This window comes from Aquarana catesbeiana, linkage group LG10, assembly GCF_042186555.1.
Source record: "Aquarana catesbeiana isolate 2022-GZ linkage group LG10, ASM4218655v1, whole genome shotgun sequence".
NCBI lineage: Eukaryota > Metazoa > Chordata > Amphibia > Anura > Ranidae > Aquarana > Aquarana catesbeiana.
Window position 1 is genome coordinate 14,969,010 of NC_133333.1, and position 54,959 is coordinate 15,023,968.

Consider the following 54,959-nt stretch of genomic DNA (forward strand, 5'->3'; position numbering starts at 1 on the left):
GCATTATTAAAATCACTGCTCTCGAAAAAACGTCAGTTTTTAAAACTTCTTTCTGCATTGATCCATGTCCCCTGGGGCAGGACCCAGGTCCCCAAACTTTTTATGACAATAACTTGCATATTAGCCTTTAAAATTAGCACTTTTGATTATTCATTTTCATGTCCAATAGACTTTAACGGTGTTCGCGTGTTCGAACAAATTTTTTGCCTGTTTGCATGTTCTGGATGCGAACTGAACCGGGGGGTGGTCGGCTCATCCCTGCTCATAGGTATCCTGATGTAATGCCCCGTACACACGATCAGAAATTCTCCCACACTCCAAAGACATGCTGGTAGGTTAATTGGATCTTGTCTAAATTGTCCCTAGTATGTATGAATGTGAGTTAGGGACCGTAGATTGTAAGCTCCTTGAGGGTAGGGACTGATGTGAATGTACAATGTATATGTAAAGCGCTGCGTAAATTGACGGCACTATATAAGTACCTGAAATAAATAAATAAATAAATAAATTCTGCCAGCAAAAGTCGGATGTGAGCTTTTGGTCAGAAATTCCGACCGTGTGTATGCTCGATCGGACTTTTGCTGGCAGATTTCCACCCAGCAAAAGATTGAGAGCAGGTTCTCTATTTTTCGGTCGGAAAAAGTTCATACCCGAAAATGCATTAGTCTGTATGCAATTCGGACATGCAAAAAATACATGCTCGGAAACAATTTGACGCATGCTCGGAAGCATTGAACTTCATTTTCTCGGCTCGTCGTAGTGTTGTACGTCACCGCGTTCTTGACGGTCGAAAGTTCAGAGAACTTTTGTGTGCCCGTGTCAATGCAAGGCAAGCTTGAGCGGAATCCCGTCGGAAAAACCATTCAAGTTTTTTCTGATGGAAATTCTGGTCCTGTGTATGGGGCATAAGAAGGGACTCTGACCCTGACGCAAGGGGGATTCTGATGTATGGGGGGGGGCTGTGGTGTAAGGGTACTCTGATAGGATCTCTAATGTAAGGATGACTTTGATGAGAACCCTGTGATATAAGGGGAGCTCTGATTAGGACCTTAATGCAATGCTGTATCTTGGCCTAGGCCAACAAGGCCCAGGCCTAGGGTGGCACTTTGAAGGGGGGCAGCAAGAAAGCCGCCCCCCGCACATAAAAAAAAACATCCTACTTTCGGTTCCCACACGAAAAGAGTCCCCGCCGGCTTATGCTACAGTGTAGCGCTAGTCTTATGGGGCGGACTGGGCCGGGGGGGGGCTGATTATTTCACTTATTTGTATAATGACTAGGGAAATAATCCTATGATTACAATCAGTGGCAGCAAACACAAGTCCAAACATCTTACAAGATAGGAATAATCTTACTAATCCAGTGACATATTGTGATAGCACGTATAGGCGAACAGGTCCTAGTTTAACTAAAATAAAGTCCCGGATAATATCTTACGTATTAGCTAAGATCAGTAGTATAAATATTTCTTCTCTAAATCATACTGTGCAATGCATATTATATTATCCATGTCCAAACTCGGTATTATATAAAACTAAATTTCTCTTTGTTATTCTTGTAGTTATTAAATTATTAAATGTTTTATAATATGCATATTTTTATAGCATATGTATATTCTTGATTGTTTTTTAGTTTAATTAAACTACAAACAAGAACAAAAAAATAAAAAAAAAAAAAAAAAAATTATATATATATATATATATATATATATATATATGTATATATATGCTATAGAAAATGTATTTGATGACAGGGTGGGTCTTAAAAACAGGAAGGGGTGTGGCCTTGAAAAAAAGGGTGGTTCATATTTAAATTAGGGGCGCAAGAGTTTAATCAGGCCTAGGGCAGCACAAAGCCTAAATACACCACTGCCCTAATGTAAATGGGAATATGATGTAAGGGGTATTCTAATAGGGATCCTAATATAAGCAGGGACTCTGATGTATGCAGATATTTGTAAAATGAACAATGGGGCCCTCATATAGAAAAGTTTGAAGGCCCCTGATCTACATGAAGTCTTGTCCGACCAAATCCTTTCCTATCTCTGATCTATCACGAAACCTAATGCATATTGATTGCTCAACTTTTAAGAGCTAAGAAAACTTTAATTAGTTAGTAAAGCAAAGACTTACCGAGAGATGACGCTCCGTGTTGCAACTACTTCCTTGTATAAAGAAATGTAGAAAAGTGACATTGGCTCCTCCCCTTTTTAACTCTTCTGTCTAAGTATAGATCGATGTTTGCCGCAGGAATGTCTCAATTCTCCTACTCCTGACAATTCACTGCCTCTGCTGGCGATCCCTTCAAACAACTAATCCTAGAAAAAAATATAAAAAATGCTCTTTAACCCTTTTGCTTCCAGGTCCTTATGTTGTATGGATCTGACAGAAGGGAGTTTTTACACATTGGGGGGGGGGGGGGGGGCTGCAGCCACCAGGATTTTGTGGAAATCTGACAAGCTGACTCCTTCCTGTAAGGTGGAAGCATTCCAGTAGCTGCTGTACTTCCACCCAGCCCCAGTAATGGCCCCCCTCCACCAACTTTCTGAAATGGGAATGAGGGACACCTATTAGCAAAAGTATGTGGACATAGGACACACCCCCTGCCACGCCCTCCTTAAAGGAGAATTATATAAAACAAATGATTGGTTAAACCCAGCCGGCGGGTAGAGGAGAAGAGGGGACACACGTCTGATTTCCTCCCCTCCTGGTTGCTGACCCGAGAAGTGACGTGTTTGATATCACTTCGCCTCTCTGTGTCTCCGGCTAGCATGGCCGGGAAACAATGCAACGCAGTGCAATGTGCATTGCTTTACATTCAGTGGCGCACAGGGGAGACAATGGGGGGCCGTGGACGTCTCATCAAAGAGAACCTGTCACCAAAAAATCATCACATAGGGGACTTAAAAAAAGTAAGTTAAAGTGGGGTTCCACCCAAAAAAAAAAACTACATGAAAAATCCTAAAAAAAAAAAAAATACAAAAAAAATTTGGATATTTTTTTTTTTCACTTACCTCTAAATGCCTGTTGCTAGGGGGTCCCTCGTAGTCTGCCTCTTCCAGTGCCTGGGCTGGTGACATCACTTCCCCCTCAGCACAGGAAGGGCTCCGCTCTGCTCCCTCCCTCCTGTCAATCATCTGGGACCCATTACAGGTCCCAGGTCATTGAGCGGCCAATCACGGCGCGCGGCGCCGCTCGCGCATGCGCAGTGGGTGCCAGGCTGTGAAGCCACAGCCCGGCGCCCACAGTTGCAATGCCGGCACCGCTGAAGGGAGGGGGAGACGGGCGGGGCTTCGATCCCCCGCATTACTGGACCCTGGGACAGGTAAGTGTCCAATTAAAAGTCAGCAGCTGCAGTACTTGTAGCTGCTGACTTTTAATTTTTTTTTTTTGACTGGACCTCGGGTGGAACTCCTCTTTAAGTAAGATATATTGTAAAAAATTAAAGTTACACCCAAGCATATAAAACTCCCCCCCCCAAAAAAAAAAAAATTTTTCTTTGAGCCCCCCACATATACACACATACAATAATATATATTTTTTTAACCACTTCAGCCCCGGAAGGTTTGGCTGCTCAATGACCGGGCCATTTTTTGCGATACGCCACTGCGTCACTTTAATTGACAATTGCGTGGTCATGCAATGTTGTACCCAAACAAAATTGACATCCTTTTTTCCCCACAAATAGAGCTTTCTTTTAGTGGTATTTGATCACCCCTGCGGTTTTTAGTTTTTGCGCTATAAACAAAAAATTAGCGACAATTTTGAAAAAAAAAAAAAACAATATATTGTACTTTTTGCTATAGTAATAATAATAATAAAAATCCCCAAATTTTTTTTTTCTTTTAAGGAAATTTTTTCCTCAGTTTAGGCCGATAAGTATTCCTCTACATATTTTTGGTAATAAAAATCGCAATAAGCGTATATTGATTGGTTTGTGCAAAAGTTATAGCGTCTACATTTAAGGGTGCTTTTCTTTAGCAGAGTTTGAAAACGTATATTTTATATATATTAGGTTTCCATGTAAGTGCCGGTTCACACAGGGGCGACTTGTCAGGCGACCTAGTCGCCTGACAAGTCGCCTCCCGTTCTGTACAATGGAACAGTTCTAATCGTCGCTCCGACTTAGAAAAAGGTTCCTGTACGACTTTGGGGGCGACTTGGGGCGACTTGCATAGACTTCTATACAGAAGTCGTTTTGCAAGTCGCCCTGGCAGTCGTGTGCAGGTCGCCTCGGTGAGGCGACCTGCAAGTCGTGCCGCCCCTAGTGTGAACCAAGCCTTACAGTATATTATGTTACTTGCAAATTTTGAAAACATTTATTTATTTATTTTAGTGTTTACAATATATTTGTATAAACAATTAGATATTCTACCCTTGCTGTACTGTTCAATGAATTTCATTATTTATACAAAATTTCCTCTCATCAGAAAAGAGGACTTTGGACCTCTGAGCAACAGACCAGGTCTGTTTTTCTTTAGCCCAGGTAAGACGCTTCTGACGTTGTTTGTGGCTTCACAAGAGGAATAGGACCTTTGAAGCCCATATCCAGGATCTGTCTGTGTGTGGTGGCTCTTGATGCACTGACTCCAGCCTCAGTCCACTCCTTGTGAAAGTCCCCAACACTTTTGAATGGCCTTTTCCTGACAATCCTCTCCAGGCTGCGATCATCCCTGCTGCTTGTGCACCTTTTTCTTCCACACTTTTCCCTTCCACATAACTTTCTATTAATGTGCTGTGATACAACATACACTCTGCGTTCATAGCTACAGAGTGTATGACTTGGTAGCGCCCCCGGCAGCCACGTCATTGGATTTGATTGACAGCAGCGGGAGCCAATGGCTGTGCTGCTATCAATCTGTCCAATCAATGCCGAGACTTCCTGGAGAAGAGGACGCCATGGACGCGCAGAGCAGCTGAACGGGCTCAGGTAAGTAAAACGGGGGGGGGGGGGTCTGGGGGCCCGTGACAGCCAGGTGTTTTTTCACCTTAATGCATCCTATGCATATGAACCTTTACAACCCTTTTAATTAGCTGATTAGAGTCAAACACTTTGAGCCTAAAATATTGCACCTTTTCACAATATTCTGATTTTCTGAGATTGTGGATTTGGGGTTTTTATGAGCTGTAAGCCATAATCATCACAATTATGACAAATCACGGCTTGAACTATCTTGCTTTGCATGTAATGAGTCTCATATATTAGTTTCACCTTTTAAGTTGCGTTAGTGAAATAAATGAACTTTTGCACAAAATTCTAATTTTTCAAGTTTCACCTGTACATTGTATACTCACCACACTGATACATTGTATACTCATCACACTGATACATTGTATACTCATCACACTGATACATTGTATACTCACCACACTGATACATTGTATACTCACCACACTGATACATTGTATACTCACCACACTGATACATTGTATACTCACCACACTGATACATTGTATACTCACCACACTGATACATTGTATACTCATCACACTGATACATTGTATACTCATCACACTGATACATTGTATACTCACCACACTGATACATTGTATACTCATCACACTGATACATTGTATACTCACCACACTGATACATTGTATACTCATCACACTGATACATTGTATACTCATCACACTGATACATTGTATACTCATCACACTGATACATTGTATACTCACCACACTGATACATTGTATACTCATCACACTGATACATTGTATACTCATCACACTGATACATTGTATACTCATCACACTGATACATTGTATACTCATCACACTGATACATTGTATACTCACCACACTGATACATTGTATACTCATCACACTGATACATTGTATACTCACCACACTGATACATTGTATACTCACCACACTGATACATTGTATACTCACCACACTGATACATTATATACTCACCACACTGATACATTGTATACTCATCACACTGATACATTGTATACTCATCACACTGATACATTGTATACTCATCACACTGATACATTGTATACTCACCACACTGATACATTATATACTCCTCACACTGATACATTGTATACTCACCACACTGATACATTGTATACTCATCACACTGATACATTGTATACTCACCACACTGATACATTATATACTCCTCACACTGATACATTGTATACTCACCACACTGATACATTGTATACTCATCACACTGATATATTGTATACTCATCACACTGATACATTGTATACTCATCACACTGATACATTGTATACTCACCACACTGATACATTGTATACTCACCACACTGATACATTGTATACTCACCACACTGATACATTGTATACTCACCACACTGATACATTGTATACTCACCACACTGATACATTGTATACTCATCACACTGATACATTGTATACTCACCACACTGATACATTGTATACTCATCACACTGATACATTGTATACTCATCACACTGATACATTGTATACTCATCACACTGATACATTGTATACTCACCACACTGATACATTGTATACTCACCACACTGATACATTGTATACTCATCACACTGATATATTGTATACTCACCACACTGATACATTGTATACTCACCACACTGATACATTGTATACTCATCACACTGATACATTGTATACTCACCACACTGATACATTGTATACTTTTCACTTCATGGCCAGTACAGAGTTCCTCTAATTGTTATTTTGTAAATGTCGGCCAGCAAACACAAGGTGATAAAAAACCAATGTGTGTGTTTTTTAGTGAATTGACTGTAATGACTTATCTCTTTTTTTTGCGGTATTTATCTCACTATTTTAACAATATTTACCGCACATTCGATATTTAGCTTTGATGAATTGACTCTTTTTTTTATCTTATCCGATATTTCCGAAAAAGGAGTCAGGTGACCTCCATATCACATCCGGTAACCTTTAGTGAATTGACCCCATTGTATTGGTATTGGATTAAAATGGATATGTCCTTATGTTCTTTCTAGCCCTGATGAAGGGGGTGCTCTTGGACCCCCGAAATGCATTGGCATTTTTTTTTTTTAATAAAGTTGTATCTGGACCTCCTAGGACTGGTGCGGCGTTTCAGTTTCATTGTCTGTTCCCTTAGTAATATGGCAGACAGTTTATAATAAATAGCAGTGTAAATACCTTTTTTATCTTTATTTTTTAATCTTATTCCTAGAGGTCAGCTGCTACGACTAGTGGGAGGAGACTATCATCCCCCTCTAACAATGGCGAGGGCATTGGTGCCGGCAGGGTGACATCACTGCTCTAGGACTTCCTCACCATTGGTTCTCACCAAGCCGCTCAGGACTTGGATCTTACGTTGAGATGGGCAAATATACAGCCACCTCTTTTGCAGATGATGAGTTGCTACATATTGGTAACCCAGAAACAGAGTAGCTTTAAATCTAAGGATAGATTAATCACTACAGGGAGCTCTTCACATCTCCTTTCCATGTCTCTCTCCAGATAAAATATCAGCTGCATGGGGAGTGCATTGTCTTCAGTCAGTCATCCTACTCATTGGCAAGCCATAGATGATGCGACTTTCTTTCTAGCATCCACGGGTTGCAGGAAAGAAAATCACTGACTTTGTTGATTGGGGGGAAATTCCTCCTGCAGCGATTTAGTGACGTTCTGTCCATGGGGAGCCTTCCCTGCTGGCGGAACACAATGGTTACTGCTGGCGGGTATAGCAGTAATCACATGCAAAAATTCCAACATGCTGATTATATCGAAGTCGATCGATGGATTGACTTCAGTACCACCAGCCTGCCCATTCATGGATTAAATTTAGGCTGGTCCCTGCTGAACCGGCTGAGATTCAATCCATCTATGGATGGTCTATAGTCGTGGATTATGTATGAATAGTACATATAGTACATATTGGGTTTGATTTACTAAAGCCCAACAGACTGTGCACCTTGGAAAGTGCAATTGCACTCTGCAAGTGCAGTTGCTCCAGAGCTTAGTAAACGAGGTAAAGTTTCACTTTGCAAAGAATACCCAATCACATGCAAGGAAAAAAAAAAAAACAGCATTTTTGCTTGCACATGATTGGTTGATCAAATTCTGCAGAGCTTCTGCTCATTAACTAAACTCTGGAGCAACTGCTCTTGCCATGTGCAACTGCACTTTCCAAAGTGCACAGTCTTTTTACCTTTAGTAAATCAATCCCACAGTGTATAGAATTCTAAATTACTCATAGAAACTATTTTTTTTTCTTATAATTAATGTATTTTGATAACATTACTGAAATCAAGCATATTTTTTTTTTTTTTTTTACTTTTTATTTTGCTTTCCTTTTCTTTTTTTCTTCTTTTTCCTTTCCTTTATTTATTTTTTTTATTCTTTCTTTTTATTTTCCATTTTTACATGTGTATTTTAAAAAGGAAGACAATTATACTCTCCATTGAAGGAGACAGCTACAATGTAAACTTTGCTTCTCTCTTTGAAAAGTTGGTGCACAGTACAACCAGATGAAGTATGTAGAATAGAATAGAGCTCCATCCTTCAGCCTCAGGGCACTTCATCTGCAGTAAACGTTCCTGATGAGACTTGTGTCTGCATAATTCAGTGTCTGTATGCTGGACTGGCCATACATGCAAAGATTTCTTATAAGCATACATTTCTTTTGTTCAGCCTACAGGCTGAACGAAAGAAATTGAACAGATTCCTCCACCCTCGCTAAGGAGCAGGAATGTATAAGGCAGGGTTGGCTATTGTATTTGACCACTGGCAGCTATCATAGGATGGGATAGGATGCTTTAATCTGATTGATTGTGAGTGCTATTTAGCTGAGAATTTTCCACCACTTGGCTCCTTTTAGAAAAATTAACTGATGCCAACAAAGACACCCATGGCTCAAATTTTGACCTTAACCACTTCCCATCCGGCCACTGCACATATATGCGGCCGGGTGGGCGCTTCCTCCTTCTGAGTGGACTTCAGGAGCGAGATCATGCGCCCATGTCCCCACGTAGCTGCATGATCATGATGTGCTCGTGTCAGACATGGCGCATCTCAGATCAGCAGAAGGGCTCTGTGATTGGCCCTCCTGATCCCATGATGGCTGTGTCCTATCACAGCCATCATATGATGTAAATAGAGAGGCGGTTGCTAGGCGATCGGCTCGCCCTCTACTCACACGGATTGTTGCAGCCGGCGGTGATCAGCGAGTATGAGCTGTTTTTTTACAGCTTTTTACACACTGATCACCGGCCCAGTGTCCCCACAACAGTGTCACACCACAGTGTCCCTACATGGTAAAGACACCTGTCTCACATATGTCCCAGTAAAATCATCTGTCCCAATGATCATCTGCACACACCTGTCCGTGATCACCTGCACACATCTGTCTGTGATCATCTGCGCACATCAGTCTGTGATTACACAAATCAATTATTATACACTTTTTGGGATTTTTTTTACCAAAGACATGTAGCAGAATACATTTTGGCCTAAATGTATGACAAAATTAGATATTATCAGCTTTCTTTTAAAACAGAAAGTAGAAAATATTATTTTTTTTCTCAAAATTTTAGCTCTTTTTCCGCTTATATCGCAAAAAATACAAAAACCAAGTGACGTATAAATACCACCAAAAGAGAGCTCTATTTGTGGGAACAAAATTATAAAAATTTGATTTGGGTACAGTGTAGCATGACCGCACAATTCTCATTGAAAGTGCGAGAGCATGGAAAGCTGAAAATTGCTCTGCGAAAGAAGGGGGTAAAAGTGCCCAGTATTGAAGTGGTTAATATGTAAAATGTAGGGGGCGCCAGTGATAACCAATTATACAAAACACAAAAAATTGTGTGTCAGCACTGGTCAAGCTGTAGCATTGTGCAATACGTGTGTAGATATACAGACACTAAATAATAGGTGTAAAAAAAATCAGCGGTCAAATAATTACAATTATCCCATATGTATCAAAAAAGTATAACGAAAGAACAAGTGAATTATAATCAATGATGTAGTCAGAAAGTGTGGTGACATAGTGTTACAGCATATACTGTAAATAGTGCAAGAAAAAAATATTCTTTAAAACGTTGACAAGTAATAAAGTTCATAAGAAAACAAAGATGATCAGCAGTGTGGGAACTTCCACCTTGGTGTTCTTGCCTCCACCAAACATAAAGAGTGTAAACTCACCATAACCAATTGCTGTCAGTGTCTAACATATAGAACAGCAAAACTCGTTCATTACTCTCTGTTCCTCCTCCCAAGGGTTATATACAGTATCTCACAAAAGTGAGTACACCCCTCACATTTTTGTAAATATTTTATTCTATCTTTTCATGTGACAACACCGAAGAAATTACACTTTGCTACAATGTAAAGTAGTGAGTGTACAGCTTGTATACAATAGTAAGAAGAGCCGGCAAGACTGTAATCCTTGAAGTGTTGTTTATTGGTACATCAGAGTGACAATAAAACAATAAAACTGACGCGTTTTGGCAATAGCCTTAGTCGTAGATATGACTAAGGCTATTGCCGAAACGTGTCAGCATTATGATTTTATTGTCACTCTGATGTACCAATAAAAGACACTTCAAGGATTACAGTCTTGCTGGCTCTTCTTACTATTGTTGCATTCGAGTGTGTTGGGACACATCGAGCCTCGGCACCTGTGAGTGGACCTGGTGTATGGATTGGGTTGTCCCTGCAGAGAGCGCTGTTACCTTTTTCTTGTACAGCTTGTATAACAGTGTAAATTTGCTGTCCCCTCAAAATAACTCAACACACAGCCATTAATGTCTAAACCGCTGGCAACAAAAGTCAGTACACCCCTAAGTGAAAATGTCCAAATTGGGCCCAAAGTGTCAATATTTTGTGTGGCCACCATTATTTTCCAGCACTGCCTTAACCCTCTTGGGCATGGAGTTCACCAGAGCTTCACAGGTTGCCACTGGAGTCCTCTTCCACTCCTCCATGACGACATCACGGAGCATTGCGCTCGCATTTCACCCAGGTGTGTTAGAACAGCGAATGAATAATCACTTTTCTAACACTGAACCACCTCTCCGCCAATCAGGAAGCGAGGGTGTGTTACCCGTCACCTGATTGGCTAAAACGACAGGTGCTGTAATTAGATGCCTATCAGGAGGAGGAGAGGAGACGCATGGAGGACACAGCTCGCCGCCATCACCCGCTGCCCCACTGAGATAGGGTAAGTGCCGGGCAGACAGCGAGCAGGCGGGAGGGGGGTTCACAGTGTTAACTTTTAAATGGGCACAGTGGTGGCATTTGATGGACACAGTGGCTGCATTTGATGGGTACAGTGGCGGTATTTGATGGGCACAGTGGCAGCATTTAATGGGCCCAGTGGCAGCAATTGATGGTCACAGTGGCTGCAATTGATGGGCACAGTGGCTGCATTTGATGGGCACAGTGGCTGCAATTCATTGGCACAGTGGCTGCGCTTGATGGGCACAGTGGCTGCATTTGATGGGGCACAGTGGCAATAATTGATGAGCACAGTGGCTGCAATTCATTGGCACAGTGGCTGCGTTTCATGGCACAGTAGCTGCGCTTGATGGGCACAGTGGCTGCATTTGATGGGGCACAGTGGCAATAATTGATAGGCACAGTGGCTGCAATTGATGGGTACAGTGGCTGTATTTGACGAGCACAGTGGCTGCAATCGATGGGCACAGTGGCTGCATTTCATGGCACAGTGGCTGCGTTTCATGGGCACAGTGGCTGCATTTGATGTGGCACAGTGGCTGCATTTGATGTGGCACAGTGGCTGCGTTTGATGGCACAGTGGCTGCGTTTGATGGCACAGTGGCTGCAATTGATGGGCACAGTGGCTGCATTTGATGGGCACAGTGGCTGCAATTGATGGGCACAGTGAGGCTGCAATTGATTGTTTTTTTTCCTGAATTTTTCAGTTCGTTTGCGCCTCCCCAAGGGCAGGAAAACATAAAGGAGACCAGGGAGTAAATAGCACATATACTAATTAAAAAAGAAGAAAAACACAATTTAAATGAGGAAAAAAGTAAATGATGCTAAATATGAGTAAACTATGGAATGTGTACATATAAAAAGGGTAAATTATTATGAATACAATGAAACAATATATATATATATATGAAAGAAAAAAAATATATATATAAAAACAAGAGAAAAATTGGAAAAAAAATGAAAAAATGAAATATTATTTATAAAAATGTTTTGAAAAATAATTTAAAAATGTGTGGAAGAATCTGAAATACAAAGTGGGTTGCATACTGTATTTTACGTGAAATACATGTAAATACAGAAGAGATACATTTTGCACAGTGCAGGTACCGATCATAAATGTTCAACTGGTGTCAATAAACCAATTGACATCCCATTCGATATTTAACCCCATGGGAGAGAAAGATTTTATTTCATAACGATTTCATTTTTAGTTTTGAGATGTCTCTCGAACGATCATATCCTCTCCAATGCGGTTGAAGTTTGGTGATACCTCTAAATTGGGATCTCTAATATGACATGATCTGTAATGGGCAGATACGCCCCTTTTCTGATATTATAGACATGTTAACTCAGTCTGTCTCTCTATCTCCTCATAGTTCTGCCTACGTACTGTTTTTTGCAGGAGCACTCGAGAAGATAGACTATATGCATAGATTTACATGAAATGAAAGAATCTATAGCAGTGATGGTGAACCTTGGCACCCCAGATGTTTTGGAACTCCATTTCCCATGATGCTCTACTACACTGCAGAGTGCATGAGCATCATGGGAAATGTAGTTCCAAAACATCTGGGGTGCCAAGGTTCATCATCACTGATCTATAGGGTATCCTCTACCAGTAACTGATGAAGCAAGTGAGTGATCCTTCTTTTCCTTTTTCTATCTGTAGTACAAATAACACACTTGTTACAAGGATAGAATCCTTTTAATTCGGAGAAGAAGGAGGGTTTAAGAGGTGGATTTATAATATTGGGAGCCAATCAGGCTTGTAAATTCGGGGCACGTCTAAAGATCACTTCTGGTTTATTGGGCAAGACAGTTTTTAGCAGTGGGTCCGCCTGCAAGATATTCCATCTATTCTCTCTATTTTTTTAAAATTTGAAAGTGTTGAATGAGCCCGATGTTCGAGTCGAACATCGAGTGTACGCCCATTTGCCGAATTTAGAACATTATGGGGCGTTTGCGGGAAATTTGAGCGCCTGCGGAACGGCCCATAATGTATGGCGGGACCATCAATGCACTGCGAGATCGCAGTGCATTGATGGCTGCTGTTTGGCCAAAGCATGCACCTGACCTGGCCATTGTCTTGCAGGTTTTTTTAATTTTTTTTTTTTTTTGGGGGGGGGGGGGGGTTCTGTGGTTTACTACCACTTTAACTAGGAAGGTGCTAAACATCATTAGCCTGGGTCACTAGGCCTAAGCCAAAACAGCAGATCAGCTGTTCAGACTTTTGGGGCTATTCCTGATTACTGCTTTACTGACAAAATTATATTTTTAAACAGTTCCCAGCATTTTGGTAGGTTATTGGGAAGTTTAAATCTCTTAATTCCCTCTAATTCATTGATGTACTGAGTTGTAGAACTTTATCACTGCAAAGAGGATCGTAGTGGAGACAGATTTGGCCATGGTGCAGTCGGGTTCTTTTTTTGGTCTCTGGTGTACTGTTATGGCTTCTGCATCATATAGTGCAGAGGTCTTCAAACTTTCTAAGCCAAGGGGCAGTTAACTCTCCTTCAGACTGTAGGGGGGCTGGACTGTGAGTAGTGGTATTAGAAAATGCCTTGGCATCAGTGGAAGCATACAGTGCCTCCTTACTGGTTTTTGTGGGAGGGATAGTGTCCCAATGTTCGCATCAGTGGGTTGAAATGGTGCCGTTTCGTTTGTATTTAGGGGAGGAATAGTTCACCATCATTGGTGTAAGTGGGAAGAATAGTGCCCCATCATTGGTGTCAGTGGAAGGAATAGTGCCCCATCATTGGTGTCAGTGGAAGGAATAGTGCCTCATCATTGGTGTCAGTGGCAGGAATAGTGCCCCATCATTGGTGTCAGTGGAAGGAATAGTGCCTCATCATTGGTGTCAGTGGGAGGAATAGTGCCCCATCACTGGTGTCAGTGGGCGGAATAGTGCCCCATTATTGGTGTCAGTGGAAGGAATAGTGCCTCATCATTGGTGTCAGTGGGAGGAATAGTGCCCCATCATTGGTGTCAGTGGGCGGAATAGTGCCCCATCATTGGTGTCAGTGGGAGGAATAGTGGCCCATCATTGGTGTCAGCGGGAAGAAAAGTGCCCCATCATTGGTGTCAGTAGGCGGAATGGTACACAAAATAAAAAGAGACCCTCTGGTGGGACATTGAAGGGCATAAGCAAATGAAAAAAGTAAAATATAATTTTAATGTTACAAGATATAAAAAGAGACACAGAATTGACTATGTCAAACAAAATACAAAAATACATGAAATATGTGTTGCATAATAATCACGAGATCACAACCACTATTTTGAATCACCCTTGTACTGATAGACAGAGTAATACCCAACACGTTTCAAGGTCATGCGTTATTAGTCTTCATCAGGGGAAAGTGGTAGAGGTATCTATGATATCATCTAAGAGCAGGTGTCTTGCTATGTCACATCAATAATTAAAAGCTTGGAGATATGGCTATGCTGACCCTGAAGCGTTCAGGAGGATTGGAGACGAGAGAGGCCACCCCACTAATGACCAAAAGGGGGGGGGGCGAGGGAGGAAAACCCGACCCAACAAAGGAACCCACACCAGGGATCAAGGTAACAAGAATCTCAATCAGTAGGCACACAAAGATAAATAGAGTAATTCCAGAATGGGGGATCCAGAGACCAAAAACAGGAATCTTTGTATAGGTACGACTTATTTAGAAATAGTGTAACAGTTTACAAACGAACTGGTATCCAATTGGATGGAACATGGATAGTTGCATTTGTATGTGCCGGTATTGGGATGTACCTTCAATATAGCTGTCCCGAGATCTGGATAGATAGCTGTCCCAAGATTTGTTCCAAACAGCCAGCAGGCTCATGTTGTTTTTGAAGTGAACTTGTTAAGGCTCAATTAATAGCCCCCATTCCTTCTGCTAATTCCTACCTTCCACACACTACTACTAGTGTGATTTCATCATGAATGTCATCATGAATGTCATAATCAACGTTATTATCAATGTCGTCATCAATGTAATTTTCCAAGTTATATCAATGTCATTATGAATGTCATTAACCATGTTATTATCCAAGTTATTATTAATGTTATTATCAATGTCATTACCAAAGTAATTATCATAGTCATTATCGTAGTCATTATTGTCATTATCATAATCATTATCGTTATCATAGTCATTATCATAATCATTATCGTTATCATAGTCATTATCATAATCATTATCATAGTCATTATCATAATCATTATCATTATCATAGTCATTATCATGATCAAAGTCTCTATCACAGTCATTATCATAATCATTATCATTATCATAGTCATTATCATAATCAAAGTCTCTATCACAGTCATTATCATAATCATTATCATTATCATCATCATAGTCATTATCAATGTCATCATCATAGTCATTATCCATGTAATCATAGATGAGCAAACGGGTACTAGCTATGTTTACACCAGGTAACATTTCTTGGGTAGTGCTTCCTTGGCCCAAAATGAGTGGCATATTAACATCAGCTAAAACTTTTCCAGCTCCCACCACAATATTTGATAGCCCAGAATGCAAAGTCTCTAGGATTACATCCTTCTCCAGGTCACCTGCTTTATGGATCATTTGTCTACCCATCCCTGTGTCCAAATTATATTCCTCCTCTGGGACACAAAGCAAAACTCCTGCAGTCTGTAAGGCAGATATCGGGTTGGTAGTTCTACTCAGCTCCTCAATTTGAGTGATCTTCTTTTCTATTGCAGACTTTTCGTATTCTAGTTGCTGGATATCGTTCGAGACTGAGAGGGAAATCTGTTTTCGTTGCCTGGAGACCTCAGCCAGTACTCTATTCTCTAGATCCTCTTGTTTTATCCTGATGCCTTTCATTATGGCATTGACTTTCCCAGCCACACCATCTGCCTCTTTATCTATCTTCAGCTTGTGATCCTGCAGACTCTGGAGCATTGTTTCACTTTCCTCTCTCTTAGAGGACAATTTCTCCAGAATCGGGTTTAGATTTTTTATCTGTTGCTGCAAAAACTCAGTTATTGTGTACACTTTGTGCCCATTGTGGTCTGAGGTCATGCAGTGAGTACAGATACACGTACCATCATCAATGCAGCAATACTCCAGGATCTTCTTGTGGACAGGACACGTTCTGTCCTCCAGGGAAGTGTTGGGATTGATGAGGACATGTTCTGGTGACTTGCTGTGTTCCTGTTGATGTACATCACAAAGAAAAGCTTTACAGGGTAGACACAATGTAACAGCAGGTACAGGAAGGTCAACACAAGAACTGCAGACCTTCTCAGGTTGGTCTCCCTTTAGTTCCACAGAATGGAAATGGTTGGCAATGTTGGATAATCTTTGATTCTTCTTTAATTCTGGACGTCTTCCAAATTTCTTCATGCATTCTGGACAGAAGTATTCCCCGTCCTGTTGAGAGTCAAATGTTCTTGTGATGCAAACTTGGCAGAAGCTGTGTCCACATATCAGGGTGATGGGATCTGTAAAAATGTCCGTACAGATGGAACACGTCACCTCAAGCTTCAGTTCAGCAGCCGCCATCACTGAAAGAAAAATAAAATCTATAATTTGAAGCACTGGAAAAAAATTGCTCAATATTAAATGATGCAGCACATTGTATAAAATATAGGGTGGAGAGTTCATGCTTATTCCTATATAGCAGTGGGCTCCAAACTATGGCCCTTTGATTGCCCTAATCTGGCCCTTGGGATACTATTCCTCCCACTGGACACCAACAGTGGAGCATAATTCCTGCAACTGACACTACTGATGGGGCACTTTTCTATTGATACCACCAATCGGGCACTATTCCCCCAACTAATACCAATGATGGGGCACTAGTCCTCCAACTAATACCAATGATGGGGCACTATTCCTCCAACTAATACCAATGATGGGGCACTATTCCTCCAACTCATACCAATGATGAGGCACTATTCCTCCAACTAATACCAATGATGGGGCACTATTCCTCCAACTCATACCAATGATGAGGCACTATTCCTCCAACTAATACCAATGATGGGGCACTATTCCTCCAATTCATACCAATTGTGGGGCACTATTCCTCCAACTCATACCAATGATGGGGCACTTTACCTCTAACTACTACCAGTGATGGGACACTATACCTCCAACTAATAACCATGTTGGGCACTAATCCTCCAAATAATACCAATGATGGGGCACTATTCCTTTAAGCTGGCCGTACACAGATTGACATTTGGACTGTCCAGCAGGGACTGCCCAAATTTTGACCCATGCGCTGTGTGTGCCCCCTGGTTTAACTTCTTTACAACCAGTCTGCTAAGTTTTTCCTGATCGATCGGTGCTGTCGGCTATAGCCAGCAACTCTGATCAAAGTATCCTAACAGCGGGGAAGGCATCTTGCCATCAGAACACAATTATGCCCCGTACACACGACAGAAAATATGTTCGATGGGAGCTTGTTGTCGGAAATTCCGACCGTGTGTAGGCTCCATCGGACATTTTCCGTTGGAGTTTCCGTCACACAAAATTTGAGATCCGGATCTCAAATTTTCCGACAACAAATTCCGTTGTCGTAAATTCTGATCGTGTGTACACAATTCCGACGCACAAAGTTCCCACGCATGCTCGGAATCAAGCAGAAGAGCAGCACTGGCTATTGAACTTCATTTTTCGCGGCTCGTCGTACGTGTTGTAACGTCACTGCGTTCTTGACGTTTGGAATTTCCGACAAGATTTGTGTGATTGTGTGTATGCAAGACAAGTTTGAGCCAACATCCGTGGGAAAAAAAAAAACCCATGGATTTTGTTGTCGGAATGTCCAATTGTGTGTACAGGGCACATCACAGCGGGGAGGATACCACCATCCCCTTTAGATGTGTGAATGGGGAAATTAAATATTTTTTTTACTTTCAACTCACTGGTTGAATGGAAAAATGTTAAATGTATGGGCTGCCTAAGCAATATAATAATGTAGTGCAGTGAGCTGCTGATAATGTGCAGTTCATATGTCCATGCACATAATAGAAATATTTTTTTGTAGATGAAATATTACACTCACAAGACAATTAAAGCGGTAGTAAACCTACAGAAGACTAAAAAAAAACAATGGGCCCTGTAGCGTCACATATGGTGACCCATCATATTTGGCTACCCGCTGGAGTGCGCATGAGCGACGCCGCCATATGCGTTCCAACACTTTTAGGCCTAGGGATGAGCTTCGTGTTCGAGTCTGTTCGCCCATTCGCAGAATTGCGAATGATATGGGCCATTCGTGCCAAATTCGTGTGGCGCGTCATGGCCCATAATTCACTGTGGGATCGCAGTGCATTGCTGGCTGATGATTGGCCAAGCATGCACTATGACCCGCATGCTTGGCTAATCACAGCGCCGTCTGAACAGTAGAGCCATAATTGGCCAAAGCCAAGGAGGCTATGGCAAATTATGGCTCAGGGGATTTAGTACACGCCCCACACTATATAAGGCCGCCTGCATGGCGGCCCTGTGTAGTGTGTTCTGGCGTTCATAGAGAGAGAGACAGACAGTGTCATTTGATTTAAGTTAGATAGATTAGGCAGGACAGTCAGTCAGTTAGCTGCACTTACAGTGTATTGTGTATATATATATGCATCCCAGGTGTTGTGTGTATATATATATATATATATATATATATATATATATATATATATATATATACTGTATTCAGTTTAGATAGATCCATTCCTGTTATCTTGCTACTGACAGGCAGGCTTGTGTTGTTACAGTATTTACAGCTACCTGAAGAAAATTGCTGGTGTTCTTTTGATCCTATTAGTACCACAGTCAGGCAGCTAGACTATTTACAGTTAGTGTAGTGAGTCCTCCTCGCAGTGTTCAACTAAAGCTACAAGTTAGTGTAGTGCGTCCTCCTCACAGTGTTCAGCTAAAGCTACAAGTTAGTGTAGTGCTTCCTCCTCACAGTGCTCAGCTAAAACTACAAGTTAGTGTAGTGCGACCTCTGCACAGTGTTCAGCTAAAGCTACAAGTTAGTGTAGTGCGTCCTCCTCACAGTGTTCAGCTAAAGCTACAAGTTAGTGTAGTGTGACCTCTGCATAGTGTTCAGCTAAAGCTACAAGTTAGTGTAGTGCGACCTCTGTACAGTGTTCAGCTAAAGCTACAAGTTAGTGTAGTGCGTCCTCCTCACAGTGTTCAGCTAAAGCTACAAGTTAGTGTAGTGCGTCCTCCTCACAGTGTTCAGCTAAAGCTACAAGTTAGTGTAGTGCGACCTCTGCACAGTGTTCATCTAAAGCTACAAGTTAGTGTAGTGCGTCCTCCTCACCGTGTTCAGCTAAAGCTACAAGTTAGTGTAGTGCACAGTGTTCAGCTAAAGCTACAAGTTAGTGTAGTGCGTCCTCCTCACAGTGTTAAGCTAAAATTACAAGTTAGTGTAGTGCGACCTCTGCATAGTGTTCAGCTAAAGCTACAAGTTAGTATAGTGTGTCCTCCTCACAGTGTTCAGCTAAAGCTACAAGTTAGTGTAGTGCGACCTCTGCACAGTGTTTAGCTAAAGCTAGAAGTTAGTGTAGTGCGTCCTCTGAACAGTGTTCAGCTAAAGCTACAAATTAGTGTAGTGCGACCTCTGCACAGTGTTCAGCTAAAGCTACCTGTAGAAGGTTGGTGGTGTTTTCCTGATCCTATCACTACCGCAGGCAGTTAAATAAGCTACAAGTTAGTGTAGTGCGACCTCTGCACAGTGTTCAACTAAAGCTACCTGTAGAAGGTTGGTGGTGTTTTCCTGATCCTATCACTACCGCAGGCAGCTAAATAAGCTACAAGTTAGTGTAGTGCAACCCCTGCACAGTCTTCAGCTAAAGCTACCTGTAGAAGGTTGGTGGTGTTTTCCTGATCCTATCACTACCGCAGGCAGCTAAATAAGCTACAAGTTAGTGTAGTGCGACCTCTGCACAGTCTTCAGCTAAAGCTACCTGTAGAAGGTTGGTGGTGTTTTCCTGATCCTATCACTACCGCAGGCAGCTAAATAAGCTACAAGTTAGTTTTTTGCGACCTCTGCACAGTGTTCAGCTAAAGCTACCTGTAGAAGGTTGGTGATGTTCTCATACTACAGGCAGGCAGTTGATTTTGCTAGCTGCAGTATCAGTATATATATATATATATATATATATATATATATATATATATATATCCCAGCTTAGTGCAGCTACAGACAGTCACAAGCCAATAAAAGAGGGCAAGCAAGCTCTGTGTCTAGAGTCAACAGTGCTGGTCGTGGAGATGGTGCATCCTCATTAGCACATGTGGGACACGCTTGGCCTTTTTTTCGGCAGCTGACCGTGTTGAGCCGCAACATGCAGAAGACTTGGTCGAGTGGATAACCAAGCTGCCCTCATCCTCCTCATCCTCTCTCACCCATGCTCAGGGTACTTTGTCTGGCAAAGCAGCTGCCAACGCGGCCTCTTCCCTTGGCTCAATGGCATCAGTGACTCCTTTTCTAGCCCCACCATGTCCCCCTGAAGAGTCCCTCGAACTGTTTGACCACAGTGTTGGGTACATGCTCCAGGAGGATGCCCAGCGTTTAGAAGGCTCTAATGATGATACTGAGCTAGATGAAGGCAGTAACGTGAGCATGGACAGAGGGGGTACCCAAGAAGGACAGCAATCTGGCAGTCATGCTCCCCCTGCTGCAGCATTCTGCCAGATTTTCTCCAGTGATGAGGAGGGAGGGGATGATAAGGTCACTGATTCAACGTGGGTGCCTGACAGGAGAGAGGAGGAGGAGGAGGAGGCATATCACCAATGAGGCAGGATGCTCTCCAGGGGCCAGTCTAAGGGCAGCACACTGACTGCATCACAACTCAAAACTCCACATGTGCAGGGCGCTGCTGTCTCTGCGCGTTATTCCAAAAGTTCTTTGGTGTGGGCATTTTTTGAAACGAGTGCATCAGATCGCACCGCTGTTATTTGCAACATATGTCTCAAGCGTATCTCGCGTGGCCAAAACATCTCCCACTTGGGCACCACATGCTTGACCAGTTCGTTGGCAAGCATATCTAAAAGACCCACACCAAAGAACAAAGAGGACCTCTCCTTGCTCCTCATCAGCTGAGATCTCCAACCCCACTATACCTTCAGTCCTCTCTGAGACCTGCACTGAGAGGAATGAAGGTGTAGAATTAGGTGTGTCACAGTCAAGTACTTGTGGGCAATCTGCTTTCGGTACACCGACGGCAGATTGTACCAGGCAAATTTCCCCATCCCAGCTGCTGCACCGCCGAAAGAAGTTCGCTCCCAGCCATCCACATGCCCAGCGGTTGAATGCTAGCTTGGCAAAATTGCTAGCACTTCAACTGCTACCTTTTCAGTTGGTAGACTCTGCCCCCTTCCATGAGTTTGTGGAATGTGCGGTTCCTCAGTGGCAGGTACCCAAACGCCACTTTTTCTCACGGAAGGCGATTCCGGCTCTCTACCAGCATGTGGAAGGCAATGTCTTGGCCTCGCCACGCCAACTTAAGGCAGGAATGGTGGTTTGCGACAATGGCACCAACCTCCTCTCCGCCCTCCAACAGGGACAACTGACCCATGTGCCCTGTTTGGCTCACGTCCTTAACTTGGTGGTGCAGCGGTATTTGGGCAGGCACCCGGGCTTACAGGATGTCCTGAGGCAGGCCAGGAAAGTCTGTGTGCATTTCCGCCGGTCGTATAATGCCAGTGCTCGGCTGGCAGACCTCCAAAAGGAGTTTAACCTGCCCAAGAACGCCTAATCTGTGACATGCCCACCAGGTGGAACTCAACGTTGGCCATGCTGCAGCAGCTGCACACGCACCATCAATGAGTACCTGTGCGACTATGGCATCAGGACAGGGTCAGGGGAGCTTGTTTTTTTTTTTTCCCCACGCCAGTGGGCCATTATCAGGGATGCATGCACTGTCCTGTCACCATTTGAGGAGGCCACGAGGATGGTGAGCAGTGACAGTGCATGCATCAGTGACACTGTCCCCCTTGTCCACCTGTTGGAGCACACGCTGCGTGGAATAATGGACAGGGCACTTGAGGCAGAACAGAGGCAGGAAGAGGAGGACTTCCTTAGCTCTCAAGGCCCCCTTTATCCAGACAGTGTTCCTGCGTGCCTGCCGATCACACAGGAAGAGGAGGAGGAGGAGGATTGTGTCAGTATGGAGGTGGAGCCTGGCACTCAGCATCAGCAGCAGTCTTTAAGGGATCAGTCCCAAGAAACACATGGACTTGTACGTGGCTGGGAGGAGGTGGCTGTGGACCATGTCATCCTTATTGACCCAGAGGACTCCGGACCGAATGCCTCAGCAAACCTACGCTGCATGGCCTCCCTGATCCTGCAAAACCTGCGGAAGGATCCTTGTATTCGTGGTATCAAGGAGAAGGACCAATACTGGCTGGCAACCCTCCTTGATCCACGTTACAAGGGTAAGGTTGTGGACCTTATCTTGCTGTCGCAGAGGGAGCAGAAGATGAAACATCTTCGGGAGGCCTTGCAGAAAGGTCTGTGCAACGCGTTTCCAGAGACTGGGAGGTTACAAACTCCTGTTTCTGGACAACGTGTTGCTGAGGTTTCGGTCAGTCAAAGAAGGAGCGGTGGAGAAGGTGGCCGTCTGACCGATGCGTTCAGACAATTTTTTAGTCCGCAGCCCCAAGGTATGATCGGTTCCAGCAACCATCGCCAGTGTCTGTTTTACATGGTGCATGAATACCTACTGGCAAGATCTGACTTGGACACCTTTCCCACCGAAAATCCTCTGGGTTACTGGGTCTTGAGGATGGATCACTGGCCAGAGCTTGCACAGTATGCAATTGAGCTACTGGCCCGTCCTGCATCCAGCGTTCTTTCGGAACGCACATTCAGTGCTGCTGGAGGCTTTGTAACCGATCACAGGTTGCGTCTGTCCACCGACTTGGTCGATCGACTGACCTTCATAAAAATGAATCAGTCTTGGATCACCACCAGCTACCAAGCACCTGATGCTGATGTAACCGAATAATTTTTTTTGAAATGTCAAATCCCTTCAAAGACTGCCTATGCTGATGCTGAGTGACTATCCTGTTATGCTGAGTAATTATCTTCTTCCTCCTCAATGATCATGCTGATGGCTTGTAAGAACATTTTTGGTTCTGGGCGCCGCCACCAGTGCCTAAGGCCCAATTTTTCAGCCCCTGTTTAACAGGGGAGTGTAATTACAATTTTTGATGCAATACTTTGCAGCAGGGCTCGTTCCTGCGTTCCAACTAGAGTATCTGTGAGGGGTTGCAGTGTTGTGGCAACAGCACCAGTGCCTAAGGCCCAATTTTTCAGCCCCTGTTCAACAGGGACATGTAATTAAAATTGATCTAATATTTCACAGCAGGGCCCGTTTCTGCACCCACCAAGATTAACTGTGAGGACTTACAGTGTTGTGCCACCAGCACCACCACCACCACCAAAGGCCCAATTTTTCAGCCCCTGTTCAACAGGGGCATGTAATTACAATTCTTGATCTAATCTTTCACAGCAGGGCCCATTTCTGCGCCCACCAAGATTAACTATGAGGACTTACAGTGTTGTGGCACCAGCACCACCACCACCACCAAAGGCCCAATTTTACACCCCCTGTTCAACAGGGGCATGTAATTACAATTCTTGATCGAATATTTCACAGCAGGGCCTGTTTCTGCACCCACCAAGATTAACTGTGAGGACTTACAGTGTTGCGCCACCAGCACCACCACCACCAAAGGCCCAATTTTTCAGCCCCTGTTCAACAGGGGCATGTAATTACAATTCTTGATCGAATATTTCACAGCAGGGCTTGTTTCTGCTCCCACCAAGATTAACTGTGAGGACTTACAGTGTTGTGCCACCAGCACCGCCACCACCACAGCAGGGCCCTGTGAGGGCTTACAGTGTTTAGGCCACAACTAAGGCCCAAATTTCTGCTGAGTATATAGGGCAGGCCCCTACTTTCAAACATCCAACTTACAAACGACTCCTACTTGCAAACGGAAGGAGACAACAGGAAGTGAGATGAAATCTACCCCATAGGGAAATTCTCTCCTGTAAGAGTTAATATGGGAAAAATGTGTCTCCTTTCCACTGATCATTTATCACCAATCCTTGTTTCACTAAAAACCCCAAATTTTCAAAAAACATTTGTCATTGGGACAAAAAGTGAGGTGAAATCTTCTGAAGAGGAGCACAGACAGCAAAACAAATGTCACAGGGGTGATAACACTTCCCTAGGTTTTCCAAAAAGCTTAAAAACAGATTTTTTGGCTGGAGCTACACTTTAAAAATGTACCAGTTCAAAATTACAAACAGATTCTACTTAACAACAAACCTACAGCCCCTGTCTTGTTTGCACCGCTTGTATACTGCTGTTCAGAGTATAAAGGGCCTGGGGGCCCCATGCCTTTCCTTTTTTTAATTTGGGTGCGGGGTTCCCCTTAATATCCATACAGGACCCAAAGGGCCTGGTAATGGACTGGAGGGTACCCATGCCGTTTGTCTCTTTGATGTTCATCCATATTGCCAGGACATGACATTACATTAAAGCCACAAGCAGGGACTGTTCTAAGCACGGGAAACACGCGCCACTTTACAGGCATACTATAGACACCCCCAGGTACGATATTTAAAGGAATATTTCACTTTTTTTTTTAACTTTAAGCATCATTAAAATCACTGCTCCCGAAAATACGTCAGTTTTTAAAAGTTTTTTTTGCATGGATACATGTCCCCTGGGGCAGGACCCGGGTCCCCAAACCCTTTTTAGGACAATACCATGCAAATTAGCCTTTTAAAATGAGCACTTTTGATTTCGAATGTTCGAGTCCCATAGACTTCAATGGGGTTCTAAGGTTCGTGCGAATTTTCGGTCCGTTCGCAGGTTCTGGTGCGAACTGAACCGGAGGGTGTTCGGCTCATCCCTATTTAGGACAAAACACCACACTAAAACCATCAGGGCCCCTCGCACGCTCACTTCGCTCGCCACGCTTTGGGCACGGCCTCGCTTCGCTCGGCATTATTATATTCTAACTCTATGTCCACTTGGATGGTGAGGCTTGAACCTGGACTTAGGGGTGGAGCCACATAATAACTGTGTTTTGTCGTAGAAGTGTTGGAACGCATATGGCGGCGTCACACATGCGCACTCCAGCGGGTAGCCAAATGGGTCACCAAATGTGACGCTATAGGCCCTTCTGCAGGTTTAAGTCTTAATGTACTAGTATGCACCGCATACATGGAGCCCTCCAGTGCAGCGCTGTCCCTGGCACTGCCATCTTCACCCAATCTTCCTTCTGAGTGGCTGAGGCTGTGATGACGTCACTCCGGCGCTGGCGTGGTATGACGTCCCTTCAAAGTGCATGCGCCGGTGTGACGTCACCAGCTGCATGTTGTGTAAATATCTCCTAAACAGTGCAAGTTTAGGAGATAATCACTGTTTACTTCCACTTTAACTGCCGGCACCCATTGAATTTAGAAACATATTAATGGTCAGAATGAAATCTTTATTGTTTTATCCTGAAATATGGAGCAAAACATTTATAGCCTCTACATCTGGGTCTCCAAACTAAGGCCCATGGGCCACATCCGACCCGCTTTAGTATTTTATCTGGGCCACATCTAAGGTCAGTGGGGTAACCTCAATGTGCACAGACAGTTGACTATGGACTTCGCTTCAGTACCCCCCCATGTAGGGGGGGATTCAGAGGGGGACTCTGATGTAAGGAGGGAGTGTGATGGGGGACCTGATAAAGGGTGTGACTCTGATGGGGACCCTGATAAAAGGGGGGGACTCTGATGTAAGGGGGGACTCTATTGTTAAGGGTAATCTGATGTACACACCGGCCGAATATCCCCCGGTATTGGCCAATTCAACAGAAACCATCTGGCATGGACAATGGCTGCGAGCGCTGAGCGGTGTGTTCTGGTGGGGGGGGGCAATCCCTTGTCAGAACACAATAGCACAGTGGGCATATTGCTGTACTAAGACTTTTGTTAGTACAGCAATCTGTCAGGGCTGAATGCAAAAAAAAACATCTTATGCCCTGTACACACGGTCAGAATTTCTGACAACAAATGTTCGATGGGAGCTTGTTGTCGGAAATTCCCACCATGTGTAGGCTCCATCGGACATTTTCCGTCGGAATGTCCGACAAACAAAATTTGAGGTCCGGATCTCAAATCTTCCGACAACAAAATCAGTTGTCGTAAATTCCGATCGTGTGTATACAATTCCGACGCACAAAGTTCCACGCATGTTCGGGAATCAAGCAAAAGAGCCGCACTGGCTATTGAACTTCATTTTTCTCGGCTCGTCGTACGTGTTGTACATCACCGCGTTCTTGACGTTCGGAATTTCCAACAAGATTTGTGTGACCGTGTGTACGCAAGACAAGTTTGAGCCAACATACGTCAAAAAAAAAACATGGATTTTGTTATCGGAATGTCCGATCGTGTGTACGGGGCATTATTGTGTGTACTCCACATTCATTTAAGGGGGGGACTCTGATAGAGACCCTGACGCAAGGGGGGGGATTCTGATGTATAGGGGAGGGCCGTGATGTAAAAGGACTCTGATGTAAATGGGAATTCTGATAGCAACTCTAATGTAAGAATGACTCTGATAGGAGCCCTAATATAAGGGGGGCTCTGATGGGGACCCTGATGTAGGGGAAACTGTGATGGGGATCCTGATGTAAGAGATGAATCTGATAGGGACCCTGACATGCAGCACACCTCCCAACTTTTTGAGATGGTAATGAGGGACACCTATCAGCAAAAGCATGCAGGCATAGGACACACCCCTTGCCACACCCCCTTAACCACTTCAGCCCCGAAAGAATTTACCCCCTTCCTGACCAGAGCACTTTTTGCGATTCGGCACTGCGTCGTTTTAACTGACAATTGCGCGGTTGTGCGACGTTGCTCCCAAACAAAATTGATGTTATTTTTTCCCCATAAATAGAGCTTTCTTTTGGTGGTATTTGATCACCTCTGCGGTTTTTATTTTTTGCGCTATAAACAAAAAAAGAGAGACAGTTTTGAAAAAACCCATTATTTTTTACTTTTTGCTATAATAAATATCCCCCAAAAATATATAAAAAAACAATTTCTTTCCTCAGTTTAGGCTGATACGTATTCTTCTACATATTTTTGGTGAAAAAAATCGCAATAAGCGATTATTGATCGGTTTGCGCAAAAGTTATAGCGTCTAAAAAATAGGGGATAGTTTTATGGCGTTTTTATTAATATTTTTTTTTTTTTAAATGGCGGCGATCAGCGATTTTTATCGTGACTGCGACATTATGGTGGACACATCGGACATTTTTGACACATTTTTGAGACCATTGGCATTTATACAGCAATCAGTGCTATAAAAATGCACTGATTCCTCTGTAAATGACACTGGCAGTGAAGGGGTTAACCACTAGGTGGCAGTGTAGGGGTTAAGTGTGTCCTGGGGGCGTGTTTCTAACTGTGGGGGGGAGGGGCTGTGTGTGACACGTCACTGATCTCTGCTCCGATGACAGGGAGCAGAGATCAGTGACACTGTCACCAGGCAGAACGGGGAGATGCTTGTTTACATCAGCATCTCCCCGTTCTTCCTCCCCACGGCGATCGAGTCCGTGGGACCCGCGACCCGACTCATGGCGCTTGCCGGGGGCGCGCGCGCGCGCCTCTTAAAGGGGAACGTACAGGCACGTGATTCTGCCTGTACGAGCCCTTCTGCCGCAGTATATCTGCGTGAGGCGGTCGGCAAGCGGTTAAAGGAGAATTGTGCAAAAAAAAACAAGATTGGTTAAACCCACAAGTGTTTTTTTTTTTTTTTACCACTACTATTCCTTTATATCGGCTTTTGGAATTGACAAATGCAGCAATTTAGAAATCAGATGAAAGGTTTAGTGCTGGAAAACACTTTTTTTGATAGATAAAAAGTGCATTTTATATACAGTACATCTATATAGATCAGACCAAAATGAGGGACAAATGAGGAGGAATGAGGGACAGAGGGACATTGCTCCAAATCAGGGACAGTCCCTCGAAATCAGGGACAGTTGGGAGCTATGTATACAGTAAGGGGAGATTCTGTCGTATGGGGGGGGGCTGTGATGTAAGGGGGATTTTGATAGCAACTCTAATGTAAGGGGGACCTCTGATGGGGACCCTGATGTAAACGGGAATCTAATGTAACGGGTATTCTGATGGGGATCTTTGTGTAAGGAAGACTCTGATGTAAGCAGGGACTCCATAACGGGGATTGTTTTCTGCATGCAAATATTTGTAAAATAAACAACGTGGCCCTCGTAGTGACAAGTTTGAAGGCCCCTGATCTACATGAAACATCTACATGAAGTCTTGTCCCACCAAATCCTTTCCTAACTCTGCTCTTATTATGTGATCTATCACGAAGCCTTCTGTATATTGATTCCTCGTCTTTTAAGAGCTAAGAGAACTTTAATACTAAAGCGAAGACTTACCGAGAAACGACACTCCGTGTCACAACTAACTTCCTTGTATAAAGAAACGTATGGAAAGTGACGTCAGACGTTTTCCTCCTTTTGAACCCTATTGTCTGAGTATAGTTCTAGGCTTGCCACAGGAATGTTTAACCACTTGAAGACCAGGCCCTTTTCTGACACTTGTTACTCACGAGTAAAAAATCTGTATTTTTTTGCTAGAAAATTACTTACGACCCCCAAACATTATATATATATATATATATATATATATATATATATATATATATATATATAAAAATTATATTTTTGCAATATTTTATGTCGCACTGTATTTGTGCAGCGGTCTTACAAACACTTTAAAAAAAAAAAAAAAAACACTTTATTGAATTAAAAAAAAAAACAGTTAAGTTGTCCCTATATTTTTTTTTTTGTATATTGTGAACAATGATGTTACGCCGAGCAAAGAGATACCTAACATGTCATGTTTTAAAATTGCTCACACTCAAGGAATGGTGACAAACTACGGTACTTAAAAATCTCCATAGGCGACGCTTTAACCACTTCAGCCCCGGACCATTTGGCCGGCCAAAGACCAGAGCAGTTTTTTGTGATTCGGCACTGCGTGGCTTTAACTGACAATTGTGCGGTCCTGTGACGTGGCTTCCAAACTAAATTGACGTCCTTTTTTCCCCACAAATAGAGCTTTCTTTTGGTCGTATTTGATCGCCTCTGCGGTTTTTATTTTTTGCGCTATAGACAAAAAAATAGAGACGATTTTGAAAAAAAAACGCATTATTTTTTACTTTTTGCTATAATAAATATCCCCCAAAAAATATATAAAAAAACATTTAGGCCGATACGTATTCTTCTACAAGTTTTTGGTAAAAAAAACCCGCAATAAGCGTTTATTGATTGGTTTGCGCAAAAGTTATAGCGTCTACAAAATAGGGGATAGTTTTATGACATTTTTATTGATAATTTTTTTTTTTTACTAGTAATGGCGGCAATCAGCGATTTTTATTGTGACTGCGACATTATGGCGGACACATCGGACACTTTTGCCATGGTTTTGGGACCATTCACATTTATACAGCGATCAGTGCAATTAAAGATGTATTGATTACGGTGTAAATGTGACTGACAGTGAAGGGTTAACCACTAGGTGGTGCTGTAGGGGTAAGTGTGTCCTAGGGAGTGATTCTAACTGTAGGGGGGCGTGGCAATGTCTGACACGACACTGATCACCGCTCCCGATTACAAGGAGCTGTGATCAGTGACAGTGTCATTAGGCAGAATGCCGAGATGCTTGTTTACATCAGCATTACCCCGTTCTTCCTCACCGTGAGACGATCGCAGGGATCCCCGTGGACTTTGAGTCTGCAGGACCCACGATCACAGTCGTGGAGCTTCCGGTGCGCGCCCGCAAGCCGCCTCTTAAAGGGCCACGTACAGGTACGTTAATCTGCCTGTATGTGCCCTTCTGCCGCAGTATATCTGCGTGAGGCGGCCGGGAAGCGGTTACATTTTTTTCACAGGTTCCAGTTTAGAGTTACAGACCACGTAGTTTCGTGTTTGTTGGCCGACAATTCTTTGCCGTTTGTATGCAATACAAGTTCATGGCCAACGCCCTTCGGACAAAAGTCCGACGCTTTGTCCGCGGAAAATCCGATCGTGTGTACCAGGCTTAATGTATGTGACACCTCACATGTGTGGTTTGAACATCGTTTACATTTGTGGAGGCGTGACTTACGTATGCGTTCGCTTTTGCAGGCGGGCACATTTTTTTTTCTCTTATTCATTTTGTTTTATTTAAAAAAAAAAAAATTACACTTTGCCTTTATTTTATTTTTCATCACTTTTATTGCCGTCACAAGGAATGTAAACATCCCTTGTGACAGTAATGCCGCGTACACACGATCGGATTTGCCGACAACAAAATCCATGTTTTTTTTTCCGACGGATGTTGGCTCAAACTTGTCTTGCATACACACGGTCGCACAAATCTTGTCGGAAATTCCGAACGCCAAGAACGCGGTGACTTACAAGATGTACGACGAGGTGAGAAAAATGAAGTTCAATAGCCAGTGCTGCTCTTCTGCTTGATTCCGAGCATGCATGGAACTTTGTGCGTCAGAATTGTGTACACACGATCGGAATTTCCGACAACGGATTTTGTTGCCGGAAAATTTTAGATCCAGATCTCAAATTTTGTTTGTCGGAAATTCAGACGAAAAATGTCCGATGGAGCCTACACACGGTCGAAATTTCCGACAACGAGCTCCCACCGAACATTTGTTGTCGGAAAATCCGATCGTGTGTACGCGGCATGATAGTCAGTGACAGGTCCTCTTTATGGAGAGATCTGGAGTCCATAAGACCTCAAATCCCTCCTTTGCACTTAAAGGGGTTGTAAATCCTCATTTAAAAATAAAATAAAAATAACAAACATGTCATACTTACCTCCACTGTGCAGTTTGTTTGCACAGAGTGGCCCCGATCCTCCTTTTCTGGGGTCCCTCAGTGGCGCTAGTGGCTCCTCCCCTGCATTGAATGTCCACGTTGGTGAAGAGCTCTACTTGGTGGACACCCCTGCAGGCGCGCTCCAGAGTCCAGCATCTGTGTCCATTCACACAGACATTCACAATCAGGACACGAGACACCGGCTACAGATGGTGTGCTCGTTCCCGGACGGAGGATGACAGGGTCCAGGTAAGTAAAACGGGGGGGGGGGGGCTGGGGGGCTTCAGCATTAAAAAAGTTTTTTCATCTTAACCACTCGCCGTCTGTCTCACGTACATATACGTTGGCAGAATGGCACAGGCAGGCAAACCAACGTACAGGTACGTTGCTTTGAATCTGCCGCCTAGCGGGTGCTTGCGCGCTCGCCGCGAGCTCCGTGAGTGTGACCGGGGGCCCGTGAACTCGATGTCCCCCGGCGGGCCAGTGATTGTGTCACGGAGCTGCAGGACAGGGAGATGCCTATGTAAACAAGGCATTAGCCTGTTCTGCCTAGTGATAGGACAGTGATCTACTGCTCCCTGTCATCGGGAGCGGCGATCAGTATCGTGTCACTTGTAGCCCCTCCCCCCCCACAGTTAGAATCACTCCCTAGGACACACTTAACCCCTTCATCGCCCCCTAGTGGTTAACCCCTTCCCTGCCAGTGTCATTTACACAGTAATCAGTGCACTTTTATAGCACTGATCGCTGTATAAATGTCAATGGTCCCAAAATAGCGTCAAAAGTGTCCGAAGTGTCCGCCATAACGTCGCAGTCACGATAAAAATCGCAGATCGCCGCCATTACTAATAAAAAAAATTAATAATGCATGATAATTGCATAATTACTAATAACATTTGAAGTTATCCCGCTGTCAGGGCTGGGCTCAGCCCTTCCTTCTCTGAGTTGGCCGCTCAGCTGCCGGCTAATTGCCAGCTCCCCTCTCTCTCCACAGTGACTCAGCTGTTGAGGATCTGCTTGCCAGTCCTGCCTACTTAAAGCCGTCCAGTTTACTTCATCTCTGCCTTCGCCTTTGGTCACGTCTCAGAGAGTTTCTCCTGCGTTCCTGTTGAAGACTTGCTCGGCTGACGTCCCTTCTGGCTCCTGATCCTGCTTGCTGTTCTACTACGTTGATCTCTGGCTCTCTGACATTGGCATTGGCTGACTATCCGATCTGGTTACTGAACTTTGGCTATGTATTGACTACGCTTACTCTGTTTACCTTATTATTATTAAACTAGTGTGATTAACTGTACTTCTGTCTCAGTCTGATTTCATGGTTTCTGACAGTAGGCGAAGGCCACGATTTCAGAGGATGCAGTCAGTCCACTTGTTGGTAATAGTTTTTCCAGATTGGATGACCAGGATCACCACATGGATCAGTTTGCCTTGGCGTTACAAACACTCCTGAGTTGCACGGCTCACCTGGAATCTTCCACTATAGCTGCTCCGGTACAACCTGTGTTGCAGGCCGTCCCTGCTGCTGCTCCAGTCTCTGTGCAGGCACCCGCCTTGCTTATTACCTCTATAAGAGGCATGTCCGCTTCCCCTGTGATTTGGGGGCGATCCAGTTCAATGCAGAGGGTTTCTCAACCAGGTTGAGATATACTTTGAGATGCTGCCCCAGGCGTTTCCCATGGACAGAAGCAAAGTAGGTTTTGTGATAGCTTTGCTTTCTGAGAGAGCCTTGGCCTAGGCAAACCCTCTATGGGAGATGCAAAAACCCGTGGTCCTGAGTTACCCAGAATTTGTGGCTTCCTTCAAAAGGGTATTTGACGTTCCCGCATGCTCCGCTTCTACTGCCAGGAGCCTCATGTCCATCAAACAGAGTACAAGAACTGTTGCCAATTACACCATTGAATACCATACTTTGGCAGCAGAGGTTTCTTGGAACAATGAGGCCCTTGTGGCTGCCTTCTCTCATGGTCTCTCGGGTAACATCAAGGATGAGATAGCAGCCCGAGATATACCCACTGAGCTGGAGAGGTTGATCACATTTGCCATCCTCATTGACTCCAGACTCAGAGAAAGACTCTCTTTTAAGGTTCAATTAATAGCCCCCATTCCTTCTGCTAATTCCTACCTTCCACACACTACCCTGCTGTACAGAACATCTGCAGGAACCCATTACTAATCTAGCTATGGCTACAGCCTTCCTAATGATTTTTAAACATACGGTATATTTCAATAGATCAGTGTAATGTACGTCATCCTATCAGTGTGTGCTGATGTGTAACATTTCTTGGTTCTACGTATATTGTGTAATTGTGTGTATGTAAATGGAGGCATCCACAATGCTAATGGCAGATCATGTGATCTTTTTTTCCTGGACATAAGGCCAAATGATGTATTTTCTACACATGGCAAGGAGTACTCTTTTACACAAAAGTGACGTTTGAATTTAAATATAAGGTCTACTTTAAATTTAAATAAATTTTTTTTTTGAAAATTCTTTAATGAAACATTTTTCACAAGTACACAGACAAACACCACATCACAGAGCACTATACCACGTGCATGATGACGTCGTTGCACGTGGACGCATGGCGGCCATTTTGCTCATAATGTTATAAATACAGGGTGACCAAACAATTGGATGCCATTTTCTTTCCTTTCATCACCATGGATCTTATATGTTTGTTTGTCTCATTTTTACTCTATTGATTTGATGCACTATTTGGTACTCCTGACGAAGCCTCATTTAGCGAGCGAAACATGTAGAGTTAAGTTATTTCTGCACCTTATTTTTTCACCTTTATTTTGAGGTGTCACATGGGTCATATGGTTTAGAAGGATGGTGAACAAGCAGTTTACAAAGAAGTTATGAGAGCTTTTTTTGACTGAGACCAACGAGTGGCTTGGATGCAAGACACCATACCACAGTAATTGGACAGTCAAATTGTCTTAGAGAGGGAGGTTTCCTTGTAGCTAGTGATCATCTACCTGACATTCCTATAATAGGGACTGGTTAGAAAAGAGTTTTAGATTAGGACAACTGTTAGGCTAATCTATATATCCTCCCATCTTTTTGTTCTCCTATATATATTTGATCTCATATTCAAAGTCATCATTGAAGTTATTTTCGATGTCATCATGAATGTAATTAACCATGTCATTATCGATTGCCCTAATTTGAGTTTCTAATGGGGTGCATGACCGTACAGGGGCATTTGGTTCATGTATAAAGCCTGGCCCTTCTATCTGAGGCTCGTTGTATACCCTTCTGCTTCCTAGGTGTATATTCTCATCAGCTGCAGAGAGTGAAACTTTATGAACATCCTTCACGTGGACCTCTTTTCCAGCTCCCACCACAATGTTTGATAGCCCAGAATGCAAAGTCTCTAAGATCGCATGCTCATCCAGATCACCTGCTTCATGGATCATTTCTTTACCCATCCCTGTGTCCAAATTACACTCATCCATTGAGACACAAAGCAAAACTCCTGCAGTCTGTAAGGCAGATATCGGGTTAGTATTGCTACTCAGCTCCTCAATTTGAGTGATCTTCTTTTCTATTTTAGACTTTTTGTTTTCTAGTTGTTGGATATCATTGGAGACTGAGAGGGAAATCTGTTTTTGTTGCCTGGAGATTTCAGTCAGTACTCTCTTCTCTAGATCCTCTTGTTTCATCCTGATGTCTTTCATTATGGCATTGACTTTCCCATCTAAACCATCTGCTTCTTTATCTATCTTCATCTTGTGATTCTGCAGACTCTGGAGCATTGCTTCAGTTTCCTCTCTTTTAGCGAACAATATCTCCAGAATCGGTTTCAGATTTTTTGTCTGTTGTTGCAAAAACTCACTTATAGTGTTCACTTTGTGCCCACGGTGGTCTGAGGTCATGCAGTGAGCACAGATACACCTATCATCATCAATGCAGTAATACTCCAGGATCTTCTTGTGGACGGGGCACTTTCTGTCCTCCAGGGAGGTGTTGGGATCGGTGAGGACGTGCTCTGGTGACTTGCTGTGTTCCTGTTGATGAACATCACAAAGAAAAGCTTCACAGAATAGACACAATGTAACAGCAGGTACAGTAAGGTCAACACAAGAACTGCAGACCTTCTCGGGTTGGTCTCCCTTTGGTTCCACAGAATGGAAATGGTTGGCAATGTTGGATAATCTTGGATTCTTCTTTAATTCTGGACGTTTCCTGAAATCCTGCATGCATTCTGGACAGAAGTATTCCCTGTCATGTTGGTTGTCAAATGTTCTTGTGATGCAAACTTGGCAGAAGCTGTGTCCACATATCAGGGTGACGGGATCTGTAAAGATTTCTGTACAGATGGAACACGTCACCTCAAACTTCAGTTCAGCAGCTGCCATCACTGAAAGAAAAAAAGCCCAAAAAATATTCTATAATTATAAAGGACTGGAAAAAAATGGCCCAACATTAAAAGATGCAGCACATTTGTTTTTTAAGGGTACTCATTCTACAACATTTAGGGTGGAGAGTTCATGCTTGTTCCTATATAGCAGTGGTCTCCAAACTATGGCCCTTTGATTGCCCCTATCTGGCCCTTGGGACACTATTCCCCCCACTGCTACAAGGCACAATTCCTGCCACCGGACACCAACAGTGGGGCATAATTCCTGACACTACTGATGGGGCATTTTCCCTCCTATTGATACCAACAATGGAGCACTATTCCTCCAACTAATACCAATGGTGGAGCACTATTTCTCCAACTGATACCAATCATAGGGCACTGTTCCTTCAACTACTACCAGTGATCAGGCACTATAACTTCAACTACTACCAGTGATGGGGCACTATTCCTTCAAATAATACCAGTGATGGGGCACTATACCTCCAACCAATACCAATGATGGGGCACCATTCCTTCAAATAATACCAACGATGGGGTACTATTCCTCCAAATAATACCAAAGATGGGGTACTATTCCTCCAACTAATTCCAATCATGGAGCACTGTTCCTTCCACTACTACCAGTGATCAGGCACTATACCTCCAACTAATACCAATGATGGGGCACTATACCTCCAACTACTACCAGTGATGGGGCACTATTCCTTCAAATAATACCAGTGATGGGGCACAATTCCCCAAACCAATAACAATGATTGGGCCACCATTCCTTCAAATAATACCAATGATGGGGCACTATTCATCCAACCAATACCAATGATGGGGCACTATTCCTTCAACTTCTACCAATGATGGGGTACTATTCCTCCAAATAATACCAAAGATGGGGTACTATTCCTTCAACTACTAACAATGATGAGACACTTTTCCTCCAACTAAAACCAGTGATGGGGCACTATTTCTCTAATACCAATGAAGCAGAAAAAAATATCCTAATTATGAAGCATTGGAAAACAAATCTGGAAAAAAAAAGATGTCGCACATTCATAGTAAAGATGACAAAGTATTTGTAAAGCCTGAAGGTTTTTTACCGTCATGCATTCTATGCATGACGGTACAAAAACCTTCAAGATGCAGCTCCCCCCGCAGCCCCCTAATACTTACTTGAGCTCGATCTCAATCCAGTAATGTGCACAAGAGTGGCTCTCTGCCTCCTCATTGGCTCAGAGATAGCAACGGGAGCCATTGTCTCCTGCTGCTGTCAATCACAGCCAGTGAGAAGGGAGGAATGGGATCATTTTTTTCTTCTTTCAACCCGTTGGTTGAATGGAGAAAATGATGAATGTATGGGTTGCCTAAGCAATATAACAATGTAACAGTGAGCTGCTGATAATGTGCAGTTCATAGGTCAGAAAATTCCTGTAACTTTATTCATAATTCATCCACGCACAAAATAGAAATACATATATATATATATATATATATATATATATATATATATATATATATATATATATATATATATATATATATATATATATATATATATATATATATATGAAATATTACACTCACAAGACTGAATGATCTGCACCCACTCTAAATATTGCAATTTACAATTTTAATTTAGGAACGTATTAATATGGTCAGAAATATGAATTTTATTGCTTTATCCTAATATGGAGCTGAACATTCCTATTCTTTATATCTGAGTCTTCAAACTAAGGCCCGTGGGCCCCATCTGACCCCCTACAGGATTTTATCTGGGCCACAGATAGGGTCAATGGGGTATCCTCAATGTGCACAGCAGGGGTGGACTGACAACTCATGGGGCCCCCGGGCAATAGGTGATTATGAGGCCCCCGGGCAATAGAAGAAGGATATGGGGTCCCCAGGCAATAGGAGATTATGGGGCCCACAGGCAAAAGATTATGGGGCCACACAGTATACACACACACACATACAGTATACACACACAGACACACAATATACACACACAATATACACACACAGAATACACACACACACACTGAAAAAGTACTGGAGAGGCGGGGCAGCTATAATCTTGAGATTTTTAAAAAAACACAGATTTTTACATACTGTCCCTGGTTTTATTGAGGCTGGCAACCCTGATGGGGCCCCTTAGTGGCATGGGGCCCTCGGGCAGTGCCCGAGTGCACGAATGGTCAGTCCGCCCCTGGTGCACAGATGGCTGACTATGGGCTTCACTTCAATACTCCCTATGTAAGGGGAAAATTCTGAGAGGGACTCTGATGTAATGGGGGAGTGTGATGGGGACACTGATGCAAGGTGTGACTTTGATGGGGACCCTGATATAAGGGGGGCTCTGATATAAGGGGGGCTCTGATGTATGGGGGACTCTGATGTAGGGGGGGAGTGTGATGGGGACACTGATGCAAGGTGCGACTCTGAAGGGGACCCTGATGTAAGGGGGGCTCTGATGTAAAGGGGACTCTGATGGGGACCCTGATGTAAGTGGGGGACCCTGTTGTTAGGGGAAATCTGATGGGGATCTAAAAGCTGGTACACACGGGCTGAATATCAGCTGGTATTGGCCAATTTAACAGAAACAACCTGACACTCATCCAATGTGTACAGCAGCCTATCCGACATAAGACGACCTGACGTCCAGCTTCTGTCATATGGGCATGCTGGAAAAGGGGGAATTCTGATGTATGGGGGGTTGTGATGTAAATGGGAGTCTGATGTAAGTAAGGTGACCACATTTCCAAACTGCCATTCAGGGACACCCTCCCTGCCCCCTTCCCAAAAAAAAGATGGGGGGGTTGGGGGGGAATGTAGTCTCGGGGTTGACGGGGAATTCGGCGGACAGGGGTGATTTGTCGGGCGAATGGCTGGTGTTGTACTATATTGTAATATATAATGAAATTGTTCAACTCTCCATAATGTAGAATCAGTGGGGACCCCGAGCTTGTCACTTGCCACCTGAAGCAGTGTGCCATTTGCCACCATTGCCTGCCACTAGATGCAGCTTGTTACTTGCCACTGTCGCCTGCCCCAGATGCAGCTTGTCACTTGCCGCCATTGCCTGACGCCAGATGCAGTGTGATAGTTTCCACCCATAGCCTGCCACCAGATGCAGTGTGCCACTTTCCACCCATAGCCTGCCACCAGATGCAGTGTGCCACTTTCCACCCATAGCCTGCCACCAGATGCAGTGTGCCACTTTCCACCCATAGCCTGCCACTAGATGTAGTGTGCCACTTGCCACCCATTGCCTGCCACCAGATGCAGCGTTTCACTTGCCACCATTGCCTGATGCCAGATGCAGTGTGCCACTTTCCACCCATAGCCTGCCACCAGATGCAGTGTGCCACTTTACACCCATAGCCTGCCACCAGATGCAGTGTGCCACTTTCCACCCATAGCCTGCCACTAGATGCAGTGTGCCACTTGCCACCCATTGCCTGCCACCAGATGCAGCGTGCCACTTTCCACCCGTAGCCTGCCACCAGATGCAGTGTGCCACTTTCCACCGGTAGCCTGCCACCAGATGCAATGTGCCACTTGTTACCTATAGCCTGCCACCAGTCCAACACACTGGAGCCCTGGGAAAGTAAACGCCTCTCCCGCTGCTGGCTACTGATGTGACTCCTCCCATGCGGGGGCCGGGGGGGTGTCACATCTTTAGTCACATCCCCCAAAAGTGAAGGACTACAAGTCCCAGCATGAACCCCTGATATCCAAGGATGTGATGCCCCCCCAAAATTGAAGAACTACAGGTCCCAGCATGGATCCCTGAGAATTAAGGGAGTGACCCCATAGATTTCACATGCTAATGCTGGGACCTGTAGTTCTTCACTGATGGGGGGCATCACATCTTCAGTTCTGAGGGGTTCATGCTGGGACCTGTAGTTCTTTACTGATGGGGGGGCATCACATCTTAAGTTCTGAGGGGTTCATGCTAGGACCTGTAGTTCTTTACTGATGGGGGGGCATCACATCTTAAGTTCTGAGGGGTTCATGCTAGGACCTGTAGTCCTTCACTTTTGGGGGGGTCACATCCCAGCATGAACCCTGTCCTGACATGTAAGGATGTGTCCTCCTTCCATCCCTCAGAGAGTGTAATCTCATCTGTCAGTGTCCTCTCCCCTTCTGCAGACCCCTTATCTGCCTACTGTCCTCTTATCAGGCTAGCTCCAGGCTGACACACACCCAGAGCTCTTGTGAAGTGCTGACAGTTTAGCACACAATGCTGGCTGCTGGGGGAGAGCTGACTGAGGATTTTAACCCTGATCTGTCCATGGTGAGTGCTTTGGATTGTACTTGCCTTTCTACAAAACTCATCTCTCCTTTGTGCACTTCTGCATGCTGCTGGCTGAACGATGCAGGGAGGAGGTGGGTGGAGCTAATCAGTAGGCGCGGAGGAGGAAGTTAAATCTTCCCGCTGTGAATGCTGGGGCTTCTGTCTCTCTCCTCCTCGTGACGTCACTGGTTGCTAGATGCGAGGCTGGCAGCGACTAGCAACCATTTAGGCACTGAGCCAACGACTCATGTAAAAGGGGTCTCACCAGCCAGGGGTCCACCACAGGCTGTCAGTGAGTGACAGCAGCGATGTGAGCGATATTTTAGAGGGCATCAGATCAGTCCAGGGCCAGGGGGCAATTCTGGGACACTGTATTGGAATGAGGGTGCCCGGGACCCGGGACAGAGCTGCCAATTACGGGATTGTCCTGGGCAATCTGGGACATGTGGGCACCCTAGATGTAAGGGGCTTTCTGATGGGAATCTAAATGTAAGTGGGGACGCTGATGGGGACCCTCATGTAAGTGGGACTTTGATGTAAGGGGGGCTCTGATGTATGGGGGGCTATGATATAAGAGTACTCTGATGAGGACCCTGATGTAAGAGCACTCTGATGGTGATCCTAATGTAAGCAGGGACTCTGATGTAAGAGGAAACTCTAATAGGGAGCCTGGCGTAAGGTGGGATTCTGATGTATGGGGGTCTGTGGAGCAAATGGGACTCTTATAGCAACTCTAAAGTAAGAATGACTCTGATGGGAACCCAGATATGAGGGGAAACTCTGATGGGGACCCTGACGTAAATGGGACGCTGATGTAAGGGGCATTCTGATGGGGATCTTAATGTAAGGGGGGAAGCTGATGGTGACCCTGATGTAAGTGGGACTTTGATGTACGGGGGGCTCTGATGTGTGGGGGGCTGTGATAAAAGAGGACTCTGATGAGGATCTTGATGTAAGGGCACTCAGAAGGTGATCCTGATATTAGCAGGGACTCTGATGTAAGAGGCAACTCTGATGGGGTCCCTGACGTAAGGGGGGTTGCTGATGGGGACCCTCATGTAAGTGGGACTTTGATGTATGGGGGCTCTGATATAGAAGTACTCTGATGGCGATCCTGATGTAAGCAGGGACTCTGATGTAAGAGGGAACTCCTATCGGCACCCTACCTAAGGGGGGATTCTGATGACTCTGAGAGAGACCCTGATGTATGAGAGGACTTTGATGGGGACCCTGACATAAGGGGGGATTCTGATCCATGGGGGGGCTGTGATTTAAGAGTACTCTGATGTAAATGGGACTTTGATAGCAACTCTAATGTAAGGATGACTCTGATGGGAGCCCTGATATAACGGGGGCTCTGGTGGGGACCCTGATGTATGGGAAACGCTGATAGGGACCCCGATTTAAATGGGAATCTGATGTAAGGGGTATTCTGATGGAGAACTTAATGTAAGGGGGGATTCTGGCGGGGACCCTGATGTAAGGGGGGCTCTGGTGGGGACCCTGATGTAAGCAGGGAGTCTGTTTTAAGGGGAACTCTGATCTATGGGGGGCTGTGATGTAAGAGGACTCTGATGAGGTTTGTTTTTAGGCATGCAAATATTTGTAAAATGTGGCCCTCGTACTGAAAAGTATGAAGGTCCCTGATCTACATGATGTCTTGTCCCATTAAATCCTTACGCTTGCTATGTGATCTATCACAAAGCCTTCTGTATATTGATTGCTCGGCTTTTAAGAGCTGAAAGAACTTTAATACTAAAGCAAAGACTTACCGAGAAATGACGCTCCGTGTTATAGCCACTTCCTTGTATAAAAAAAGTAGAAAAGTGACATCCCCTTTTTAATCCCTTTTATCTGAGTATAGATCTATGTTTGCTGCAGGGACGTTTTAGACTCACTGTCTCTGCTGCCCGCCCCTTCGAACAACAACTACTTTAAAAAAAAAAAAAAAAAGGAGAAGCTCTTTAACCCTTTTGCTGCCAGTTTTGTATGGACCTGACAGCGACGGAGGGGGTGGGGTTCACACACATTCGGGGGGAGGGGGGGAAGGGGGCTGCAGCCATTGGCATTTTGTTTAAATCTGACAAGCGGACCCCTGCCTGTAAGGTCCGGTTCACACCCTGATGCCGTTTGCATTAGATCCGTTTCTGCAGTGCTTTTTGAGGTGCATTTTGCGTTTTTGCAACACTTGTTTTGAACGCATTTTTTTTATTGAGGAGTTTTGCATTTTTTTATGCTTTTTTTTTTTTTTTTTTTGCCCAATTTGTTTTAATGTGTATTAAAAAAACACAAAATTGAGAAAACACGGCAAAAACGCACTGCATGTTTTTCTGCAGCTTCTCCATCGAAGCCTATTAAACCAAAGACGCACCGTTTTGCTTTTAAAAAAAGTCCCTTTCCAAAAGCACAGCGGCTGAAAAAAAAGCATAGATGTGAACGTGTTCCCTTGGAAGCCACGTTAAATGGACTGTAGTGCGTTTCTGCCAGAAGCAATAAAAAATGCATAGGTGTGAACCGAGCCCAAGGTGCACGCATTCCTCACAGCCCTAGTAATGCCCATGCCCCCCCCCCCCACGCGCCCCCGCAATGTATCCTGGGTTCTGTTTGCTCTTCTGTGGGTCCGGACATAGGGGGCGCCACCAGGTAGAGGGGAGGGAGAAGAGCCATGGTGGCCGGTGGTAATGTTTTTTTTTTGGGGGGGGGCAAACATTGATTGCCATACACATGTTACATAAGGCTGCGCACAACAGAGTGAGAGCGATATTTCTAGCACCAGACCTCCTCCGTAATGCTAAATTGATTACCTATAGGGGGCTTTTAAAGTGTCACCTATGGAAAATATAGGGTACTGAAGTTTGTTGCCATTTCACTGGCGCACGCAAATTTAAGGTTTGACATGTTGGGTTAGAGCTGGGCAATTTTCTCAAAAAAAAAAAAAAAAATCTGCGATTTTCTCCAAAAAGAACTCGATTCACAATTCGAATCAAGTTTTTTTTTTATGGACACCGCGCCGGTCCTGTGGAGCTGCGGGCAGGAGTTTTTAGGTGAGGCCGCGGCTTCCGACCCGCAGCTCCTGCCCGCAGCTCCTGAAAATTTGATTTTTTCCCCAGCCTTATGTTGGGTATCTATTTACTCGGTGCAACCTCATCTTTTATAGTTTAACAAAAAAAATTAAGTAAGAGCTTGCGTTTGTGCGCCCTAAAATTAACGTTAGTGCATTCTTTTTTTACTGGAGTTTTGCATTTCCTAGACCTTTGCGGTAATATCGTGTGGCATAAAAAATTGGAACTACCGCTATTTTCTTCTCTAAAGCAGGGGTCTCCAAACCTCCTAAACAAAGGGCCAGTTTACTGCTTTTCAGACTTTAGTGGGGGCCGGACTGTGGACAGTGGGAGTAGAAAATGTCCCAGCATCAACGGGAGTCCACAATGTCTCAGGCTTGGTGGTCATTTCAAGTCAGGTTGTACCCAGTAGTGAAGCTATTTTCTTCTCTCATCAGGTTATATTTTTATACATATATATATATATATATATATATATATATATATATATATATATATTTTTTTTTTTTGTGGAGGTGGGGTTAATCTTGCATGTGTTGGGATCATGATTTTCTTGCACTCCCCTGCCCTTACCGATGCTCACTTCATGCATTCTGTTTATATGATTCTCAATGTTGATTTATTTTTTATTATAGATGTACATTGTCTTCCACAAGGAACCGCCCCTGAGGAAAGGACAAGTTCCTGAAACGCGTTGGGCGTAATTTCCATCTAGGAGACAATACTTATTTGTATTTGTTGTACATTCTGATGTTGCTCTTAAATAGTCAAATCACAATTTCTATGCAGATGTTGGCTTTTTATAATATTTAATAAATTACAATTTGTTATAAATCAATACTTGGTTTTGTACCATTACTCAGTTGCCCTTAAAATCCCAATCCTCCTTGGGGGTCCCTTTCTCACATATTATTGTATGGGATGGTGGCAACAAATTGGTCCGCTTATGGTGAAATATATTTCTTTGGAGTTAAAAAAAAATGTGGTCGGTAGGAGGAGGAATAGTGCCCCATCATTGGTATTAGTGGCAAGAACAGTGCCCCATCGTTGGTGTCAGTGGGAAGAATTATGCTGTATTGTTGGTATCAGTGGGAGAAATAGTGCCTCATCGTTGGTGTTGATAGGAGGAATGATGCCCTATTGCTGATGTCAGTGGGAGGAATTGTGCCAGTGGCGGCTGGTGTTTTTTTTGGGGGGGCGACAAATAACTAATCACCCCCCCATGAGTGGCACCCCCCCATCATGGCGGGTGGCAGGCAGTGTGGTGCAGCGAGATTTAATAGATGGAAAGTTGAAAATATGACTGAAGTTCCGATTTAACAACTCATGATGTTAAAGTGAACTTGTTAAAGTGTCACTAAACCCACTTCATAAAAAAAAGATCAATAAACAGTGTATTCCATGCTGTTCATATATACTAAGTCACTATGAGATTCTATTTCTGTAATCTGAGAAAAACCTGGTTGATGCTGCTGCTCTGTATCTTCCCCTTCCGTCCATGTTCAGCTAGGGATTTTGCAGCTCTGCACATGCTCAGTTTTCAGTGAGTTTCTATGCTGAGCATTTCCTCTCTATCACATCTGAGTGGCCCATGTGACTATAGAGTCACACATGTGGGCGTATACACAGTGGTAAATGACAGCCCACCCCCTCCCTTCTCCTCCATGCCCACTAACCAGCTAAACACAATGGGGGCGGGATATTACATGTAGATTAATGGAGGCTTTACCTCCCTCCTATTCTAAGACACAGGCTGGAGGAGCGTGACATAGCCTGTGACCAGTGGCATCGCTAGGGGGTGGCTACTGGGGCTATAGCCCCGAATCTGGGGCCCATAGCCCCGAGTCTCTGCAGGGGTCTCCAACCTCTCTGTAGCTAGGTCACATGACAGAGGCGGTAGGCAGAATGGGAGAGCCAGTGGGCAGAACGGGTTGCACAGGAGAGCAGAGAGTGGATGGGCTGCACGGGAGAGCATAGAGCAGATGGGCTGCATGGGAGAGCCAGCCAAATGGCGGGTGGCCAGTATGGAAGAGTCGGCGGGCAGAATGGGTAGCACGGGAGAGCAGACGGGCAGCACAGGAGAGCTGACCAAAGGGCCGGCGGGGAGAGAGCAGAGAGATGACATCATCTCTCACCGCCCACCCTGCATCACAGATGTTCTACCGTCACTATGCAGCTATGGGCAGTAGAGAGTTTGCATCATCTCTCACTGCCCGCCCTCTCTCTGGGGACTCTGAGGTAAGGAGGGGCTCTCTGGGGACTCTGAGGTAAGGAGGGGCTCTCTGGGGACCCTGATGTAAAGGGGGGGGCTCTTTGGGGACCCTGATGTAAGGGGGGGTCTCTGGGGAACCTGATGTAAGGGGGGGTCTCTGGGGACCTGATGTAAGGGGGGGCTCTCTGGGGACCCTGATGTAAAGGGGGGGCTCTTTGGGGACCCTGATGTAAGGGGGGTTCTCTGGGGACCCTAAAGTAAGGGGGAGGCTCTCTGGGGACTCTGATGTAAGGGGGAGGCTCTCTGGGGACCCTGATGTAAGGGGGGAGCTCTCTGAGGACTCTGATGTAAGAGGGGGGCTCTCTGAGGACTCTGATGTAAGGGGAAGGCTTTCTGAGGACTCTGATGTAAGGGGGGTCTCTGGGGACCCTGATGTAAGGGGAGGCTCTCTGGGGACCCTGATGTAATGAGGGGGGCTCTCTGGGGACCCTGATGTAATGATAATATAATATATATATATAATATATATTATATACGTGTGCATGCCCGCCCAAGCGTATGACTTTCTTTACTTCACTGCTATGGGCTCTAGCCCCAGATCTTTTGTAAACCTAGCAACACCCCTGCCTGTGACTGACAGAAATCTGCCCCCATCATGTTATTTCCATAAAATAATAAAGATTTGGCTTCAAATATACATTTGTATGACAATTTAAAACAGTTTATTGATATTATTTATTTATTTCTACTCTGTATTCCAAAGGCTGTTTTATTTATTTTGAACATGTGACCGGCAGCAGAAGACTAGAGGCTCCTCCTGCTTATGTTTCCCTGCAGACAGGCTGGGAGAGAGCTGGGTCATGTGTACTTTTTTTTTTTAATTAAAATCATTACAGTGCCATCATCCACATATAAAAAAAAAGGGGGGCAAAGTAAATTAAACATTGTGTGTTTAGTATTACTTTAAGGTTCAATTAATAGCCCCCATTCCATCTGCTAATTCCTATCATCCACATACTATCTTGCTGTATAGAACATCTGCCAGAACCCATCCCACATCACAAGAAATCAGTTAGTCAGTGTGGTTGAAAAAAAGACACAAGTCTATGTAGTTCAACCAATAAAAGGGGAAATGTACAATACAGATCTCAAATTTTGTGTGAAGGAAATTCCGATGAAAAATGTCTAATGGAGCCTACACACCGGTCGGAATTTCCGACAACAAGGTCCCATCGCACATTTTCGGTTGATAAATCCGACCGTGTGTACGCGGCATAACACTTAATATATGATCTATCATGCAGCCTTCTGTATATTGACTGCTCAACTTTTAAGAGCTAAGAAAACTTTTATATTAAAGCAAAAACTTACTGAGAAATGCTCTGCATGTGTCAGCTGGGTGAAACTTTACATTGTTTGCAGCTACTTCGGTGTACAGAGAAACGAAAGTGACATTGACTCTTCCCCCTTTTTCCTTTTTTTTTTTTCTTTAACCCTATTGACTGACTTCATACCTCTGCTGGCCATCAACTTCAAACAATAACTAATCTTTCATAAAAAAATCTCTCTAAAGTTAGTATTGTAGTTTTAGGCCATGTCCTTAAAATTTTGCATTTGAATTTTAATTTTGAAACTCCCAATACTATTGGCTATTTGGGTTTATATATAGGATCTTGTGTTGACATTGGATTGATATGGAGATCTCCGTATGTTCCTTCTAAACCCAAATTATGGGGGCGCTCTTAGACGCCAAAATGTATTGGCTGCTTTTTGGATTGTCCCCCTGACTATTATTGAAATTCAGTTGTATCTTGACCTCTTAGCAGCGTGGCTTCAATTAAAATGTTTGCTACTTTAATAATAATGCAGGACATTTACAATAAATAGCAGTGTAAATATCTTTTTTTTTTTTGTAGCGGTCATGTGATCCCACATCTCTGGGTCCTGGGCAGCTGCTATTACTAAGGGTTTAGACTATCACCCCCCTATAACAATGCCCAGAGCATTGGTGCCGGTGGGTTGCCATCACTGCTCTGGGACTTCCTCACCATTGTCGGCTTTTACCAAGCCACTCAGGACTCGGAGCTTACGTTGGGATAGGTGAATATACAGCCACTTTTTTTGCAGGAGGTGAGTTGCTATGTATTGGTAACCTGAGAACAGTGTTGATTTAAATCTAAAGATATCAAGATTGATCACTAGAGGGAGCTCCTGACATCTTCCCCCCCATGTCTCTCACTCTCCGGATAAAATATTAGCCACATAGGTAGTGTATTGTTTTCAGTCAGTCAGCCTACTCATAGGTAGTGGCGGCTGGTGCTCCATTTTTGGGGAAGGGGGTGGCAAAACACCACCTTCTAAAAAGGCCCTCTGCCTGAAGACCCCCACAACCCCCGTCAGGTCCGCACTTACTCCATCCAGGTCTCGGCTTCCCCAGCTTCTCCTACCGGCCAATCCGGTCTTAAGACCTGCCTCCTGTCCTGATTGGTCAGGAGGAGAAGCCAGAAGACAATAGTGAATATTGATTTGCTAATGTCACAAGTGGGTGGGCTCGGGGCGCAGAGCACTACCACTACCCAAGATCCATACCAGACTTGAGCTTGCAGCTTGGCAGGCCAGGAAACGGGGGCGATGAGCGAGTGCCCCCTCTCCTGAACCATACCAGGCCACATTGCCCTTAACATGGGAGGTAGGTGCTTTGGGGCAGAGCCCCAAAGCACCTTGTTGATGGGGACAAGAGCCTCATCCCCACAACCCTGGGCTGGGGTTGTGGGGGTCTGCAGGCAATGGGCCTATTGGAATCTGGAAGCCCCCTTTATGAAGGGAGCCCCCAGATCCCTCCCCTCATGTGAATGAGTATGGGGTATATAGTACCCCTATACATTCATTATAAACGTGTCAAAAAGTAATAAAAACACAGAGACAGTTTTGACAATTTCTTTATTTAAAAAAAAAAAAAATATATATATATATATATATATATATATATATATATATATATATATATATATATAGTGTCCCCAATGTAGATCCATTGTCAATCATGGTGCCATTGCCACCGTTGGGCCTGAAAAAGAAAAAGAAAATTGCTCCGCTGTCAACTAAGGCATGCCGCTGAATGCCTGGCTTGCCGTTTGACACTTCTTATATAGGCAAGAAGCGGAGCCACCTGGTGACATCACCTAGTGGCACTGCCCCCCTTGTGATGTTACAGATCGGTGCATGCTGGGTCGGTGATATCACAAGGGGGCGGTGCCTCCAGGTGATGTCGCCATGTGCCCCCCCCGCCCTTACCTATATAAGAACTGTCAAACAGCAAGCCAGGTTTGCCTTAGTTGACAGTGGAGAGATTTTTTTTTTTTCGGGCCCGTCGGTGGCGTTGTCCTTGTGATTGATGATGGATCTACATCGGGGGGAACACTGTTTTTTATTTTTTTAATAAAGGAGTTGTCAAAAGCTGTCTCTGTGTTTTTATTACTTTTTGACACTTTTTTTGTGAATGGGTAGCAGTCCTATGTACCCCATACTCATTCACATAGGGGGGGCTGGGATCCGGGGGCCCCCTTTTTAAAGAGGACTTCCGGATTCAGATTAACCCTCTGCCCGTAGACCCCCCACAACTACAGCCCAGGGTTGTGGGGATGAGGCCCTTGTCCCATCAACATGGGGACAAGGTGCTTTGTGGTAGGGGGGCAGAGCACCCACCCACCCCCATGTTGAGGGCATGTGGCCTGGTTTGGTTCAAAAATTGAAACATTAAGTTAAAACTTCAAAAAACTCGCCATGCCTCTTACTAAATACATTGGACTGTCTACTTTACAAAAAAAGGGTCATTTGGGGGGTACTTGTACTGCCCTGGCATTTTTAGGCCTCAAGAAATGAGATCAGTTGTACCATCATTACATTAAGATTGCTTTTCAAATATATCCCATAGTTTGTGGACTCTATAACTTTCCTACAGACTAAATAATATACACCGAGTTGGGTTGGAGCAGAATAAATTTTGACCTGAATTTATGAAGAAAGATTATTTATTTACAAAATTTTATAACAAAAAACGAGAAAAAACATGTTTTTTTTTCCAAAAATTTAATTCCTTTCTCATTTATTTAGCAAAAAATAAAAAACCCAGTGATGATTAAACACCACCAAAAGAAAGCTCTATTTATGTTAAAAAAAATTATAAACATTTCTTATGGGTACAGTGTTGCATAACGGTGCAATTGTCATTCAAAGTATGACAGCGCTGTAAGTTGAAAACTGGCCTGGGCAGGAAGGGGGTAAAAGTGCCTGGTATTGAAGTGGTTAATATTCAAAGCAAACTTCCCCATTCATCCATGTCCTTATGCTTTATTTTGATGAGAAATCCCTTTGAAAAATGCCCCCCCCCCCCCCCCAGCATTTCTGGTCCTGGCCATCTTGAGTAAGGGCAAATGATTTATGTAGCATTTACTTTCTGGTATTCATCTGCCCTTAGCTCAGGCATGCATGCAGGAGAGTGTGCTTAGCTGAGAAAACCCCTCCTGCCCTCCTGAAGCCTCCTGGAATGTATGACATCATTTGCCTAGGCACAAAACCAGGAAGTAACTGAAGAAATGTAAAAAAAAAAAAAATGTTTAAAACAAGTAAATATGAAATACTTTCCTATCTATTTACTAATGCTAACAGCATGAGGATTAAAAAAAATCAATGGTAATTGGGAGAATGAAGTTCTACTTTAACTAGTTAATAGTTTTTTGTTTTTTTAAGGAAATTTCACTTAAAGAGTCCAAAGTGCAAATTGAAAGTTTATCCCGGCTTTGTGTACTAATCCTTCCTAATTATTGGAAAGTGATAATGGCAACTTGTTCTTGCTGAGCCAGGAAACATTTTTTTTTCGGAAAGCAAGAAGGCGGTGTGATGACAACCAACAAATCCTTTTTTTTTTCTTTTTTTTTTCTACACTTGAATTAGTTTTTATGACATTTTTAGACAATTTCTTTTTTTAACCCGTAGATGGCATCGTCGGTCTAACAATTTCTGAGCAGATTGGTGACATCAGGGAAAATTATAACTTTGTTGAGTGAACTTTGCAGAAAGAAAAAAAAAATAATAATATATATATATATATATATATATATATATTATATATATATATATATATATATATATATATATATATATATATATATATATATATATATATAAACTTTATTTAAAACTTAGTTTTTCATTTTATATTGAAAGCTTTTGTTGTTTTAATTTTAATATCACTTAATTACAAACTCCAAACTTTAACCACCTTAATACTGAATACTTACCTGGCCAGGCCAATTTTCAGTTTTCAGCGCCATGACACTTTGAGTGACAATTGCGCAGTCATGCAACACTGTACCCATATGAAATGTATATCACTTTTTTCACACCAATAGGACTTTCTTTGGGTGGTATTTAATCCCCACTGGGTTTTTTTTATTTTTTTGTCAAATAAACTAAAAAAATACAGAAAACTTTGAAAAAAAAAAATCACATTTATTGCTGTTATAAAGTTTTGCAAAATGTATTTTGCTACATTTCTTTTGTGGAAATAAGCCAAATCAGTGTCAGCCGCCCCCCTTCTTCCTCCCCCGTTCGCTCCGTTTACAGACTATATAGACCCACACTTGCAGATTTTTCATATGTATTTTTATATATTTTTTTTAATTTCAGTTATTGCACCTTTTAGTACTTCCCGTGTTCGCCGCGGGTGGGTTACCCATTCAGGGTGCCTCTAACTGTGCCGTCTGGTACTCTTCCTATTGGTAAGCCATTCCTGATTACAACACTCCAAAATGATCTGATTACTTGTATTTATGTAAATTGTATTCTTTGTTTGTTCTATTATTTTTGATTATATAACTATAAGGTTGTATTTCTCTATAGATGTTTATGGTCAACTCCTCCTGAAGAAGCGACCCCTGTCATGAAACATGTAGAGGATCACATTTGGACCTACATCTTTTCTCCCCATATACCTGTTCTTTGTTTGTATCACTTGTAACAGTATGCAATAAGCATTTTATATATTGCTGTATCCAATGTCCTTCATGTTTGTCCTTTTTCAATAAATTAATACTTTTATATTTACGCCGTCTAAATTCCTGGGTACCAAGATAGTGCACAACAACCTTTTGTTGTCGTGGGGCAATTTTTGGTAGTAGCCCCTGACACACCCCTTTTTCATCATTCCAAAGCAGTGTCTATTATTTAGTCTGTAGGAAAGTTATAGAGTCCACAAACTATGGGATATATATATGAAAATTGATCAATCCTGATGTAGACGGCCTACCTCATTTCTTGAGGTCAGGACAGTACAAATACCCCCCAAATTACCCCTTTTTGGAAAGTAGACCATACAAGATATTTAGATCAAAAAGGGCTGGCAACTCAGATGCTCTTGAATAAAAGTCCTTTATTGGTTACACGGGTACACGAGTACAGGCTATAGGCTGACGCGTTTCGGCTAAGAAGCCTTCACCAAAGCATCAAGCTTGCTTTGATGAAGGCCTCTTAGCCGAAATGCGTCAGCCTATAGCCTGTACCCGTGTACCCATGTAACCAATAAAGGACTTTTATTCAAGAGCATGCGAGTTTCCAGCCCTTTTTGTTTCAAGTATTGTATTTGGGGCCCGAACGTCCTGGATAGAGCACCGCATCACAGCTCGTGGACTTTCATATTGGCAGTGGAGCTGGGGTAACATTTTGTTTCTCATACAAGATATTTAGTAAGAGGCATGGTGAGTTTTTTAAAGTTGGAATTTTTTTGTCACAATTTAAAAAAAATAAACAAATACATTTTTTTTTCACAATTTTTTTTCACAATTTTTTTCTACATACTCCACCAGAGCAGTACATCTCACCATATGGTTGGTGTGGTGGTGATCAGAGATACTGATTAGTGACATAAGGTAAAAAAAAAAAAAAAAAAAAAAAAAATTTTTTCAATGTCTTAAAAAAAATTAAATTTTTTTTTTTTTTTTTCACAATTTTTTTTGTTACTATTTACATACTGTGACCAGAGCAGTGCGGTGTTACCATAGTGACACTGTACTACTCTGGGGATTTTTTTTTTTACATTGGTGATCACTATTATATTCAACCAGTTTTATGAATGTCATCCATTCATCATTGTCATTACAATTGTGATAGCTGTGATTGGGCACAGCTATCACATGGTACAGATGCACTGTGATTTGCCCCCGGTCTGTGCTATGAGATCACTGTAACCAATATAGGTCGCGGGCAGCCTGCATCTCCTTTTCCTCCTCGGCGGCCAATAGGATCGCTTCTCCTCTCAGCCAATCGGGTCTCAGGACCTGCTTCCTGATTGGCCGGGAGGAGAATCATCAAGACAATAGCGAATATCAATTGGCTATTTTCACACAACTGGGTGGGCTGAGGGCGCAGTGCTCTGTGCCCTGAGCCCACACTTTTTTGAAGCCTATTAAAACCTCAGGCTCTAATCACGTGCTTCTAAAAAGGAAAAAAAAAAAAAAACCCATTGGAATACATGCGTTCCGCGCCCTGCATGTAGATTAGGGGCCAGTCGCATGGATTAGGGGGGGGAGTGCCCCATATGGGCGGGCCGCCACTGATAATACATAATGAATGACTACGAATGAAATTCAATCCAAATGTATGCATTTACCATGTGATCGCTGTGATTGGTTCGGAGCACTTTTATTTGTTAGAGGATCGCCACCTGAAAAAAATAATACCGGGGTTATGTCATATTGCTGCAGCCATGACCCCGGTATTCCCACACCTCCCACCTTTTTGAGATGGGAATGAGGGACACCTATCAGCAAAAGTATGCAGGCATAGGACACACCCCTTGCCACGCCCCCTTAAAGGAGAATTGTACAAAAAAACAAGATTGGTTAAACCCACAAGTTCCTTTTTTTTTACCACTACTATTCCTTTATATTAGCTTCTGGAATTTACAAATGCAGCAATTTAGAAATCAGATGAGAGGTTTAGCTGTGGAAAACACTTTTTGATAGATAAAAAGTGCATTTTATATACATCTATATAGATCAGACCAAAATGAGGGGCAAATGAGGAGGAATGAGGGACAGAGGGACATTGCTCCAAATCCGGGACAGTCCCTCGAAATCAGGGACAGTTGGGAGCTATGTAGTATTCCACTTCCAACGAAGGACTTCATTTGTCTATGGCCCGGTCGGCAAGTGGTAAGGATGTGAATGTGACCTGGTATCGCCCTTCTGCAGCGACTGTACAGCAGGGCTTGAGTGTGAGAGGAAGAAGCAGCACAAGGAGCATGCTGACAGCAAAGTGCCAGAGATGAGCTAAGCCCTTTTCTGCTTCTCTTTTCTCTGTCCAATCAAAGACTGGAGGTGGGTCCAGGACAACCTAGGCCAGTGATGGCGAACCTTGGCCCCCCAGATGTTTTGGAACTACATTTCCCATGATGCTCGTGCACTCAGCAGTGTAGTTGAGCATCGTGGGAAATGTAGTTCCAAAACCTCTGGGGTGCCAAGGTTCGCCATCCCTGGCCTAGGCTCAGAGAAAGTGGGTTAAATGATGATGGTCACCAGACTGACATCTAGTGGCAGAGAAAAAAGGTACTGCGGTGAAAATCTCTGGAGGTGAAATATTGAAGCAAAAACTGGTTTAGTTACTTTATCTTTTAATAGGTTGTTCATTCTTATCATGGAATATTTGGCTGGAGTTTTGTTTCAACTCACTGTAAGAGCAAACAATGATTCAGTCTGAAGAATCTGAAGGAGTTCTGTGGAAGTGGTGAATCCGGTTTCTGCAAATAATAATATGAGATTCTTCAATCTGGCCGGGACATTGATGCAAACACAATTGTCATGTGATAAGATAAGGAGACACTTTATACAGAGCTATTAAATAGAGCCTTCATTGCCTATACATTAAAGCAGTTGTAAACCTCAGACATGAAATATGAACAAAGCACATCCCTCTAATGTGTGTACTAGCAGCGGCCCCTCCATATGGGGCACAGGGGAGCCGCCACCCTAATCCATTCACCCTGGCAGCTGCCTAGAGGCAGAGCCAGCTGTGCTCGCCCCCTCCCCCAACTATTCCTCCCCGTCTGTTCTTCCAGTCAGCGTTAGAGAATCGGGAAGGGGTGGGGCATCCTTTAAGGGAGAGGATCGCGTGTGTGGGGGGGTGGCAAAACTACGCATGTACAGTAAAACATCATGTACAATCAGTGGCGGCTGGTGCTCAAAATTTTTTGGGGGGACGCAAACAAACTGAAAAAAAAAACATTAATTGCAGCCACTGTGCCCATCAAGCGCAGTCACTGTGCCCATCAATTGCCGCCACTGTGCCCATCAATTGCTGCTACTGTACCCATCAATTGCTGCTGTGCCCATCAATTGCTGCTACTGTACCCATCAATTGCTGCTGTGCCCATCAATTGCTGCTACTGTGCCCCATAAATTGCTGCCACTGTGCCCCTCATTTGCTGCCAGTGTGCCCCATCAATTGCTGCCAGTGTACCCATCAATTTCTGCCAGTGGGCCCATCAATTGCTGCCAGTGTGCCCCATCAATTGCCGGTACTGTGCCCCATGAAATGCTGCCAGTGTGCATCGCCCGGGAGTCGGGACTTACCTGTCTCGCAGCGGGTCACGGTGGCGTCCTTCACGACCACGCTCCTCGATGTATCCGGTCCTCCTTATCAGGCGTCCAATCACAGCGCCTGTTGTTTCAGCCAATCAGGTGACAGGTAACCAGACCCCTGATTGGCTGAGAGGCGGGTCAGTGATAGGAAAGCGATTTATTCACTTCCCTAACACAACACTGAGTAAACAGCGAGCACACAGCATTGCGCCCACTGTTTACCATTTTGGAAGCCTATTAGAGCCTACGGCTCCAATCAGGACGCCTATTAGAGCCCACGACTCTAATCAGGT

At 43.8% G+C, this 54,959-nt stretch overlaps 3 protein-coding genes across 3 annotated transcripts in view; all 3 read right to left on the reverse strand.

The window, feature by feature from the left end:
• Positions 1-2,405, reverse strand: part of LOC141110370 (uncharacterized) — a 10,423-nt gene extending 8,018 nt beyond the window's left edge. Inside the window, exon 1 of the mRNA XM_073601681.1 lies at positions 2,131-2,405. The gene's annotated coding sequence lies outside the window, so the exon portion shown is untranslated. The remainder of the gene's footprint in view (positions 1-2,130) is intronic.
• Positions 2,406-14,351: 11,946 nt separating this feature from the next.
• Positions 14,352-28,719, reverse strand: LOC141110371 (uncharacterized). Its single transcript, XM_073601682.1, has 2 exons — positions 28,658-28,719; positions 14,352-16,728 (listed from the first exon to the last, which is right to left on the reverse strand). The coding sequence occupies exon 2, from the start codon at positions 16,724-16,726 to the stop codon at positions 15,113-15,115; it is 1,614 nt and encodes a 537-aa protein (XP_073457783.1). The 5' UTR covers positions 16,727-16,728; positions 28,658-28,719; the 3' UTR covers positions 14,352-15,112.
• Positions 28,720-33,589: 4,870 nt separating this feature from the next.
• LOC141110372 (E3 ubiquitin-protein ligase TRIM7-like) lies at positions 33,590-46,498 on the reverse strand. The gene is made up of 3 exons (XM_073601683.1): positions 46,403-46,498; positions 35,201-35,466; positions 33,590-35,113 (listed from the first exon to the last, which is right to left on the reverse strand). Coding segments are annotated over exons 1-3 (1,206 nt in total). The 5' UTR covers positions 46,404-46,498; the 3' UTR covers positions 33,590-34,174.
• Between the last annotated feature and the right edge of the window lie 8,461 nt (positions 46,499-54,959).

Coding starts and splice junctions, on each gene's coding strand:
- LOC141110372 (XM_073601683.1), bottom strand. Junction 35,114..35,200: donor AGGGAGACCAACCCGAGAAG/GTCTGCAGTTCT, acceptor GTTCATCAACAG/GAACACAGCAAGTCACCAGA.
- LOC141110371 (XM_073601682.1), bottom strand. CDS start 16,726: ATGGCGGCTGCTGAACTGAAGCTTGAGGTGACGTGTTCCATCTGTACG.